Raw genomic sequence first — 72089 nt, forward strand, 5'->3', positions numbered from 1 at the left:
CAACTTAATATAACAGAAACGTTTAATAAGGGAGTTCGACTGGTAATGATATTTCAGTCTGAGTGTATGTCAAAATAATTGCCAACCTAATGAATCAATCAAACTTCACTGAATGAACTGTATTTGTTGTCATCTCCATGATGGTAGATGTGTTTGTATTTGTTGGAATGTCTTTTGAGAACATGGGCCAGCATATTTGACCTGCATGTATTTGACCTGCTGATTCAAAAAATGATAGAGTTTTCCTGTTCACTCTGTAAAATCGGGATGTTTTAAGGTACTGTTAGCTAGCCTCACATACAGGAAGTTCACACTGGCTTTATTTAGAGTAATTTGTGTTATGCCACTCATTATTTAGACCAGTTTACACTGCTCGTGGTGTCAAAGGATCCAAAGATCTATTTGAACAGCACAAATTACACAAACTTGAACATGTCACCACTTGTCATTTCACCCTTCTTAATTTATAGTCTGCTGGGTCACCTTTCTGTGGAATGGGCACAAACATGGATCTCTTCCAGTCAGTTGGCCAAGTAGCTGTCTTTCAAATTTCCTGGCTGAGACTAGAGAGTGCTTCCAGTTCTGTCCATTGGATAATTATAACCTAGTCCCCATCTGGCGTGAAGAGGCAATTTTATTTTGCAGTAAATTTCTTTTTGTCTTTTAGTATATTTTCTGGAATTGCTGTTATTTTACATTGGTCTATGTCTTTAGTAACAAATCTGTACATTTTTTAAAATTTCCCTTTCTATTGATGTAGCCACAGTGCTACTTCATCTCATGAGGGCGTTCCTCTCCTCGGTTACCACTCCAATGTACCAAACACAATGGCTTTGAAACCTCTCAATTGGTCTCCCATCAATTCCTGAATCCCTGCTTTCGGCTAATGAAATGATGGCAGTGCTGTTTGCCCCTCTCCCTTCAGCACCATTGGTCTGGCTCATGTGTGACCACAGGAAGAGGTGCCAGTTCTTGCTGGAACGGTGACTCTGTGAATCCTTTCCATCTTCCACCGATGCTTCCTGCATCACTCAATATTTGCCCGTAGAATTTTCAAGATTGCACTTAATCCTTGATATTTTTTTCTTGAGTTCTTTCAGTTTGGGATAAGCTGAACACGTTCTTCCTTTTTGTTTTTCTAATTCTAAGACTTTTGCACATCCATGGAAGCAGCAGTCAAGAGTTCAAAAGACATATTGCATTGAAGATCTGCTACACCAGACCTCTTTGGAGTGTTGACGAGCAAGGATGTTTCTAGAGGGCGACTGTGCACTTGAACAAGCTCTGGCATTCTCTCTGTTGTCTTATATGTCAGTGAGATTTAGACACTGAATAAGGAAGACCAAAGAAGAATCAAGGCACTTGAATTCTGATGCTGCAGAACAATATCGAAAGTAGCATGGGCTGCTACAAGGACACGGCTCTGTGTTGGGAGAGGTGAGGCCAGAGTGCTCCTTGGAGTCCAGGATGGCTTCTTCTTACCCTCTGTGGATAAATTATCAGGAGAGACCAGTCCCCCAAAGAAGACATCATTATTGGTAAATTGTATGGGCTATCAAAGGAGGGGGTAGACCCTCAATGAGATGGATTAACACTGGCTGCCTGAAGGGACTTGGGCAGAGGGGTAATTGTGAGCAAGGCACTTTCTAGTGTTTCATTCTGTTGTGCACAGGGCTGCTATTTGTCAGAGCGAAAATCGATGGCACCTAACAACAACAATAACAACAACAACACTTCACCTTTATTAGAAACTGAATAGCAACCCGGTCCAATTTGTGATCCTAGAAAGGGGCTAGAAATAAGAATTACTGTACAATAAAGAGGGAGGCCTGGTGGCATAGTGGGTTATGTGTTTTGTTTGCTTGCTAGTCACAAGATGGGCTATTCTAGCCCTGCAGCCTCTCTGCAGGAGAAAGATGAGTCTCTGACCCCTAAAGGCTGGCAGCCTCGGGAACCTACAGGAGGCTTCCTCGTCAACTCATGGGTTGCTTTGAGTCATAACCCAGTGGCAGGTAATGAGTCTGGTTCAATAAAGAGAGTTTCAAAGGTTCAAAACCCCAAATGGGTTGGTCAGAGTCAACTCCTTTATAAAAATTAAAATGCTTCAGTGTTGCTATGAGATGGCACAACTTCTTTGCCTGCACCCAGAAACTCTTAAAGGAGTTTTTCTTATTAAAAAACTTGCATTCAGCCTCACCTCTGAAATATTCCACATGAATTATCCATCAACATCTATATATTCAAGTGTGTTCTGAAATGCTTCAAGTAGAGTTTGAAGAAGAAAAATTTAGATCTCTGAAATATGCATGAACACTGCTGTGACGTCTACATTTTCAACTTTCTAAGTTGCTTCACATCTCCCACATTTTGATTTTCTTCTTTATTTTCTGTGCTTCTCAAGCTGTGTTCTAGCGTCCAAGGACCCACCGTGTAGTCTCTGTGTACACTGAATCGCCTCCCGGACCAAAAGAAACCCTCACTGCCATCGAATCGATTCTAATTCATAGACCCTAAAGGACAGAGAATTACTACTGCACCCTGGATTCCCAGACCTTTAAAAGCTGCACAGTGACAGTGCGCTGGAATCAAGTAACCACCACGGGTCCATATCTACCTCCCCTTTGGAGTCCATTAATACCCAATTCTTCCTTCAATAGGTCTTACCTTTTTTGTGTTATCCTGTAATTTCTGGATCTAAATTTTCATTTAAAAGTAGGAGAACAAATTAATAAAGTATAATAACAAACAGTTGAAAGTGTAGTGAAAACACTATCTATAATCAGCTAGAGCTGATGTGGTTCATTCAGTGCAGTTCTCGGAATCAGAATTCCAAATAACCCAAGGAACAGGAATCAGCACCAAGACACCAAGAATAAACCATTTCCTCTTCATAGGCCTCCTTGGCATTTTGCCGTTGACTCCGCTAAATGTCACCGCGGTGTCACGTTTTCTCTGATATTCGTTCACAAAGTTAGCCACTTCTTTCATTTTGGTCTACCCAAAACCACCATCATAATAATGTATTATCTTTCAGCATTATTTCTCCATTGCATTCTTATAGCTCATTATTTTAAAGCACAGTTACAAACAGTTATTTCTTCTATCATCATTACATTCTGAAACTTCAAAGGATGAGAATTGCATATTTATAATAGTTTATCTCTGTGACTTAGCATAGTCCGTTGTTGAAAATTGGAAGACAAATATAAAAGTTTAAAATACAACAGTTTAAACTTGAGTATATTTTCAGTTCCGGTGGTTATCCTTCATGCCGCTCCATTTGAGCGTCTTTCCTCAACCGGTTGTGAGGGTGAGCCTTCAAGCTAACACTCGGTTGGGGCTAGAAGGTGGGTCAGATCTCTTAAAATTGTTTCATAACAATTTCTGGTCCTTTCCTGGTGTTTGTGTTGTTGCTGGCTGCCTTCAATGTGACTCCGGCTCTTGGAGACCGGGTGTGGACAGAGGAAAACGCTTAGTCCTGGCCACCTTTACTTGCTTGCTGGCCTGAGTTCATTGCTGTGCTGACTGTCGCAGTCTAGTTCACTGTGATTTTCTTAATTTTTAATGACCTTCTGCTTTACCAAATATGATGTGTGATTTTTATTTCTTAAAAAAGAACCAAATATTCTGCTCTGTTCTCCTTTACAAACCAACCCTCCACCAATCTCTCCCTTCCTTAAATGTGAACTCTGCCCTGGATCTGATGTCAGAATTGTTTTTCTATAAATATTTGCTCCTTCTGTTTTCAGTTTTCACACTTCATATTCTACTGATTATAAACCATATCTGTGGTAGCTCTGGTACACCAACCGTCTTACATTTCTCTATTCAATGAGATTTGTTGTCCACAATTTTCCCCAATAAATCAAATCATTCATTTCTATGTCAGTACACAATATTCTCTGAGCAAGCATATATTTCATTAAGTAAAAGAACCTAAAACAACATTTGATTGTTTTATTCAATGCCTCTTGGCAACATTTATTTAAAACCAACAGTGTTACAGTGTTAGAATAGCAAACTAGTTTTTAAAACATGGGAAATATGGGAAGAAATAAATGCATGTAGATGCTTAGTGAAACTGTTCATTAAACTTATCTCTATGGGGCCAAATTGATTTAAAAAAACACAAAAGATTCGACGGCAATGTGGGACATAGTGAGTTTATTTTGGTGTTGTTAGTCAGGCTAGCTACATGTAAGGGTAGTGATTCAAAGCTATCAGCCACTATGTGGGAAAAAGATGAGGCCGTCTGCTACAGGAAAGACGTCAACCTCTGCAAACCTATGTAGGCTTTCTCTTCTGCGGGTTTGAATCAACTCGACAAGAGTGAGCTCGGTTTGGTTTGGGAGTTTACATTAATCAGGACAACTGTTTTGGGAAGGGGAAGGAGTACAATTGCACAGCTCGAATGTAATCAATGTCTCTGAAATGCACATGTAAAAATGCGTTCATTGGTCTGCGATGTATGTTATCTCAACAAAAATGAAAATAAATCAATATAAAATACATTAAAATTATAAAAGAAGAGATGCTCTGGTTTTAGCTAGGGAAGAGGCTTCTGACTCTCTCTTCTGACCCATCAGGGAAACTGCAGAGTTCCCCCTTAAAAAGACACTTTTCTTGGCAAACAAGAACCACAGGCGACGTTAACCATCCTGTTTTCGTAGTGAGCAGGTGAATGTTGAGCTCCACTCTCTTGAACTCTTCTGAATGGAGCAGTCATCATGGATTTCATTTCCTCCATCATTGACTTTAGGAGGTTTCTTTTTTAATCATTTTATTAGGGGCTCATACAACTCTTATCACAATCCATCCATCCATCCATTGTGTCAAGCACATTTGTACCTATGCTGCCATCATCATTCTCAAAACATTTGCTTTCTGCTTGAGCTCTTGGTATCAGCTCACCACCACTCCCCGCTCCTCCCTCCCCCATGAACCCTTGATAATTTATAAATTACTATTATTTTGTCATGTCTTGAACCATCCGACTTCTCCCTTTACCCACATCTCCGCTGTCCATCCCCCAGAGAGGAGGCTATATGTAGACTTTTCCATCTGTTCCCCTTGCTCCCTCACAATCCAGGAGGTTTTTTGCTGTTGTTCATAGCAAAATCAAAAGCTAACCATTTATGCTACCCAGTGATCTTCTTTCTCTTTTTTTCTATTTCGAAATTGAAATTTTGCAAAACCCATCCTTTGAGTTTAGTTCAGTTGCCACATTTCTTAATACTTTGTAGTCTAAACCAGAAAACTCTACTCTGTCCCTCTGTGCTAGTTAGATCATTTCATGTGGACTTGAGTTTTAACCTGTCAATCAAGTCCCAGGCTGTTGATGCCTCCTTGTGGGTGTAGCCTTCTCATAAGGATTCTGGGAACTTTTCTCTATCTCCTTGGAGAGGGGCCACCCTCTCTCTCTGCTTCACATTTGTCAAGGAGACACACTCAGGAGATGGAAAAGCCATGTGGAGCTACCTTCATCATCACTGGATTCACAAGATTTTTCACCCACTGGTCTGTGATCTTCCTGCGTTAGGCATAATTGCATGTGTGTGTGAGTCTAAAGAGGAATTTATGAACTACTGTCTGATATATGGGCTCATATCAGACCTATGGACTTGATCTGGACTGGGCTGGGTGTTTTCTCAATGCACGGCTCTTTGATATACAGCTCTCTCCTTCACACGAGAGTGCCTCTGGATTTGTTTCTCTAGTCAACTCAATCAAGCACAACCCCTCTATGGATTCTGTTAAAATTCTGTAACCACTAGGGTCAGGGTTAGGGTTAGGGTTAGGGTTAGGGTTAGGGTTGGGGTTGGGGTTGGGGTTGGGGTTGGGGTTGGGGTTAGGGTTAGGGTAAAAAAAATTCTGTAACGACAGCATTTGAATGGTGGTAGACATTCACTCCCATGGGATTTGTAGAAATGCATTTTTTCATGTTAGGTCATATTCTAGGGAATTCTGAATCTGCTTTTTCCATATTTGCTTTTTTCCCATTACTTAACAAAAAGGAATGCAACACTATTTCACAATGTATATAATGCTAAAGTACTTCTTTAACAAACACATAAAAGTCCCAAAGTATACATTTTATATATGTGATTCCAAAATAATTGCTGCTAAGTATCATAGCATATACATATGCATTTATCTGAGAACATCACCTAGTCATTAATATCATTATTTTAATGTCATCCATTATATATATCAGGCATTTTAGAGGAAAAATAATTGACATCACTGATATATTCTTACATATAAAATCAAAATTAGACAAGCCCAAGCATGAGTACTTTCTTAAAAAAATTAATAATTTCCTGCTTTTCATTGTACAAATATACTGGTTTGTGAAATTTTTTTAAATCACCATAAAAAAGTCTAAGTGCAATTTTAAAATATGAGAGAACATTTCATTAGTAAAAGCACATAAACCATCTCACTCAAAACACTTTGAATCTTAACAACACAATGCTAATATGGGTCATTTATATGACGCAAAATATATTTACATAGAAAACATATCCCCGAGATTTTTACTGGTAGAGGACTCGAGGAGTGTCAATGATCTTGAGGACAGCACAGGGCACAGAAAATGTCCCTGAGAGTGGACTTGACAGCAACTCGAAGTAACATTAATGTCTGTAATCATATAATTATCATAACATAGGACCTCCTAAACATAGTGCCATAACATAAGACCTCCTAAACATTAATTTAGAAATTAAAAGTTCAATGACTTGTTTGAACTCTATATGTTTCTGTGTGAAAAATACTCCAAATTGCTCTTTCAATTTGTTTTCTAAAATTATCTCGAAATTACTCCATATCTCACTTGCATTATGACTTCTTGGGGTGTGTCATATCAGTGACAAAAATGAGACAAAGTAGTGGATTAATTTGACATTACAAATAAAGATTAGTTACTTTCATCATTTTTATACTACCACCAAAGAGAATATAGTATTTTTTTTGCCCGTTATCCCTCAATTATTATTAAACTTTTGGAGATGGTCTTTTCCAGCTATCTTATTTGAGCAAATCCCAGCATTTCAGAGATGATGTGTCACCATAAACCACAGTCAACTAATTGGCTTATTGGTCATACTTTAAAGATACATAATGTATCTAGTTTGGTGCCTAGACTATTTTTATTCAACATTGAAACTCCAAGGCCCTTTTTAGATGCAGCAAAAAATCTATCCCTATGACTTTTGAGAAATCTTGTGAAAAAAGTTTGAAAATTTTTACAGAGCTTGCAAGTCAATTATTTCTCCAGTAAAGAAAACACTCATCCCTAGAAATATGTTACTCAGTTCTAGCTGAGAGTTAATGGAGGTTAATGAATTACTGAATGTTATTTACTAAAAGTAAACAAATTCTATGATGCACAATTTTAACAGTCAGCAATACATTTTGCATACTTAAAAAGGAGGCAAGTAAGTTTTGTGTCATTAAATATACATTAATTTATGAATGCTTCTCATTTTAAAATAGGTTAACTTCACCTGATGTTGTGTGCGCTAACCATCAGTTTATTTGTTGGAATTTTATTGTTATTTGAAACAAAGTTTCATAAGCTTCAGAATTGCTAACCAGGGAATTGGCTTCTCAAAACAGAGAAATCAATAAGGTGAATTTGATGTTCAGTTCTTAAGGAAAATGGAAAATTCTTCTTACCAGTGATTTTGCATTCACTGAAGTTCTTGACAATTAAGTTGGAGTCCTGGCCAGTGAACTGTGAGCAGATGTGATGGGTCACTTTGGGCAATGGGAGTTAAGAACCTTCTGTATCTCTTTGTTTCCTGTTGCTATGGATGGTTTTGGAGGGTACATGCTTCAGATATAGAAAGAATGATTCAGGTGAAGAAAGACCTTTATCACATTTGGGATCTTTATTTATTCCTCTATTACCACAGAACTAAAAGCTCTCCTAATGCATTCATATGTTAAAATTAATTATATTGGCTCCTATTGGCTCTAAGTAATAGAATATAAATTGGTGACACTTTGATTTAATTTAACGAAAGCTCTGCAAAGACACCTTTGACTAGAAAACAACATTTTCAGGCAGTATTCCTCTAATTCTAGTCCAAATTCCCAGCCTACTGATGACTATTCCACCATTCTCTCCATTTTAAATGTCCTCCGTGGTAGAAATACGAGATAAGGAAGCATTCTAGTACAGAGATTTGGATATTTCTTAATTATTTAGTGCTGCTACAACAGATATTCCATAAATGTGTGCCTTTAACAATTGGAAACTTATTTTTCTGGCAGTTTTTGAGGCTAAAAGTCTGAATTCAGGGCCCCTAGCACATGGGAAGATGCTCTTTTCCTTTTGGCTCTGACGGCTCTTGTCTCTGCAGCTTGCATTTCTTGGCTTTGTGGAGATATTCATATGGAAACACAACCGACAAGGTTATGGCCTCTTAACACATAAAATCCATTTCCAAATGGGTTCCAAAGGCACAAGGCTTGGTATTAACAGCACATATTTTGGGAAGGGGAGAGGGAAACAATTCCTAAGTTCTACCCCTTTCAAAACCAAACTGACCGCTATTGAGTCGATTATGAATCGCAGCAACCATAGAAAACAGAGTAGAATTGCTCCCTTTTCTTTCCAAGATAGTTAAATCTTGATGAGACTGAACTGACTCATTTTCCACCAGGGGGAGCTAGTGGGTTCAAGATGCTGATGTGGTCAGCACTCCACAAAGTCAGTTTGGATTCCTCCTGCCGGGCATCAAAGAGATAGAATGGAGTTTACCAAAATGGCTGGTGTGATGGCTCCTGATTGTCAATGGGAAATAAGATTGATATTACATAATGGAAGTAAAGAAAAGTAGGACTGGAATCTGGAGATTCCTTAGGGAGCATCGTAATGCTACCACACCCTACCATGAGAAACTAGTTAGCTAAACCCTTAGCTGCCCAATTTTAACATGACTACAAATTTCCCCACCTCTTTAAGACAAAAACAAACAAAAAACATTTGGGTCACTCCATCAGGCAAATAACCTCAACCAGCTAGGTTTTTGCTGAGAACAAAGGAAATTCAGATTGGGTTATGGAAGAAGATAGTTCTAAATACAAGCTATACCTATGTGTGACCTATTGTAGAAACATGATTATAATTATTATGAGTATATCATCCTCACGTTACTATGTATTGCACATACGTGGCAAATATCCTTGTCTTCTTCCCTCCTGTCTCACCTGGTTCTTAAAGGATAGTGTCCTTTTGGTTGTGTGTTAGTTGAGTCATGGTTGTCCCAGTATGATTTTACAACTGTTTTTCTTTAAAGATTTTGTATGTCTGGAGGAGAGAGGTACAGATTCCAAGTTGACAAGGTATAAATTGTGGTGGTTAATTTTGTCACTTTGGTAAGGCTATGATTTTTAGTTGTTTGGAAGATAGATACTATGTAAAAGTTTCCATTTTGTGATCTGATTTGAGTTGTCAATCAACCATGTAGAGTTCCCATGGGGATGGGCCTACCTCTTCTCTATAAAGGGATGTTCTGGCAGTTTTCCACTTTTCAGCCTTCTTCTCTTCCTCATGCCTGACTTCTGGTTCTTGAGCTATAAGAAGTCTTCAACCTACTGGGAGACCTGGATATTGCTAATTTGCCAGCCCCTGTAACCACATGACTAAGCAGAAGTCTTCGTCTGTGAGAAATCTTCAGTTTGCCACCCTTGACTGAGGATCTAGGACTTGCCAGTGCCCCAAGTTATGTGAGCTATTCCTTCATAACGTGTGAGCCACTTTCTTGAATTAAATTGCTCTTTTTCCTCTCCATGTGTGTATGCGTAACCACACACAGGCACACACAAATGCTTCATGTGTCACTGGTTTTGCTCTCTGGAGAACCCAGGCTAAGAAAGCATAATCATGTAAATGCCTAATGTATAATTAACGTGTCATTCAAGTCTAATTTAAAGGAGTGTAAACACATGCAGTAAAACCAACAGAAGATGCCAGGCAAGCATATTAACATATGCCAGAATGATGAAACAATGATAATTTTCACCATATTTTGCACAGTAAAATTTGTTTTAAAAAATTTCCAAAAACCCAGTAAAGAAGAGACTACTATTTCCTTTGGAAGATGAGGACGTCCAAGAGCAGAGAACTTAAGGAAGTTTGCCAAGATTGCAGCATTATAAATGAACGTCCCTTAAATGTTCAGTTAATTCTGTACAGTACCGACAAGAATCTAGCTGAATCAGAGCAGATCACATCCCCGGAACTAGCAGGTAAGACCGCTGGCATCGTGAGAATATAAAACTCAGAGAGAGAGAACAGATGTGCTATGGAGAGCATGCTGTTTTTATAGGCATTCAGGTTTCTCTCAAAATAAATACAGTCATTTGAAGTCGTCATGACATGGCTGGGGAAGCACTCCATGGAGGTGATAGAGCAATTTAGAGTCCTATGGGAAAATAAGAGACCTGGTAGAGTTTCTCTATGGAGCATATCTTGAATACGTGTACAAAGTAAATTGTCTTTAGACAGTAGGTTGAAATCTACAATGAATTGATTCAATAATACTTTCTGATTTTATAATACATTAAATATGTTCTTGATCATGCTTTGTCTAATGAGAATAAAGAAAATAATAGTGATATTTTACTGCCCACTCAATACCATCACTCTATCTCACTTTAATACAAGTGGCTGATTTATTTCTCACATTGCTTGGCTAGTTTCACCACTCTGTGTCAACCATGGGAAAGTATTTGGAAGCATGGTAAAAACTTCTGATGGATTTTAGATTTGAATTTAACTCTATTTTTTTGGTTAGATATCTCTGAGTAAGCATCATAATTAGTTTAGGATTGTCTCCTGTATTTTCAAAAGGAAGCAAATTCTTATTCATAGAGTTCTTGTAAAGGATTAAAAGTTATTATTCTCATAGACTGTTTGCCTTACAATAAGAACTTAATATTAGTTTTGCTTTCTTAAGGAAGAAGAGTTACTATGTGGTAGAGGGTAAAAAAAGTACTTGAGTTTATTTCTGAAATTATTTTTAATTAATATTTTAGTCCTGAAAGCTCTTGATTCTGTTGAATGATGCGGTAGGGATTATAGGTCTTAAGATATTCTGTTATTGATCTTTTAAAGCTATATTTATTATAACCCGTGCTAAATTTAGAGGCTTTTGAAATTATTACATTTTAAATGGGCAATTAACATTTTAGGATAAATTGAATGCATTTTTCTATGACACACTCCAGTACATTGACAGGAAAAGGTCAGAGGTTAAGACCAGATGCAGAAGAACAGGGAGATGCCGGCTGATGTCAGCTGGAGCTTGTTTTGCATACTTGGTTTTAAATCCTTGGGTCATACTGTCAGGAGAGATCAGTCCCTGAAGAAAGGTAACATGTGTGGTGAAGTGGAGTACAGGCGAAAAAGAAGGACTTAACTTGATGAACTGACACAGTGGCTGCATCAATGGGTTCAGGCCAAGAACAATTGTGAGGACGGTGCAGGACCGTGTAGTGTTTTGTTCTGCTGTGCATTGTGCACAGGGTCGCTATGGGTCAGAGCCGACTCCATGACACCTCAGAACAACAGCATTGTATCGCAGTTAAATGTACAGCAGTTATCTTAAATTTAAAATGTACAAAGCAAACTCATTTTTATTCTGCACAAATTAAAAAAAAATACAATCTTAGAAAATCTGAACTCAATTTTACCAGTTGCTAAGAGCAAAGTTGACTTTTCTCTTGATCTCATACTTCAAAACCAAACCAAAGCGAATTCTTCTACCTAACCTCAAGATCCTAGGACATAAAGCCTCACTACTTTGGGCCAATTCTTCAACTGTCCCTCAAATACAAGTCACTGGTGAATCTTATAAGGATTATTACAATCATTTCCTTACCAGTTTTGCTTAAGGTTAAGCTCTGCAGTCTGAAAAGATAAGTCAAAGTGATATGAACTGAATCGAATCACCTCCTCGCTCAGAACCCTTTATGGCTTTCTGGTTCTCTCATGATAAAAATGGTTGTTATTAAAATAAACTGGGAGAGCCTTGCTGATTTGGTCCCTCATCAAATTTACATTTCATCTTCTCCCAGACTCCTTTGTCCTCACTCCTTCTGGCCACAGGAGCTCACGCCTGTCTTTCAGTGAGTTCTGCATGAGAGCATTATGTAAAACAGCAGCAAACACCCCTATCTGAGCTCCCTCTCGCTGCCTGGCTCTGCTTTAGGTTTTCTCAGATTACCTGTGTTATTACCATGGGAAATGCTGAATTGTACTTATTTATCATCTTCTCCCCCTTACCACCTATTAGTTCCATTGGAAGGACAGTAAGAAGAAAGGGGGAGAGAGAGAAAAGAGGGGAAAAAAGGAGGAAGGAAAGAAGGAAGAAGATTTTCTAGGATTTCTAAGGAGAAACATCCTTTGGACTATTCATTCCATTCCTAGAATTTCTTCTCCAAATTTCTGCTGTGTGCCTTGCTAAGAGAGAGAGGAGAGAGAGAGCGTGCATTTAGAATAATTTAAGCCTTGAAGGGCTAATACTTCCTTAATAGTTGACAAACTATTTTGCTGGACTGGCTACAGGAAGGGGTCACTGGTTTATAAATCTGGATTACCTCACTTGATAGCAAATTATCTGCCAAGTGCATACAAAATGTTGTGCCCTTGGAAACTGGACTAACAGTAGTTACTTTCTGTCCTGTGAAAATGTTGCCTTGTTGATCATATTATCGGTAAACAACATTGTTAACAAATGACTGGATTAGGAGATACATAGATATAAATGTGCTATGAAGTAAATAATATGGGCTGAAGGAAGCATTCGGGGGTAAATTGTTTCTCTTCTCCATGATGGAGGAAGACTAATATTTATGCACTTATACTCTATCCTTTATCTATTTGTTCATTGAGAGCCGTTTATTCTGAGGCATGGCTTCATATGATTACTGAGCTGGCGCTCTGATTGCAATAAGTAGGGCGGGCAGGCAGGCAAAACTCAGCGGAGAACATTTCACACATTAAGTTGCAGCTGTAATCTTTTTTTCTTAAGTGGGTCATGACCAACATTTTTTTAAATCATTTTATTGGGGACTCCTACAACTCTGAATACTCCGTATATCCATCCATTGTGTCAAGCACATTCATATATTTGTTGCCATAATCGTTTTCAAAGCATTCTCTTTCTACTTGAGTCCTTGGTATCAGTCTTGATGTCGCATTTTTTCTTACACAGGAAACCTGAGTGTTGCTTGATTTATTTTACGAAGCATGTCCACTTCATTGAGTGTTGTCACTTTTATTTTAAATCAATTGATTTTAGATGTTAATCGGCTCTGTAAAACACCTTCTCAGAAACGCACACTTCTAATAATGGTTGAGTAAGGACTACAACTTATCCAAATTGATTTATAAATTAACCATCACAAATGCCTGACAGAAAGGAAGCCATCGTTGGACAAGTCAACATCTATTTCCCCCAAACTTCCACTCCCCACCCCTGCATCCACTCCACTCCACTAGTATTACTAGTCCACAGGAAAAAACCTCTGAGCCCCACCCATGAAGCCCAATGCTCTGTCTTGATAGCTAGCAGGTTTCCAGATATAACATATATACAAAGCCTAGCATGCAGACTCTAGACATACTCTCCTTGGGTTATCAGGTAGGAAACTCTACACTGAGCTACATGAAGAGAGTCATATAGTCCCTGAAATATTACACCATGTCAGAAAATAAATTTTCTGATTCCTCAACTATGGTGCAAGGTAGGAGCCTGTGTAGAAGTCTCCCTTTTCATTCAGACAGCTTTCTAAGCCAGAGGGATTACTCACATGAAACTCCCTGCTGTTTGTTGTCTATACTTATTTAGTAAAATGACTTTCATTTGTAAATACTTTGTGGATGCTCATCTACCTGAGTTGATCACACTAGATGAATGTAATTTATAGAAAAGTTGATGATATTTTATCTTTAGTTGTCTTGTGACTACTTGATGTCTGAGGACAGCTTTAAGGGAGCCTGCATATGTAGTACCCTAATGTAACATAGTGTTATGCATTGGTCCGTGATCCCTGTGGTCATCAGTTCTAAGCCACCAGCAGCTCCGCAGGAGACAGACTGGGCTCTCTACTTTATGAACAGTATATCCATCCGTAACTGCACACTGTGCATTAAGATGTGTGTGTATTCTTTCCACAGGGGATCACTATGAATGAGCATTAACTCAATGGCAGTGAGCAGGTAGAATAATCAAATACTCTATCTTAACTGTAAAAACACTGTGTGTTATTAGTCTCCGTAGGTAACTAATGGAAAACTCAAGACTGGAGAAAATTAAGTGTTGGATCAGTGATTGTACAATAGTACATATAAAAACAGAGAATCAAATCAGGATTTATCCAAAGGCACAGACTACAAATGTTTTCTAAATAATACCACTCCTTTGAACCTAATGGAATAATTGACCTTATTTTGTGAAGTCTAAAAGTAATTTAAACCTGCCTCTTTATTATAATAATAAAGATTATTACACCATTATAAGGAAAAACAACCAAGAATAACATTTCCCTACGTGGTAACTAATATTCCAAAGAACTCAAGGTACTGTCAATATAATATCACAATCCTTATTTTCAAAAGGTGGGGTTATATAAATAAATTGAACATTACCTCTCATCATTTTATAGTGTGAATTTCTGCATAGTTCTTCCTAATCCAATAATGAATTCTACATAACTTTCATTAATTTTAGGGTTGAGACATTCATCCATCTCTGCCAATTAACAATAGTTATAAGTTTGGGTTATTCAAATTGTGGCATCTACATAATCTTCCTAATATAATGCCTTATCGTTTACTTGGCAGGAACTTGGCGCCACACATATACAAATTTGGCAACAGTGCTGCCTCTGCTTTCAAAACTTTCTCCGAGGCCCCTCTATAATCCGTCTTTCAGGTGGGACCTTTAGAAACCACTTTAACAGTCCTGGTTAGTTCTTAATTTGCAATTAGTAATTTATAATCTCATTCTCAGGATATAAACTAAGTGTATAGACTATAGACGGTACCTTGAGTGATAGGGAAGCCCTGCGGGCACATCACGTCAATCCTTAACTACACACTGTATCAAGATGTGTGTATCCTTTTCCAATTGAAAAAAATTCATAAAACTTTAATATATTGTCATTTGCTCAGAATCACCTTGGGAAATGGCCAAAGCTAATACAAGACTATTTCAAAACTGTGTGGAAAAAGTTCATTATCTTTCGATTCCACTTGTCCACCAACATTTTGAAGCTTCCTTGTATTAAATCCAGGTCTGACTGCTCTAGCATTTAAATTTATTTCTTTTACTCACTTCCATGTGACTTGGCTTTATTGTTAACACTACAATGAAATAACATATGTTGCATAAATACAAAAAACTGAAAGGAGGCTAAGGTTAAATGCAAAAAAAAACGAATTTTTCTCTCCTGTTTGTAATGAAAGATGGTATCAGCAAGAAAGGGATTAAGAGATTAAGAGAAGAAAGCTAACTACATTAGGATGCTTATAGACCTACATGAGATGAAGAAGAAAGATTGTCTGCCCGTGTGCACACCTTTCATCTCCCTCAGAAAACCTGTGCGATTGCACTGCACAGCGCTGCCGAACGGTCCAGCGGGAGGCCCCATTTGGCAAATGAAATTCCTAGTTAAAAGCCTTACTTGGTGAGCACAAAGTCTCATTACATAATAATGCCTGCGAGCAAACTCCTGTTTCCCAAACTTACTAAACCCTTCCTGTTTTCAAATTACCATTTTTATGGGTTTCATATACATGGTGGAGAGCTTCAGGTGATGGAATTCAGTCTGATCTGGTCGCTCGGAATGGTAATTGCACGCAGGCACTGAATATCCATTACTAGCATATTGCTACTTCATTTCCCAGTAAAGTAGGAAAGTGAACCTCACACAGTGCCACATATTGGAAGTTACAGAAGCAAATTTCTTGGCACAGTGGAAGTTTTGAGAGAAAATAACTTGTCCTAGGCAAATTCAGGATCCCAAACTTGGACAGTACATGATCTGAGGCCAAATACAATAAAGCACTGTGTATAATTCATTGTGCTATTCTAGTGCTGAGATTGGGCAAAGGTGAGGAATGAAAATGAATTTTGGGGAACAGTGATTGTGTATGAGGGAATATCAAGCAAGACCAATTTTGACTCAATTTCAATGAGCTGTGATGTGTATATAATAAAAGTCAGTCATTCAAATTATATAATTTACTGAATTCTAATGTCTATAATTACATATACTCATCAATCAACCAAGAAGCATAATTCTTATATTACTTAAATTGTTTCCTTTTGCCTATTTGAAGTCCATATTTCTTTTTTGTTTGTAGGCCCAGGAAATTGTACAGCTTTTTTCATTATAGATTTTATATCACTTTCATAATTTTATGTGAGAAGTATCATATACTACCTGTTCCTTTATCTCTTGCCTCTTTTACTCAAAATAATACTTTTGAAATTTACCCATGTTGGTATATGTATCAGCAGTAAGTTGTTCCCTATTTGTATTAAGTAGTAATCAATATTATAGAGATTATGTTTTTTCAATGGAATACCCTACATGGAACGCTATGTATAAGATCATTTTATTTCCCTTTTACCCATTTTAAATATGTTCTACTTTCAAAATGTGTTTTGATTTCTCTTCAATTGATGTTTCTCGGGTTCACTGTATTATTGTTATTAATTTCTTTTGTATGTTTTTTTCTTTATATAAAATCCAGGATAGGTAAATTGATAGAGACAGTAACTGGATTGATGATTGCCTGGGGGCATGGCAGGAGTACTAGGGCTGGGGGGAGGGAAATTGGGAGCTAGTAAGATGAGTACAAGAAAGAATAAAATGTATAACATTGATTGTGGTAATATTAATATTATTGAACTACCAAGTTGTATGACATGTGAATTATATGCCAAAAAACTGTTAAATAAAATAATACAAGCCAGATGCACAAGCCCTGCAGTATCTCTTTGTTCTGTTCAAACAACTGTCTCTTGGGGTGTGTACATGTTCCTAGTGAGTACATTAAAGTGCCATATAGAATTCTCATTCTTCACAATGCAATGTATATAGCTTGGTATGATGCTCATAACTTAATGCTTTTGTAATAAACACAAATGAACTTCTTTTTAGTATTCTCTGCTTGCAGCCAAGATCCTTTTGACACCAGCAAGCCTATCTCTCCATCCATGTTTTCTCTGAATTCATTTTGAATTTCTAGCATCTCTCTTTTGATGTACTGCTACAGCCATTTTTGGATTATCTTCAACATTTTACTTGCATGTGACATTAACAATATTGTTTTAAAATTTCCACAAATTGTTTACTCACTTTTCTTCAAATATGCACAAATATAGATCACATCCAGTTGCTTGGCCAGGTACAGCTGTCTTCCAAATTTCTTAGTACTGACAAGTGAATCCTTTGGTGGGCTTTGCCATTTTATAAAATATTTCAATTGGTACTTCATCATTTTCTGGAGTCTTCTCACTAATGCCGTCAGTAAACTTGAACTTCTTCCTTCAAAACTATCCATTGTTGATCTATCTATTGCTTTTCATGGTTGAATGTGAAGTAATTATTTTGGTACAGGGACTGGGCCTTTCTTCCATTTCCCTTTGGTGTTCTTGTGCCATTCCATAGTTTGTCTAGAAAATATCACAGTCCTGATACTCAAAAGTTGATTCACCGCCCTCCCCTCACCTCTTGAGTTCTTTCAGTTTGAGATATGTTGAGTGTGTTCTTTCCTTTTGATTTTTAATTCTAGGTCTTTACACATTCACTCGAATGGCTTATTTTGTCTTCTTGAATCGCCTTTCATTTTTTTCTGTTTAGCTCTTTCACTTTATCATTTATTCCACTTGCTTTAGCAACTCCACATTCAAGAGGATATTTCAGAATCATTCCTGACATGCACATTGGCTTCTTCTTTCTTGCCTACTAAAATTTTTTTTGCCTTCTTTAGCTATGAGGTTCTTGATGTCGTTCCACATCTTGCCTTGCTGTTAGCCATTAGTGTTCAATGATCCAAATGATCTTGAGATGCTCTAAATTTGGGTGGGATATACTTAAGTTCATATTTTGAATCTTTTGAACTTGTTTTAAGTTTTTTGAGCTTCAACATACATTTGTATATGAGTTATTGATATTTTACATAGTTAGTCCCTAGATAGTTTATTGGTTTCAGAGGATGATATTGAGCTTCTATATAATTCCATCCCACAGCGTTAATCAACTTAATTCCATCTTGCAGGGTCCTTCTGTATAGTCATTGTTTATGTTGTTGAAAAAGGTATTCAAATGAAGTGCCTGGTCTTGCAAAATCCTACCATGAGATCGCTAGTTTTTATATCATCGAGGCTCCTTTCTCTTTGTTTTCAACTTTTGCATTTCAGTCACCAATAATTATAAATGAATCTTAATTCCATGTTTGATCAATTTCAGACTGTGTAAATCTAGAGATTTCTGCTACGTCTTCATATTTGGTTTTAGTGGTTGGTGCATAAATTTCATTACTAGCTGCCTTAACAGACCTTACTTATAGGTATATAGATATTATTCTATTACATACAGCATTGCACTTTAAGATCTATCTTGAAGTAATGTTTTGACAATGAATGTGATGCCATCTATTTTGATGTGCCAGCAAAAGAGACCATATTAACATCCAATTCAAAGTGGTCAATACCAGTCCATTTCAGCTCCCTAAAGCCCAAGACATCAAACTTTATGCATTCCATTTCATGTTGGATGATAATTATCAATTTGTGTAGAATCACACTTTGTACCTTCCATGTTTTAATAATTGATGCATGGTCATAGCTGCGTATTCTCATTTAAGCTGTCACCCATCAGCAAATGAAGGTCCCCAAAGATTTGCTCCATCTATGCTGGGGTAACTCTTCTTCCGTCTTATTTTGAGTGCCTTCCTACCTGACGGGTTCACCTGACACAATCAGGCAATGTTCTGCTGCTATACATTGGTGTTTGGTGGTTAATCTCTGAACAGTAGAGAGTCTATTTTTCTTTCTAGTCTGTCCTTAAACTGAAAGCTCCACTGAACTTGTTCAACATATTTTATATATTGTACCATATATATTCGTATATAAGCCAGGTTTTCCCGCACATTTTAAATGCAGTTTTGTGATAAAATTAGTTACCTCAGCTGATATTTGGGTCGGCTTATATTAGAATATATATGGTATATAGGATGCTGCAAAAACATCATGTCCTTGATAGTATATTTTACAATCAATTCACGGGTTCTATACTTAACTACTTAAATTCTGTAGTGTGCTTTCCTTCTGTACAGTCCTCTTGTTTTTTGAAAAAAAAAAAAAAACCCAACCAAAATCACTGCCATTGAGTCAATGCCAACTCATAGTGATCCCATAGGACAGGGTAGGACTGCTTCTGTGAGTTTCTGAGATTGTAACTATTTACAGAAACAGAAAGTCCCATCTTTCTATTATAAATGTCAATGTCTTCGATTGGCCAGACAGCAAGTCTTATAACCGGTTTCTATGACCACATTGATTTCCAAGATTCATTCTTATCAAGAAAGTTTGTGCAATCATTACCAAATCAACTTTGGAACTTTTGCTTCCTTCTTATACTCATTGATGTTGACTCCATTTACCCCACTTTCCCCATCCAGGCACCAATCTAGTTACTGTTTCTGTAATTTCATTTATCCCAGGTCTATGAGAAAAACATACAAAATAAAGGCAAGCATTAAGCAAGGACCGAGCAACAACAATCATCTAAAAATAGGTCCCAAAACAAACTCACTGCCATCAGGTGGATGCTGACTCACAGGAACATGATTGGACAAGGTATAACTGCCCCTGTGAGTCTCTAATACTTTAACTCTTATGGGGACAGAAAGGCCCACACTGTCCCTTGGAGCAGCTGGTGGTTTTGAACTGTGGGCCTTGCAGATGGAAGCCCAGCACGTAACCACTACGCCGTCTGGGTTCCAAAAAACAGGTAAAGACCTCAATCTAAGAGAAAGCAGAGATACTGAACAGTTACAATAAAGTCAAGTTGGGTTCAGAGGGTGTTACATTCCAGCCTGAGTAATGCTATTTGTGATATTGAGTATTCACTGGCGCCTCAGTACATGTAGGATTTGGGGCTAACAGTATCATCCAGAGCATTACATAATTCAGATATTTAGAATTTAGCCACTGCTCCTGCTCCCTCTTCCAGGTGTGGATTGAATTATTTTCAATCCTTGGATCACACAGGCTGGTGCGCTTCTTCCCTGTGCGCTTGGCTTACCCCTTACTTAGATAGCCATGGCCTGGTTTTTCACTGCTTAAGATTTTATTTTACCTGTACATCTCTTAACATGTAAAACAGACCTGCAGACATAACTATAGCTACAGCCAGACCACTGCAGAGCACAGCACGGTAATTACCTCCATTAATCTGGTCACTAAATACCCATTAATGTAGCAGTCACTGGCAATATATATATTTTAATATAATCACATTCTGTGGTTGATCTTTATTTGGAGATAGTGTAATACAGTGAAAGATCATAATTTTAAAATTATGAACACCTATTTCCTTTTTATGCTACTAGCTATCCACAGAACAATTATTTCAGCTTTCTGAGTTGCAATTCCTTTTCCAGGAAAATGTGAAAACACCCTACCTCTTCGGACATTTATTTGGAGAATATCAGCAGTGCGAACGCCATGTTTTTGTCAGTTTTCAAGACTATTGTACTTGATTATTCCTATCATGCTGAAGGATACCCTTCAAGTGACTATAAGCTCCCTGAGCAGACAAGCCTGGGGAAAATGTACAAGCTTAAAAGGACTGGTTACTTACTTCCAAAAATTAGTCAGTGAAAATCATATAGGTCATAGAATATTGTCTGCGATCTTGAATTACTTACTTTGGGCTTTCTTCAGGAGAAACTAATTACTGGACACAGACATCATGCTTGGTTAAGTGAAGGGCCAGCAAAGGTCTTAAAAATCCTCAACAAGATGGATCCTTGACACAAGAGTCACAACAGTGCACTGAACTATTCCAATGCTCATGGATATGGCACAGTAACAGACAGCCTTTTGTTGTGTTAGAAATGTTGTTGCCATGAGTCAAATCTTACTGGAAAACTATGAACAAGAACAACAGCACTATGCAAACGTACCTAGTAGTCACAGAAAAAATGTGAGTGAGCTTTTCTTCCGCTTTGATATGTTTACGAATAGCTCCAACACAGATATTGATAAATAGGTTGAAAAAAACAAGCCGAGCACAGAACAGTTGCACATGAAGCTAGATAGTTTTCACCTGCCTAACACTGACTCATAAATTGCCACCCAATGTTTGGGCACATCAAGAGGATCTCATTCATCTAATGCACGATCAACAGGCTTGCATTGTTCTGGCTTGTACACAAGGACAGCTGAGAGACTTGCCAAGTGCTTTTCTAAAATATAGATGCATTGGGTCTGGGATATTTCTTTCATCAAGCAGTATGCTATCTATTTAGGTAGAAGCAGGAGGAGATTAATTAAGTTTGCCATGTTTCATTCGCAGGAATCATGCTAAGCTCCATGTTTCGTGTTTCCTTTACTGGACATTCGCAGACCATCTGTTGTATAATCTGCACAAGAGATTTTCTAAAGTTACATTAGCTGTTATCATTTTGTCATCCTTTATGTTTACCGTTTGGAAAACTGGAGTGTTCCTCCATCTGCAGAGTCCTACTTTGGTCTCCTATATTTCTTCTAACTACCTCAAGCTTTTTTTCCCCCCAACTTCAGTTATCAAAGATTTTCAAAATTAAAGATTGATCTACCTTGCAAAGGAACATAGAAGAAAATATATTCCATGTTACTTGGCTCGATTTCTATTTTGAACACTTTTACAGTGTTTTAGGTCAAAGTTTTCAGAGCAAATTCCTTTTGCAATCAACAATCCATATACCAATTAGTTGCATTCCCTGCAACATGTCAACGTTTCATCCTTTGCTCCCTGGGTTCCCACTTGGGTGCATCCCATTTCCTGGTCCCTCCTGGCCTCCTCCTCTTTGGCTTTGGGCGCTTGTTGCAGTCTTCACTGCATATAGTTGATTGTTCAAAGGAGCAAATTCTTCATGGATGTAGTGTTTATTTTACGGGCAGGAATATGATTTGTGAGTGTCTGAGTTTCAAGTTTGAAGGTCGTCTAAGAGCAATGGCTTCAGGGACTACTTGAGGCTTTTTCAGACCAGTACATCTGGCCTTGTAGTGTTCAATTTGAACTGTAGTCTATATTTTCTATTCGCTCCAGCTGAGCCCCTCGTTTGTGGTCCTAATCATTAGGCATGGCAGAGGTAGCCAGGCAGGTCCTGTCTAGCTCTTCTGGCCTCAGGTTAGAGGACGCTGTGGTTCCTGTGTACCATTGTCTTTAGACTAAGGAGTTCCTTGAGTCTTTACTTTCATTTGTTATCCTTTGCCCTAGTCAGGCAGAAAACAATGGCTGCTTCTTAGATGGCTCCTCTCAAGATTTTAACACCGTGACCACAACTCACCAGACTTGATGTAGAAGGCTGTCTTTATCAACCACGCTTTTCATGTTCCTGCAGACGGTGACCTTTATGACCAGGAGTTTCCCATAAATGCTCTGATAGATGTGTGTGTGTGTTCCTAAAATAGTTCCAGGAAAAATCCCATTATCTTTCAATTCCCTTTGTTCCCATAAATGTTTTTGAAATAACCTTGTACATGTATCATTTGCAAACTTTTATGTAGAAATAGCATCAGTGCCTAAGGAGAGGGAACCCTACGCCCGTGTGGCCCAGTTGCACTCTCACAAAACTCAAGATTCATGCCAGATGTCCCGACAATCAGAAGTGCGTGCACACAGACGCATGCTCTCTTGGATAGCAGGAGAAACATTATTGCAATACATATGAAATGCTGTTTTACCTCTTTGTTTACTTTTTATGTTTTATATTTTGTCTTCTTTATTTGTTACACATTTCGCACCTTCTTTTATTTATTACGCTTTCATTAAAATATTCTTCCTATTTGATAAGAGGTGAATGCTGTTTATTTACTACTCTGTCATACCTCCCCCCACCTCTTACTTCCTCACGCAACAGGGGAGTGCCAACACTTTCTCTTACATCACTGGCTCGATGACAAACCATGGGCCACACTGGTTCCCTCGAACTACAGCTGCTTTCATGACCATTAAGCAGGGCCTGTGTCCATTCTCTTCCCATGCACCCAGTCCACTAGAGACAAGAGATGCTTGGCCAGTGCTGCCAAACTAGTGTTCAAATTAGCATGCCTGTCCTAGCTCCCTGGATGTAGCAAAATAAAACAATGTAAGAAATCAGAGATTTCAAATTGAACAAAGGAACATGAAACGATGGTGAAAGTAAGTAAACAAAATAAAGACCCTGGAAATATTCAGGAGGAAGAAAATGTCATAGAACTATCTGATAAGGAACTCAAAAGATGCATATAGGGCCTTCCAAGAACCCCAGAAATCAACAAAATATAAAGAAAAACACAGTCAATACCTAGAAGAATTCAGAAAAAAAAATACATAAGAACAACAAAATAGACAACTTAAAAACACACAGAATTATAAATTGGAAAACAAGACAATAACTAAAATGTTGAAGATAAATAACACATAAGAAGTATTAAAATAGAATCAATGAAATAAGAATGGGTCAGTGAATTAAAAGACAAATTATTTGTCAGTAATTTGTACGAGAAAAGATAAGAAAAAAAATAAAGAAAGCCTGACAATTTTGTGGGTCAGAATCAAAGAAAACAATTTATGTTTTGTTGAAATTTCAGATCAGGAAAAGGAGTAAAAACACACGCACAGAGGGAAGGGGGGAAGAGAGAGAATTGTGACATTTTGCCATCAGAAAATTTTCCAAATATCACAAATGGAAGAAGACACCCATCCATAGAGGGTTTATTAGGCTGTCTTTTCTGAAGAAGCAAAGCCAGTGATGCTTAGATGTGTATGTATACAAAAAAGAGAGTTATAAAAAGAACGGCCCACACAGCTATACAAGTGGATAAGTCTAGTCCAAAGCAAGTCTGTGGATCAGATGTAATTTGGAGGCTTCATGCAGCTGCAAGGACTGATGAACAGGAAGATACAGGTTTCTGAATAGAAAAGAAGCAGTAAGACCTCAGGCTGGTACACACAGAGTCAAATGCATTCGAGGTTGCCAGTCTGCTGATGGCTTCTGGGATAGGCAGACAATATGGCAGGAGGCCAATGAGCCAGATCCAGGAGAGGAAGTGAACTAGCTTCCCCACAGTGTCAATTAATGCTGAGTAGCCAGGTCACCCCTCAAATGAAACCTCTTCTGAATTGAATCGAGGCATTACTCCACCTTGTTATTCAATTGCTTGATGTTTCACAATAGATACCATCATTGACTTGATCACCTATGTTAGGTCATGTAATGGGAAAATTTGGCTCAGCTAAGTTGTAATAAAACCAACAACTATCACAAAGATTATACTCCAAAGGAAAGTAAACAAGTCATATTATAATAAAACTTTTCAAAACCAAAGATAAAGAATCTTGGCAGCAGTTTTCAGGGACAATGTTGCCCATAAAGGACAATCAAAAAACCAAGCTCTAGGCCCCAGTCACTGAGCTGCCACCGAGGACTCAGCAGCCCCCGCCACGAGCACCCTCGCTTCCCGACGCTCCGTCCCCCAGCCCGCCTTCTCCAGCTGCCGCCTTCCGCAGGCCGTTTCCACCGAGGAAAAGGAATCGTATCCTATGTCCATTGTCCAGAACCTCCACTCTTTCAACCCCTTTGCTGATGCAAGTAAGGGTGATGACACGCTGCCTGCGGGGACAGAGGATTATATCCATATAAGAATTCAACAGCGCAACGGCAGGAAGACCCTGACCACTGTCCAAGGGATCGCTGATGACTACGACAAAAAGAAGCTAGTGAAGGCCTTTAAGAAGAAATTTGCCTGTAATGGTACTGTGATTGAGCATCCAGAATATGGAGAAGTTATTCAGCTCCAGGGTGACCAGCGCATGCACATATGCCAGTTCCTTGTAGAGATCGGACTGGCTAAGGAAGACCAGCTGAAGGTTCATGGGTTTTAAGTGCTTGTGGCTCACGGAAGCTTAAGTGAGGATTTCCTTGCAATGAATAGAAAAATTCCCTCTGTCCCTTGTCACAAGTTTAAAACGTCACAGCTTGTATGATGTAACCATTTGGGGTCCACTTTTAACTTGGACTAGTGTAACTCCTTCATGCAATAAACTGAAAAGAGCCAAAAAAAAAAAAAAACAAAAACAAACCAAGCTCTAAGTTTTTAATGGAAACCATCCAGGCAAGACAAGGATGTCATAACCTATATAAAGACTAGAAATTATTTATGCAACTTGATTGCATGTTTGATCAATTTCAGACTACAAGTTTGTAGAATTTTTCAATGTCTTCATCATCAACTTTAAAGGTAGATGTCTAAGTTTGAAGAATATTTATATTAACTACTTGCTTGTAGAATTATGGGCATTATTCTATTATAAGCAGCATTATTCTTCAAGGTAGATCTTGAAGAGTTGTGTTTGATGAAGAATGTGCTGTCATTTCTCTTCACTGTGCTTTTCCTGAAATGAGAAGCTCGATAGATAGGAAGAGCTAACATGGTGCAAATGACAACACTATCCAAAGTGATCTCTAGATATAAGGCAATCCAGACCAGATTTCAGAAACATTCTTTATAGAGACAGAAAAATGAATCACTCACTTGATAAGAGAACGAAAGACAGACCAAAGTAGCAAGCCTCAACTTTTAGATTTAAAACCTACTATGTAGCTCTGCTGGTATAAACAGTCGGGTAATGATAAAAAGACAGCCCAATAGAACACAATTGAGAACCCAGAAGTAATATATCCATGTAGATGAAGGTTAGTAATGGGCAACTGATCTTCAACCAAAAGCTGAATCCTTTAAATGAGAAAAAGACAGTGCCTTAAATGAATGGTGCTGTCAGAAGTGGATATCTATTTTCAGAATGAGAAAACAAGATCCATACCTTACAGCACACAGGGAAAAACAGCATCTCAAGGTGCACTCAAGGCCAAAATGTAAAACCTAAAAATATAAGATTATAAGAAATAATAAGGCCCAAGTTAGGGGCCAAATTTATGGCTTAAATATAGTATTAAACATATCAAATAATGCACAAAGTTTTAATACCGCAACAAAAGTCAAACGATCTGATTCAAAGAAAGGGCAACAGACATGAACAGGCACTTCACGAAAGAAGACATTAAGTCATCCAACAAACATGAAAAATACTAGAAATCATTAACCATCCAAGATATATGAAAATCAAAATAACAATGAGATATCATCGCAGACTAACAAGAATAAAACACAAAGAAAGCAAAGTTCAATAAGACAGAAAACAACCAATGTTGGTGGGGAGAGATTGAGATAGTTAAAAGTTGCTAGTAAGATTATAAAATGTTACAACCATCCAGTAAATTGTATGGAACTTCTTTTAAAAGTTTGAAATAGAAATGCTATTTCATCTAGCATTCCCACTACTAGGTATATATCCTAAAGGAATAAGAGCCAAGACAGACAAATATATGAACTGTCATGTTTATTGCAGCACTATTCAAAATAGCAAAGAGATGGAAACAACCTAATTGCCTATCAAAATATAATGACTAAGCAAATATACACACAGTGAAAATGATCTAACATTAAAGAAAAATGGAGAAGCCATGAAATACTTCATAATTTGAATGAACCTGGATGAAATTATGCTCAGTAAAATCAGTCAATTACAAAAGAGAAATATTACACACGATTGTAAAACATCTGGGGGAATTTTCTACAAAGAAAAGAAACTAAACAGAGACAAAACCCCAAACTTTTATGATTACCGGAATTGTTGGAGGAAGGAAAATCACTAATTCAATCATGATAGATAAATTAATTTGGGTGAAGGGAGAAGCAATATTCAATAAGGCAGTTGCCAGCACCATATCACCAAAGAAAGGAAAACATGGGGCGAGTGCAAGAGTTGCAGACAATAAAGAAGAACACTGCTACATCCACAAGTCTGCATATCAGCGATGACCGACGTTAACCTGCAAGGAGATACAAGGAGTTAGGGAGCCAAAAATGCTGTAGAGTACTAATAGAGGAAAGGTAATACACCAGTGACCATCTATGGGTTTGGCAGATGATATTGCTACATACTATTTATATGTATTCTAACTATATCCATGTATATGAGTGCCAATGACAAAAATTATAGTTACTAGTAATCAGCTCCTTAATGGCAACTGATTTCAGCAAAAAGCAGTTATAAGATTAGGATCCAGTGAAACCTTATGGTTACTAGGATCACTCCAGGTACGCATGTGCAATATCTTTCTCTGTTCTTTGGAGTTCCATGTAGGTGCCTTCCTGCGCTCCTCTCCCGGGGTCACTACTGGATTTGTCTCAATATGAGTGTGCTAAGCTTGGACAGCAGAAAATCCACCTCTGCTCACCATGATTCTCTGTTAACTGCATCCTTCTATCCCTTCTTCTGGTCCAGAGCTCAATTCTCTGTGTTATTCTGAAATTTGCTGCTTGGGTTCCCAAGAGTTTCCTTTTCCTCAGATTCACTTTGTTTCTTGGGTCTTTGTTGTAGGACAGCTTGAGCAAGGTGCCATCTGGTCCTGTCCTCCTCCTGTGTGATTTCTGTAGGATATTAAGACTAAACCATATGTTGCAATGAATTCCTTTGTTGGTCACTTTATTCCAGATCACTGTAAAAGCCTTTTTTATTGGTCTTAGTATATTTTGTTACAGTCCCTTATGGGGTTTTCCCAGTTCTACATCCGCTGATGGTATTTTGGATTTTTTGTTTGCTGTTTATTTCTGTTAAGCCTTGCTAATTGTGTTTACTAAGTATCACTGAGTCGGTTAGTTGTGCCTCACAGTGAGCCTATGCACAATGGAACAAACCACTACCTGATTCTACGCCATCCTCACAAGTGTGGGTATGTTTGAGCCATTGTAGTAACCACTGTGTGAATCCATCGCATTGAGGCTCTTCCTCACGTTTGCTGCCCCTCTGTTTTACCAAGCATGGTTTCCTTTTCCATGGATTGGTCCCTCCGCCAAACGTGTCCAAAACACATGATGCAAAATCCCTCCATCCTAACCCCCAAGAAGCATTCTGGTTGGACTTCTTCCTAGACTGATTGGTTTGTTCTTCTGGAAATTCATGGTATGTTCCTTAATTCCAATGCATCAATTCTTCTTCAGTCTTCTTTATTCATTGCCAAACTTTTACATGTGCATAAGGTGATTGAAAACACCATGGCGGGTACACTTTGGGGTTCACAGTGACATACTTCCTTTTTGAGACCTTAGAGAACGCTTGGGAAGCAAATTTGGCAGTGCAATTCATTATTTGATTTACTGACTGCTGCTTCCAGGAGTATTAACTATGAATTCAAGCAAATGGAATCCATAGCAACTTCGATCGTTTCCCCATTTATCATGATATTAGTTATTGGTCTAGTTTTGAGGGTTTGGGTTTTCTTTACATTAAGTTATAATCCATGCTGAAGGCTCTTTATCTTCATCAGCAAGTGCCTCAAATACACCTTGATTTCAGCAAGCACAGTTTCACATCTGAATATTCTATGTTGTTAATACCTCTTCCTCCAGTCCTGATGCTGCATTTTTTCCATGTAGTTCATCTTCTCATATTATCTTCTCAGTACACAATTGGAATAAGTATGGTGAAAGTATGCAATCCTAATGAACACATTTCCTATGATCAAACCATTCAGTATTCCTTTCTTCTTTTTCAATGGCTGCCTTTTGGTCCATGTACAGATTCCACACGAGCATAAGGAAGTGTTCTGGAGGCCTGTTCCTTGCAATGCTATCCATGGTTTGCTATGATCCACACTGGATGCCTTTGCATAGTGAATATAACACAAGTGAACACCTTTCATGCATTCTCTATTTTGGGCCAAAATCCATCTCCAGTCTTAGTCCCTTATAAAACTTCTGTTCAAGTGATAGCACCGTACTATGATTGCTAGTATTTAATTTTCTAAACCTATTTGAAGGAGCCCTTGTAGTGTAGTGGGTTACATGTGGGAGTAGAGAGGATAAGCTCAACAGTTCAAATCCACCAGTCCCCAGATGAGGATTTTGGTTTCTGTAAAGTTTTAAAGTCTTGAAAATTGATTGATCCCTCCTTGAATACTAAGAATTCTCAAATCATATGTTCATTTTTTTAACCAATATTCTTCTAGTAGTGTAGTGGCTATGTGTTGGGCTGCAACCCTAATGGTCGTCAGTTCAAAACCACCAGCAGCTACAAGGGGGAAAGAGTGGTCTTTCTACTCCGACAAACAGTTGCAGTCTCAGAAACCCACATAGAGGTCACTGTAAGTCAGCATAGGTTCAATGGCAGTGAACTTGGTGTGCTCCTACCTTTAACTGAATGAGCTTAGTCTTACGTTTGACCAATGTGTGCACATACCTAAATCTCATTGCTTCATCAATATACTGTAAAATGAAAGTAATAATACAATTATTATAATCTATTATTGCCTTTGTATTGTGAGTTTTAAGCATTTTCATATAATTTCATGTTACTTTCCTCTTAAAAAGCCCCTCTGTTACATGTTACTGCTGATCATATTAAGTAATTAAATAATTTAAGTCAAGTAATAATCAAATGAATGGTGAAATTAATACTCAAAGTTAGATACTCTAGATTTAACCGTATGTCCTTATCAGGGTCAGTAAAAACCTTTTTAGATTGCTTACTTTTAATAAAATAAGATTATGAATATTTGAAACTTCTTCATAACTGCTTTTTCAGTTCCCTACGTTCTCAGTTTTAAAACTATTTCCACTTTTTTATTTGCCACCACACTGTCAGCATGTTGTATAACACATCATTTTCTCATTTTAACACATTCAACAGCAACATAAAATATTCCTATCCTATGTATAAGTTGAGCTTTAGTGCTCGGAGATAAATTGACAATGTAAGCAACTACTCCTATAACTCATTTCTAAATTTGGTTCTAAATATGTCCTATCTGATTTGCTGCATGTTGAGTTTTGAAGATGCTTAATATACCCACTGCCCCTGAATCAATTCTGAATCATAGACTGTGCGTCTTTACAGGAGCAGCCTGCATCTTCTCTCTCTTGAGTAGCTCGTGGGTTTGAACTACCAACTTTGCAGTTAACTGTCCAATGTCTCACCTACAGCACCATTAGGACAGTGTCATTAATTATTGATCACTGTTTGCAGAAATTATTCTCACAGTTTTCTCATATCTACATGCATATATATGTAGTTAACTCTAAAAAACCCTAAGTATTTTTCAAAGCTATATATTTAAACTTTGTCAAATTTGTGTTCCCAGAATTGGAAACATTTTTAAAAGTCATGGGCTTGGGTAGCTGACAGCACCTCTCTCATTTTTTTCCTTCACCTATTCTACATCATCAAATTGCTGTCCTTGCATGTCCCTGTTCATTCACAGAAACAAAAAGAAGTTGCATGGTACAAGGGCAGGTGAGTAAAGTGCATGGGATGAGATAGATATGCTGTTTTTTGTTTGTTTGTTTTTTGATTTTTTTTTTTTTGCCAAAACTGGCACACTGAGATGGCTGTGTGAGCAGGTGTACTGTTGTGGTGGCAGAATCAGTACCCCGTCTGCCACAAATCAGGCCTTTTTTGTTGCTCACTGTTATGCAATCTTTTCAGACACTCTAATCAGAAAGCTTGATTAACAATCTGACCTGGTGAAATGAACTCCAAATGCACTACGAGTCGACATTTTCATCCATTATGGAAGCTGATCGACATCCAGAACCAGGTTGTCACCAATCACTATTTCACTTTATTTTTGAAATGAGAAAACCATGTATATGCTTGCATTTTTCCCATAGCCCTGTCCTTGTAAGCTGTGTTCAGTATCACAACAGTTTCTGTGGCATTTTTCCCAAGCAGGAAACAAAACTTCACAGCTGCACACTGTTCCGTAAATTGGCTATAACCTTCCTTCTCCCCTAAAAAAAAAAAAAAAAACGAGATACAACCAAAACTGCTTTTATGATAAAAATCACTATGACCGGAGCTAAGCTTTCCAGGTGATGGCACTGGGTGCCTTAACTCAGAGCAAGCTGCGCAATGCTCACCTACCAGGAAACGTGTACTAGGAAAGTTCTGCGCAGCAGAGCTTTGTCCATTTGGGGTTGGGGTACCCCTTGTGTGTGTGAATGGTTTAGAATCTAGTGAATTAAGTTGGTCTGACGGGCATTGCTGCAGCGTTAATGCATGCGTTCTCTGGTGGTAATGAGCTGCTGATGCGGGTGCCATGAGTCAGCAACAACTCACGGCGACTCCAGGATGACAGAACAAGCTCTGCGGTCTCTGGTGCTCTCCTCTCCAGGGCATTGGGTTTGAACCTGCGATGGAGGCCACTCTTAGCAAGAGTGAATGCATATTATGAAGTCTTCCTCTTTTTGCTGGCCCTCTGGTTTATCAAGCATAACGACTTTTCCTCCGACTGACCTTTTCTAATAACGTGTCCAAAGTACGTGAGATGAAATCTTGTCACCCTCACATCTAACGAGCATTTGGGGTGTACTTCCTCCAAGAGATCTTCGTTTGTTCTTCTCGAAGACCATGGTGCTTTCACAATTACAGTCAATGCCGTTATTCAAACGCATCGATTCTTCTGTTGTCTTCCTCATTGTCCAGCTTTCCACGTGCACACGAGGCAATTGAAAATCCCCTAGGTTGGTGAGGCGCATCTAAGTCTTTAAATTGTTATATCAAACTCAAGCTCACTGCCATAGAGTCAATGACAATCCATAACACCCTATAGGACAGGGTAGACCTTCCCCTGTGAGTTTCTGAGAAATGTAACTCAATAGTTTTATTGAGATATAATTCACTCATCATATACTTCCATAATTCAGTTGCATTTAAAACGAGTTGTATATACATTCACCATAACCAGTTCTACTGCTTCCTCTCCCCTCTGTTATTCATCATTTGCTCCCCAAATCCTCTCAACATCCCCTCCCCATCTCCAACAGCCTATTACATCATTTACTGTCTTTATACCATCCACCCCTTCTGTGCTTCATAAACTAGGAAACATTAAAATAGACAAAAAAAGAAAAGACCACTGGAAATTTTTAAATAATCCTGAGAGAAAACCTCTGTTGAGAAACAAGCAAGAAATATTCAAACCTAGAACAGATCCAGGATGGGTCAAGAGGGAGATAAATGTCCAGGTATCATATCATAGTGTACGCTGTAGTTCCATTCAACACCATCAAGTTTACAGTGATCCCTTGCTCATAGCAAGGCTATTATAAGCACTCCTCTTCTGTGGTCAGAGGGGATCTGCCAGAGCTTTAATCCAAGGAGCTACTCTGCAGTTCGATTTTGGGATCCTACAGTGATTTACAGCTGTCTACAAATGGAATGTTCACAATTTAAGCTCTGATGACTTTCCCACCCTCGTATTTGGATTTTGCTATTTGTCATCTTTGGAGCACACAGGCTTGTGTGCTTCTTCTATGTGAACTTAGTTGATGCCTCACTTAAATGCCTGCCTCTGTGGATATAGGCCTTTAACACCCCCGAGTGCTTTTCTTTATGATAGCCAGGTACCATCTGCTTCCTTCACCACACATTGCGTAGCACCCATATATTTAATGACGTCGTCATGAAGGCGAGTGGGGAGCAAGGCCATCCAGAGTATACCTTTTACAGTAGAAGAAACCCCATCTTTCTCTCAAGGAGAGGATGGTAGTTTTGAACTGCTGACATGTGGTTAGAAGCCCGACGCATAACCTCCTCTACCACCAGGGCTACTTAAGTGACATGTAATTATTCCAAAGTTACTTGGTCACTTATCTTCTTACATATATTTGCAACTTTTTAATATTTCTCTCCAAGAGATTAAACATTTTTAAATGTACACCAATAATGACCTTTTTTTTCTTTGCCAATGATGACCTTTTAATTGGATATTTTAGTTCAATTTTACCTCATGTGATTTCATATACTTTTGGATTATTTTTTATTCCAGAAAATCCACCCATTTATGTCTATATTTCAGTGAAGTTTCATGAATTTCGAACCACATGGAAACATCATTTTTATTAAGAAGTAAAATATCCATTAGTTGTTGTGTTAGGCTGTGTTGACTAGATAAATCAATCCAGTGACACTCCTATATGTATAAGAGGTAGCTTTCTATCAAGAACTAATTAAGGATCGAGAAAACATCCCAGCCCAGTCCTACTCAAGTTCATAAGGCCAATACTAGTTCATTAGTTCATTTGCAAACTCACCCAGCCACATGCAGTGATGTAGAATGCAAGATCACAGGCCAGTAGGTGCAGAGTCCTGTGGATCCAGTGGTGGGCTCTGTCTGCAATCAGGGCCAGCCAGGAGGGAGGTGAAGGCAGAGACGGGCAGGGGGGAGGTTCCCAGGGCCCTCCTTTTGAGAAGGCCATCCCCACAAGCAGGCACCCTCTGCCTGTGATTTGATTGACAGGTTGGAGACCACCCTGAAATTTTTATTTAGCTTCAAGTTGACATGAAATTATGTAACTACCAGCGTTCTCTTTCCTAATGAATTCTCACTCCTCATTTTAAGAGTTAACCATTGTTTTCTTTGCTGTTTTCATCGATTACTTTTGCCTTTTGTGTAATCATTCGATATTCGCCTCTTTACGTATGCCTGCCTTCTTTGTGTACAACGCTGTCGAGAAGCAACCATGTGATTTGGTGTATGATTTTCCTTTTCTTTCGCAGTGGTATTCTTCTGTTTGAACTTAGCGTTATCTATATGCTTAATTATTTTTAGATATTTCTGTTATACACAGTGTTCGCTATTAGGAATGAAGCTGTCAAGAATTTTCCTCTACAAGAGATTTCAACATATTAATTGCTTTCCTGAATAAATTATTTGATCAACTCGCCCACTGCCATTGAGTAAATTCCAACGCAGAGTGAAATTTCTCCATAAGCTTTTCAAGTTTGCAGCCTCTCAGTTGTTATGGCTGTGCTTACTGACTTCAAAGTCAGTAAGAGTACTGGTTCCCCGGTGGTGCCAGGGGCTAGACTTCGGGCTGCTAAGACAAAGTCAGCACTTCAAACCTATCAGCTGTCCAGCAGGAGGAAGATGATGGTGTTTGCTCCCACAGAGATTTAAAGTCTCAGAAACCCTGATCTATATATGGTCACTATGAATCACCACTTGTGGCTGGTTTTTCCTATTATGGTGGCTTATGCGTTACTGTGATGCCGGGAGTTCTGCTGCTGGCCTTTCAGATACCAGCAGGGTCACTCAGAGGGAACAGATTTCAGCTGAGCTTCCAGACTAAGAACAGACCACCGTGAAGGAATGGGCTGTCTTCTTTGGAGGAAGTAGTCATTGAAAGCCTAATGTTACCAATGATGCATTGTTGTATAGCACAAATCTAATGAATGGAAACAGACCATTGTCAGAGATAGTGCCAGGAGGGGAGCCCCTTAGCTCAGGAAACACTTAAAATCACCAAGGAAGAGCTGCCTGCTCCAGGTAGAGGCAACTGTAATGCTGTGAATGCAGTAGGGCCTGTGGGAGTGAACGCATCACAGCCTTCATTGGCTGATGGGGCACAGCTGAAAGGGAGAAGAACCCGCTGCGATGGTCTGAGTATGAAGCTAGGAAAATTGGAAGCCATCAAAAATGAAATGGAGCACATAAAGATTGCTATCCTGGTTGTTAGTGGGCTGAACTGGACCCACATTCGCCACTTTGAATTAGAAAAATATATGACTTACAATACTGGGAATGGCTCAATCAAGAGTAATAGGATTACAGTCATCTTCAAAAGGGACATTGCAAGATCTCTCTTGAAGTGTAACACTGTCTGTGATAAGATATCCAATCATTGCAACTATTATTCAAATTTCTGCACCAAGCACAAAAACTAGTGAGGAAGACATCACTGGTGAGTCCCCTCTGGCCACAGTGGAAGATGTGCATAGCCTTGTCTTGTGTAACAGACAGAGAGGGTTGTAAAGATGATGGATAGTAAATTGAGTTAGGTTAAACTGGAACATCTTACTTGATCCTCTTGTTGATGCATTTAAAAGTTGTACTAGTTTTAAAAAAGTGAGGAGGAAATATAGGTGGATTAAGCCTTCAGCTCTGAACATCAACCAGGGATAAGAAAATGTTCTAAAATTGTTTGTGGTAGTGATTGTACATATCTTGAACCATTGGATTATATGATCTGTGGATTATGTCCCAATAAAACTTTTAAAAATGAACTTGTGATTAAGAAATTGAAGAATTCTACCTATGTTTTCCATATTAAATTGATCAAACATGCAGTCAAGGTGCATTGATAACTATTGCAGACTGGGGTGCAAAAGTCGGAATTGAAGAAGAAAGACAGTAGTTGAAAAATATGGTCTTGGTGGTAGAAACAAAGCTGAAGCTAGCTTAGTAGCTTTTTGCCAGACAACCCATTTCTGCAGAGCAAACCCTGTTTCCAACATCACAAACAGTGACTTTACAAGGACTAAGGATGCGTTTTGAAAAGAATGATGGCAACATATGTACAAATATGCTTGATACACTTGATGTATGGATTGTTATAAGAGCCTTAAGAACCTCCAATAAAATAATCTTAAAATAAAAAAGAAAGCTGAAAATTAAATTAAGAAGCTTAAAGATAGAACCAGAGCAAGTAATTTCACCTCACCACACCCATTTATTCACTTAATGAATGAATGTTGAATGAATATTCACTGAGTGCCATTCTAGGAGAAAAGAGGATTTCAAATCAAAAGTAGCAGAAAGAACCATCCATTAAGTCTGAAACTGGACAAGGACAAGGGGAAGAGCAATACAGGTCATCTAGGTGAGACAGCTCATGAACATGAGGCCAACATGGTATCTCAAAGCTTCACAGATACCTGGTTAAAGTATAAGGCGAGTTAAAAAAAAAAGAAAGTCACCACAAAATTATGATTGACATTATATCAATCCATCACAGTCTCCAGTGGAACGGCAATGGGGAAGGTGACCATGACTGGCACATTTACAGCACTACAAATTAGGAAAGCTCACAAGATTGGCCCCGGGTCCTCAGATCAGAGGGTCAGAGAAAGTAAAATCCATGAGCCTGTGGCCCTTGTACCACAGTTTCCTTCGTGGGCTTGTCTACTAACGTCTCTGAGGATGATATTCCCCCTTCTTTGTCTGGCTGTGTGAATAGCAGAAGTCCCCTTTCAAACACCCTCTGTCTGAGGGGCAAAGCTGTTCTACACTGTCAGTCAGTGGTCAGGAAGAACTCAAGAAGGCTGATGATATGAAGCTTCAAAATGGATTTAGGGCTCCTGCTGAGAACCATAGCCTTCCACAAAGCTGGTGCTCGGAATCTCAGTTCTAATATAGAACTACCTTTTTCCAGGTAACTTTCTGGACACCAAGAACTTGGGGATAAATAGAAAGGCCAAGTCACTTGGCCAAAAGGACTTGCATTTTAATGAAGGACAACCAATTAAAGAATAAAATCAAGTTAAAGTACAAAGATTTTAAAAAAAATAATAATTCAGTGCAATGAATGGAACATAGTTGGGATGGCTATTGTACTTAGTCATGAAAGGACTCTTTGATAGCATGATGCTTGAGTTAAGATGTAAAATAAAACTCACTCAGACTCACTGGTGCTAACTCGCATGGGCCATCTAGGCCAGGGCAGAACTACCCCTGCTGAGTTTCTGAGGCTGTGACTCTTGACAGGAGTAGAAAGCCTCATGTTTCTCCCTAGAAGAAGCCTATGGTTTTGAACTACTGTCCTTGTGGCAAACAACCCAAACTGTAAACACTACACCTCTGGGGCTCCTGAAAATCATAGAGAGGAGGATGCAGAGTATGAATATCTGAGAGAGTAAACAGGAAATCCATCTATAAGTTTTGTAAAGAGTGATATTGTACCATGATTGATTAGCAAATAGACAGAAAGGAATGCTTTCTCTGCTTTCACTTAAAACAATGAATTTTATTAATGACAATCACCCTTTCTCATATTGTGTTACGCTATAAGGATGGGGGACTTCCAGATGTACTTACCCTTCACATAATTTTGACAAAATTCAAATGAAATAAGGCAGATCAGACTGAGTTCATGTGTGCAAATAGAAAACATCTAAGACATTCTAATCAATCAAAACACTTGGTTGCTCTTAATAGAAAGAGAGGAAAGAGATGTAACATCACAGTCCAAAGCTAATCAATTGTTCCAGAGTTGTGTTTACTAAAGTGGTTTCTTCTATACCTAATTTAAGGGTTCTGAATTAAATATATTAAAAGATTGATGAGAACTCAATGATGTATTTGCGTGTGGCCAATTAGTCTTTTTCACTTAGTTTTATCCCAGTCTAAATTTGTAACATATACTTTTGGCTTTACCCAGGGAAGTCATTTCTTCAGTCTTGTTTGTGGTCCCAGAGATTATTCTCTGAGATAAGAATTTTCAGGGTTGCCTTTGACTTCTTGAGTGGGCATTCAAAAGCAGCATAAAAATTGAAAAAGGCAACTCTATGTTCCTGCAGTGGATTCTCCAGGATAGCAACCCTATTGGTTACATGGTAGAACTGCTCCATACGTTCTTGTAGCTGTAACCTTAGCACAGAGAGATTCAAAGGTGGATGTGTCTAAGGCATGGCAGGCATCGACCCCACCCTGGGTGGCATTTGAAGGGAAATGCCACGGAAGTGATTTCTGTTAATGCGGGATGAGCCAACAAACTCCCTCAGGCATGGTAGGCCTTCCCTGGGGGAGTGTGAGGGAAGCTTGTCCTGCTCCCTGGTTCAGATGACGTTCAGAACAGGATTCCATGACACCACAAGGAGGAAAGGTGCCCGACTGAGGCAGCTGGGCAAGGAGAGCAAGATGTACTCACACTGACATTGGGGAAGGGTACGATTGTCCCTACATGCACAACTTGAAGGTAGGGGGAGCATAACTAATTTAGCTATTGCTCCATGCACATTACCTCAACATATGCCTGGACAAGTGGCCATATGCTTCCTCCCCAGAGCTGCTAGGAGAGCTGTTAGGCGACCCTCGGGTTTGTAGTTGAGAGCAAACCACCCTTGTACCATTTAAACAAAAATACAAATTGTTTGCAGAAATCGGATATTTGAACTGTAGTCCTGTGCCTAGTCTTTAACAAATGAAATGTCTCTGGTCAGGTTACTTGATATTTTCTAGTTTGTCCTGGGAAATATCAAATAACCTGACTGGAGTCGTTCAGACAGAACAATGGGATACTGTATTTAAAATCATGGCTTAAATCAGGAAAGGTCTGCATCAGGGTTGTATCTTGTTCCCATATTTTAATATGTATGCTGAGCTAATCATCAGGAAAGTTGAATTATATGAAGAAGAATGCATCATCAGGGATGGAAGAAAGCACATAATAATCCACAATATGTCGGTGGCATAACCTTTTTTGCTGAAAGTGAGGAAGACTTAAAACGCAGGTGAAGATCAAGAACTGTAACCTTTGGGATGGATTACCAGTCAGTATAATGAAAAATAAATTCCTTGCAACTGGACCAAGAGGTAACAGCATGATACATAGAGAGAAGGTTGAAGGTGCCAAGGTTGACATCTTGCTTGGATTCATAGGCAAGGCTCATGAAAGCCACAGTTAAGATATCAAAGGACACTTTGGGGGTTGGGGGTGGGAAGATTAATCTGCTGCACAAGGCCTCCTTATAAAGTGTGCAATAACAAGTATATTACTTTGAAGACTGAGGTTCACTTGACCCAAGCCATGGTATTTCCAATTGCCTCACATGCATGTGAAAGTTGAACACTGCATAAGGAAGACAGGAGAATTGATGCACTTGGATTTTGAGGCTGGCGAGGAATATTGATATTTGCTGTGGGTCTTCAAAAGGACCCCCCCCCCAAATTATGTTTTGGAGAAGTATGACAATAGCATTCCTCCGAAGCAAGAATGATGGAATTTTGTCTTACCTACTTGCGGCATGCTTTCAGGAGAGACCAGTTCCTGGAGAGGAAAGCCATGTTCTTCTCAACAAGGCCCTCAACAGGGTGGATTAACTCAGACGCTGTAACAATAGGCTCCAACCTAGGGACAGGTGAGAGGATGGCTCAGGATCCGGCAGTGTTCTGTTCTGTTCTGCAAAGGGCTGCGATGGGTCAGCACTGACGTGATGGCACTGAACAGCAACAACTTCAGCTTGATCTGGCATATTTATTAAAGATACATAGTCTGATTATACACTTGACCTATAGGTACCTGACCTACTAAACAAGAAGGGATTTGACAAATATTTTTATACATTGTCAATTTAGAAGAGCCTCATTTTCTCTCCAAGTACCATAAATACCTCAGATGAATGGCAAAGGATTGGTACACATCCTTCATAAAATTGAAAATTTTCCTGGAAGGTCTGATATTCTATAGAAGACTGATCATAATCCTTTACACCAAATGTCATAAATATCCATTTTTAATATTTATCAATCTATAATCCATTAGCTCTAAGTGAATGTAACAAAGGAAGGACATTTTATGTGCAGATACATCCATTAAGACTCATCTTTCTTTAAAGGTCAATTGGAGGATGGGACCAAATTGCCTCATCTGACTGTGCTGTATAACTTAGTGTCTGGGCTCTTATTTTTATCCGTGTTATAATGCATTACAAGATCTGAGATTCTTTGCGAGTGTTATCCTGTCCTCATCACCATAGCTGTGGAGTAACTATTACACACAAGGTGTTCTTGCACACCTTCTTACCCTGCCAAGTCTGAGAAAGTCTTTGCGGAAGACAAGGTCATCACTGACGGAAGTGATCATAAAGACCTGCACATGTGCAGCGGCCCCAGCGCAGAAAAGTATTTTGCAACCTCCAGTCAGTTGTTTGGTTTCCTGGAGTTTAGACATTTTTGGATTAAAGTAATTTAAATGATCTTTTAAACAGGACACCTAGGCCTCTGGAGTCACCACCATTTTGGAGGTATAGGCTTGGACCTTGGGTGCTGGAGGGGGAGCTGGGCTGCTTCTGCTGAGCAGGTGCTGGAAGTGCTTCCTGGATTCACGGGGGTGGGCATGGGGGAACAGTTGCTGGTGTGGACACAGGCCTGTTGGATGCAGGCCAGTTGAAGCATCATAGGCATCCTGGCAGTTGACTCTCGGAACTTAGCTTCAAAATGAAATATAACTCACTGCTATTGAGTTCATTCAACTCCTAGTGATCCTATAAGACTGATATAACTGCCTCTGTGGACTTTGAGACTGGAGCTCGTTATGAGAGTGGACAGTCTCTCTCCCATTTGGTTAGCAGCCCAATGCACCATTAGGCCACCAGGTACAAAGGTCTCTTTTTCAGTCCTTCAGAAGTTGGTTCAAGTGTTGTTGCAATGGTTGTTTTTATGATGAAGATTGACCAACTTACTTTTGAGAAGGCCCATTGAGACCTCCCTACTATCAAACCAGAGGCTAAGACGCATGAGAGGTGCAAGTACTAGCTGGAATCCTGTCAAGCAATGGGCTATGACATGGATACCTGTAATGCAAATTATATGCAAAATCATTTACAAATGGTTACAGAGAAGTATCTATAATTGCAAAATTTACCTCAGTAACTCTTTGCTGTTGACCCTATTTCCCAAGAATTACAATCTGAGGGGCTCTACGAACGTAAAAACTGCAGGCGTCCCTTATCATGAAGGTCTAGTATTCTGCAGCATAAGGAAGAAAGTGGCCCAAATTTGTTCCTCCAAGGGAAAGACACCATCTTTCATGCTTATAACAGGGAATCAGGTTCAATGTACATCTTAGTTCATTGAAATTGAACAGAGAAGGAATCCACTTTGTTGTGAGTAATGGATGGGCAGTCCCTTGCCCATACAGCAGTGTCAATTTGGACTCCTTCAACTTATACTGTGAACAGTGCTCTTGTGGTAGATGGATAACCCCTACCTTCAAAGTACATAAGAATAGAATGGATTCAATGCGAACATCTGCCTGCTTGAGGATCACAAAGAAGAAAAATATAAACTTGTGTCATTCGACAGCCTTGAAAGAAATTTGACGATGCTATGTGCTGCCCTTGCATATTGTCATTTCTGACAAATCTTCTAGCCTTTATGCTACAAACATTTCATTTGAAAGGCAAGAAGACAAATCACTGGATGTGACTTCAGGACTATACTTGTTGAGCTTGTTATGTAGGCAGAATACTTTATATAGAAAGTGGAGTTTTAAAATCATGTGCATTTTATTTCATTTCATATCAGAATCTTCTATATACTTAGATATAGTATTTCCTCCTCTGTTTTAAAACACTGTTATATGAGGACGGTAGTTATGTCATCTTGACGTTCAGCTCTGCCAAACAATGTGCAAGCATTCGAGATGCTCACGTTTCACTCGATGTTCTTTTAGTCGCAGAAATAGATTTATCTGACCATATTTTTGAAATTTATTTCTCTTGTGCCCTCTTTTTAATGGGACATTAGAAAATCTTAAATATGTCTGGCTTTTTCATGAGAACATAGAAAGAAAGGCATGAAAAAATGTTTTTCTGTTGGTTATAATCCCAATCATCAACATTGCTTAGAAAAGCAGAGTTGATATATCTTTGGAAGCAATCTGCATAAAGAAATGTATTAATGTGAGGTATGCTCTCATATACAATAAAGAAAACAATTTTAAAACAAAAAATCAGAGTTCTTATAAATATAAAGAAAATATGTGTTCTTTTTTTAATTGCTTGCAGTAATTTCTGAAATGGAAAAGAGTGCTGCGAGTGAGTCTTCAGAAAATCCTCAACATAGGACCCGAGACCTTTGATAAATTCCACAAGGTAATTCTCATGGGAATGCAAAGTATTACCATTTAGACTGACAGTTATTCATAAGTTTTTTTCAGACTTTCCCAGAATAAAGGACATGAAAAATATTTTTTTTCTTGAGCTATTCAGAAGGGAAAATCAAATGGGAACACTTGTGAAGTCAACATACCATGTATACTCGAATCTAAGCCTAGTTTTCAGCACATTTTTAATGCAGATTTTGTGATAAAATTAGGTGCCTTGACTGATATTTGGCTTGGCTTATACTCGAGTATGTGCAGTAATAGTAAGTTAAGTGACATTTATTTAACATGTAACTTGTAATGTAGACTTATTAATGTTATGACAGAAGTCTAACATGAACAGGTTTGAATGGTTTCATCATTAGCTCTGTCTGTTGGAATATTGTGTTTGAATGATCAGTGTTTATCTTGGCTGACCTGAAACATTGATTTTTCTGAGAGTTACTTGTTTTCCTGCAGAGACGATTTTACTCAGAGCTTCTGAGCTTCTTTTGAGGACGCTTCCTTTGTTAATGATTTCCAGTATCGGAATCTGTGTTTCCTTTTCCTTATTCTCGGTGTTCTCCTTGAAGGATGCCCTACCCTCCAGAGTCCTGTGACATTGCACAGACGCCTGGGACTGTCATGTATGCTAATTGCTCAAATCTATTCCTGTGCTCAAATTACGAATGTCCTCTGCATATCGTTATCTATGTTCTCTTAAACATGACTATGTACAAACTACCACGTTAGCCCTTTCCATAGTGTAGACCTGTGGGGGGTCTGTCCCCAGTGTATCCTGACTTCACTGCCCAATAAACCTGCTGTGCGGCATCTGCCTAAAAATACACAAAAACAAGCCACACACACGATCTTATCCCAAACTTGATCTTTCCCCTTCTCTTTCTTATCTTTGTGACTCTCGCTGTAGCCATCCTCCATTATTTCTTTCTACATTTTACATCCATTCTTTGCCCTAGAGCTAAAACTCAATTTCCTCAAACCTTTCTCTATCTCAGCTGCAATTTATATTTGTGATTACATCTACAAATCAGTTGCAATGATCACCTAATTGATCTTATTTTTAATGGAACAAAATACCACACTGCTGTGTTATTCATTCTCAAGTTATTTGTATTTTAAAGAATTTGGTGGTTGTTCATTTACAGTTCAATAAAGTTCACGTGGTTTGCTAAAATAACATGACTCATTAATTCATTTCTAATACAGTCATTATCTTTTAGATTTTAGGCACCAAATTTGGCTCTGAGAATATACAAGTGAACAAAATATGAAGCTGATCTCTCTCAATACTTCTGTTGTTATAATATTCCACTTTGTCTTCTCAAGGTACCCTTTAGAAATCTCTCTTCAACTTTTCACTTCATCGTTTCTTCTATGTGCTTTAGTTACTCTGCATTGACAGCAAGCCTCATAGTTTCTGAAGACATCCACTTTGATCTGTTCTTTTTTCCTGTCTTTTTGATCACCTTTTGCTTTCTTCATGCATCATGCTCTTGATATCTTCCCACAGCTCCTTGGGTGTCCTGCCATTAGTACTCTAGCTAGCAAATCTGTTTCTGAGATGTTCTTTACAATCAGGGAGACTGTAATCAAGGTGATATTTTGGCTTTCATTGACTTTAAAATGTTTTCCATTTCAGTCTGAACTTATATGTGACTAATTGATAATTGCCCTGGCTTTATTTTGGCCAAGGATAATAAGCTTATCTATCATACCTTCCAACATATATAGATAATTTGATTCTTGTGTATTCCATCTCGTAAAGTCCCCGTGTATATTTGCCATTACATGTTAACAAAAGGTATTTGAAATAAAGAAGTCTTTATTGATGTTAGTAGGTAGTTTGCATCAGTTCCTGCACAGAGAAACAATAGAACAAAACATTGCAGTCTTGTGTCATCCTCAGAGTTGTTTTGTTTGTTTGTTTAAGCCCATTGTTGCAGAGACTCTGTTAATCCATCTGGTTGTAGGTCTTTCACTTTCTTGCTACCCTCCACTTTCCCGAGCATGATGTCCTTCTTCAGGGACTGGTCTCTCCTGACAGCATGTCCAAAGTAGTTGAGTTGATGTCTTGCCATCCTGGCCTAGAAGGAGCAGTCTAGAAGTATTTTTCCAAGAAAGATTTGTTTTTTCTTTCGGCAATCCATGGTAATTTCAATATTCTTCACCAGTATCATAGACAAATGTATCGATTCTTCTTCTTTTTACTGTGTCCAATTTTTACATATAAATGTGGCAACTGAAAATACCCTGGCTTGACCAGACTTCAACCTGGTGTTCTAAGACGTGAATGCAACATACCAGTGTGAAGCAGGGAACCAAGAGAGAGGTCTGAGGGGCCATTCCAAATCCCAACTATGTGGACACCCCCAGCCACCCACCAAAGAATTCATTTCAGAGGACAACACTGAAGCTACAGCTCATGGAGAGGGACATGCCATGTCTGAACAGAGCACACAGGAGCAAATGAAGGAAGAGGAAGAGAGTGGAACACATCCTGCCTCACCAAGTCCTGTGAGAACATTATTCTCACTCAGAGCGGCCAAAGCATAGAGAGGACCATAGGGTCAGCCCCAATACGAGATACAATGTCCCTCACTGACCCATAGCACTATGGGGACAACACTGGAGACACAGTGTGGGAATTGCACCTGATCTGACCACACCACACTGAGGCGAAACACTAAGGGGGTGCAACAGAACAGCAAGGTGAACAGAACAATGAAGTCCCCAGGGATTACTAAAATGACTTTGGGGACAGGATGTGGCACCCCATCACACTTGACCGAAAACACTACTAAAGGTCAACAAACAGACCCTGAACTATTTACAGGTTTTCTTTTTTTTTTTTGTCATTGTTTTCTTGTTGTTGTTGTTTTGTTTTCTTTCATTATTTTCCTTTGCTCTGACTAGATTTTTTTAAAATTATCTCTGCAGGTCTATCTAGATAAGATAGGTGGAATAAACAATCTGGAGAAAACAACGGGAACTACAGTTCCATGGGGACATAGGAGAGAGGGAAGTGGTATTAACAAATCATGGACAAGAGAACAACAAGTGATCCAAAATTGGTGGAGAGGAGGGTGTAAGAGGCCTGTTAGGATTTGATCAAGGGCAACGCAACCAAGAGGAATTATTGAAACCCAAATGAAAGCTGAGCATGATAGTGGGACAGGAAGAAAGTTAAAGGAAATAGAGAAAAGAACTAGGAGGCAAAGGGCTCCTAGTTTATAGAGGTCTAAATACAGGCATGGACATATGTAAATATATTTATATATGACGATGGAGAATTAGATATATGTGCATATATTTATATGTTTAGTACTAAGGTAGCAGATGGACTTTGGGCATCCAGGATGCTTACCTTCCCTACACAAACACTGAAGACAAAATAGATGCATAAGCAAATGTGGTAAAGAAAGCTGATGGTAGCCAGCTATCAAAAGATATAGCATCTGTGTTCTTAAAGGCTTGAAGATAAACAAGCAGCCATCTAGCTGAGAAGCAACAAAGCACACATGGAAGAAGTACACCAGCCTGTGTGATCATGAGGTATCTATAGGATCAGGTATTAGGCATTGAAGAACGAAAAACCCTATCATTGTGAATGAGAAAGAGTGTGGAGTAGGGAACCAAAACCCATCTGTAGGCAGCTGGACATACCCTTACAGATGGGTCACAGGGAGAAGAGCCAGTCAGGGTGCAGAATAACGCTGATGAAACATAAAACTTTCCTTTATTTTTTTCATGTTTCCTCCCCACCCCACTATCATGATCCTAATTCTAACTTACATATCCAACTAGACCAGAGCATGTACACTGGTGCAGATAAGAGCTTACAACACAGCAAATCCAGAATAGAGAAACCCCTCAGGACTAATAATGAGAGTAGTGATATAAGAAGGGTAAGGGGAAAGTGGGGGGGGGGGGAGTAAAGGAGGGACCAATCACACGATGTATATATATAAACCCCTGGGGAAAAAGACAACAGAAAAATGGGTGAAGGGAGACATTGGTCAGTGTAAGACATAAAAAAATAATAATTTATAAATTATCAAGGGTCCATGAGGGAGGGAGGGGTAAAATGAGAAGCTGTACCCATGGGCTCAAGTAGAAAGAAAATGTTTTGAAAATGATGATGGCAACAAATGTACAAATGTGCTTGACACAATGGATGTACATATGGATTGTGATGAGTTGTGAAATCCCCCAATAAAATAATTTTTTAAGAAATGAAAATACCCTGGCTTGGGTCAAGCACACCTTCATCCTCAAAATGACATTCTTGCTTGTCAACGCTAAGAAAGGGCCACATGTAGTAGATTCATACAATGCAATATGCCCTTGTATGATCCATACGAGACAAAAGCTTTGACAACTTCCATTTGTTCTTCATTTATCATGATGTTACCTATTGGTCCAGTTGGGAGGATGTTGGTTTTCTTTACATTGAGTTATAATACATACTGAAGGTCAGAGTTCTTGACCTTTATAAGCAAGCAAGGTTGCGTTATCTGCATATTACAGATTGCTTTCCTAATTAGTGTACGAATCACTAAGTTCACAAAAACACTACCTAACATCTGTAGAGTCGTTCTGCTAGTATATCCAGATATTGTTACTATACTTAAAAAGCTCTCTTTTTAAGAGTAGAAGAGATATGTTCATGTGCATAAATAAAGCTAAGGAAGGCATACAAGTGTGAACTAAAATAATGACGGTGGAAGCCTCAAAAGACCAAGTAAAAGTAAAGATGTATATCTGGTCCATCACCCGAGGACACAAAATGATGCTATGGTACAGCTGTACAGGTAAAACGATAAAGATGCCATATAATTCCCACCATGACTACACACTCAAATTTAAGTTATTGTAAGATTTCACTACATAATTTATGTCCATGTGAATGTTCCCAGGAATTGATAAAAATTTGTAAGAACTTTGAAAGAGATTTGGCAATGTCGTCTGTCCACACTCTCTGTCTGCCTTTGATAAACATTTAGGGAAACTTTCCTGGCATTTAGAGGAGTAGATCTCTTGGGAAACAAGACATACCGTACATACTTGAGATAGTTAAGGTTTATTGTGCAAACCTGGCTGATAAACACATAGTCCTTGGGTCTCTTGCTTTGTGATGATCAGATCAGGGTAGAGCTGCCTTAGTCAGTTCCCTGCTTCAGCTAGAAGAGCTCATTTCCTGCAAGACATCCCTCAGGAGAAGCCACATGGACCTTTCCAGATGCAGCCCTGGGTGCTGGAGCAGCCCAGTGAAGACCCCTGCCAGAGCTGAATGCTTACACAAGTTCACTTGTGGGGGGAGGTCAGATGCTCATAGACATGCTCCCAGAAGACAGTCAGTCACCAGAGAGTGAGCCCCGCTCCCTGCTGTTAAGGACAATGGACAGGACTGCAATCATTTACTTGGTTCCTGTAGGTGGAGTTCACACCCCACTGATAATGATTCTTATGGAGATCCAGAGACTAGATCAAACCCACTCTGAGACATCTAAATTTAAGCTGCTATCCTAAATCTAGGATCTGCCCATCTTGTCACATATATACCCCCAATCCCTCCTCTTCCTATTGCGTGTATGTCCCTAGACCACCCCCTCTCATTGCTGTATAACCTATAGTGCAACCCCTTCCTGTGATGTATGTCTTTACCTGTAATTAGTGGGCTTGCACACCCCCAAAAGGTATATAGGCCTGGGTTAGCAATAGAGTCCTCTCCCTCTCTGGGCTCCTCCCTTGACCTCTCCTCAGCTCCCTCATCTCCCTGTTTCCCTTTCCCCTTGTCTTCCTTCCCTTCCCCCTCACTCCACATGGACCACCAAGCGGGGCTGAGGTGAGCAATGCTACCAAGAATGTGTCTGACTCCATTATTTGGCTCTCTTTTTATCTCTCATGCTATCGATGACTTTAATATATATATATATATATATATATATATATATATATATATATATATATATATATATATATATCAACCGTACAATTGTGCTTACTGAACCCATGATTAGTGGTGAGCGGCTGGCCCCCCACACCTCAAACCACATTCACTGACTCGACTTTCCTCCTGCAGTTGGTGTCATTGCGTGTGTTTTGTGAGATGGAGGAGGACTTTGCAGATTGGTGTCAGATATATGGGTTAATGTTGGACTTGTGGGCTGGGGCAGCACTGGGTTGGGATGTTTTCTTGATGGACACTTATCCTTTATGGAAAACTCTCTTATATGAGTTTCTGTTGATTTGTTTCTCTAATGTACCCAGACTAACACAATACTTGAGTATAAGCCAACCCAAATATCAGTCAAGGCACCCAATTTTACCACAAAAACTGCATAGAAAATGTGCTAGAAAAACACAGCTTATACACAAGTACATATGGTACCTGTTTCTGATTTTGCCCACAAATATTTTATTTCATGCCAAGTAGACTCATCCTTCTTGCAACAGTGTCACGATGCCACAACAGAGGAAAATAATATTCGGGAGGCACAGATAACAAACTTATCCATTGTTTATAGACTGTTTTCTTTGCCACTATCTTTCTGCATTACAGGTCGTTAATACATCTTCCTCTGATTCTCTGCCCCTTTCTCCTTCTCAATTATTTTCTTACCGTAGAGACTGAATAAATATTGTGAAAGGATAAAACACCAATTCCCACCTTTCCTACTTCTACAACATGTTAGTAGGGCTGCCACTCAGTCCATGTACAATGAAATGTTCTGGAATTCCCATTATTTTCAATGTTATTCGTAGTTTGTTATCAGTTGAATGGTAAGTGTTGTCAATGAAAACAAGTAAACACATTTCTGGAATTTTTCTGCTTCCAGCAAGGACCCATCTGGCATCAGCAATGAAATCCATTGTGAGATGTCCTCTTTTGAGTTCAGCTTGAAATTCTGGCAACGCCCTGTTCATTTACTGCTACACCCATTATTAAGTGATCGTCAATAAAAAATTACTTGAATGAGATATAAATGATATTGCTTGATAATTTCAGCATTCTATGGAATGGGTACAAACGTGGATCTTGACAATAAGTGTAGAATAAATTTAATAAATGTATAAAATACACCACACTCTGTGCTAGACGCTGGGGATACATCCGTGAAACATACATAGTTCTTTCACTCACTGATCTCGAGCCTTCAAAGTGTATTTCATTTGTACAGCAGAACTTTGGTTAGTACTATAACTTCAATACCTTGTGGAATGCCCAGAGGACAATCCTAGAAACATTTGTGTTTTGATTACTTTAATCTTTTCTGTTTATAATGCACATGACGGCCCATTCACAATTTGTTTGACTTCGTTTTTCAATCAGAAATATTCTTATTTTATCACAAGCAGGCCAACTGTTAACTACTGTGAACATCACAGGTTCCCAAAGTTATTGGTCCTTTTCAGGAGGAAAAGGACTAAGTGCTCCATGGGACATTAAAAACCAGCAGTAATACAGTCACAATCCAGGGTAAAGTGCAGGAATCTGCTTTTGCAGCCTCTCAGGTCATTTTAGCACCCCAGCTTTTGACACGTGGTTATATATAGTGTTCTCGGTCTCCAGAAATGCCATTGAAAAAGACCGTGTTGTGATTGGCATTCCAAAAGGGATATACGTCAGCATCCTAGTTAATAACCTGGCTACACTTTCCGAATAACTTGTGGAGCTTACATGTAGAGGATTAAAAAAAAACATATTAGCAAGACTAGAAATACCCACCCTTTCCCCCTCACATTCCAGTGGTTCTGATGATTTAATGAGTCCAGAAATGAGTGCTCTCTGTCACTGCGGACAGAGTTCATGAGCATTGACCTGGCAACCACTCTGGCAATTCAGGCTATATTGAGGTATGCTCACGCTGAAATTCCAAGCCTTAAATGCCTCTAAAATGAACTATTACGAGTTATACTCTGCAGACAACTACTCAAAATAAAACAAGTTATAATTATCTTCAGGGCATCTTATATCCTACTCTTCATGTTTAATCACTAAGACATTCAATATGGCCACCATCATGATTGTCAAATCTGTAACTTTCACCTCATTTTTGTATAGGCCCAGCCTTCATTAATCTGAACTAGGCCCGTTCATATTCTTCCAGTGATATTTTAATAAGTTGTCTGCTCTAGTCTCTTGGGCCCTCTAATTAAGTTTCCATACCTCCTCATGAGTGATTTATTTGCAAAACACACCTATTAAAACTCCCAAGCTAAAAATAATAATTTTCCCCTGTATTGTCCATAACATTATATCTTAATGCATTGACAGAATTTAAGGTCATTCTCAAACTAGTTGAATCTATTCTTTAAATATTAAACGTGCCCTGTGCTCTGACCACTCAAGCGACCAAACAGTCCATGAGCACGTTAGGCATTCTCCTCATTCTCTGATTAGTCTAGTTCTACTGTCAACTTCTTGCTTCTTCTCTCATCCATCAAGTGACAATTAAACATTACTTCTCCTACTCTGCTCCAATGTGCTTATCTTTTGACTCTGGTTTTTGAAAATCAAGTAGAATTTGAGGATATGGTAAGTGTTCATAATTTGAGTTAAAAAATATGTATACCAAGTAATTACTAAATGAGTAACAGCATCACGCCCATACCACACACACACTCACGTAGAATGAGGGCCTAGGCCGTGCTAAATGGAATAAGCGGGGACGGTGTGCTTCCACGTTCATGCTTGACAAAAGAGCACAAATGAAGTTAGAAAGCCAATGTGACATCTCCGTCATTATTTTACGAAACTCTTCTCCACTGTCATAAGCAGCAAAAGACAAGTAATTATCTCAAAACTTCCAGTTCTTTCTCTCTCATATGCATTCTTTCCAACTTCTTTCCCAATTTTCTTCTTTTGATAACAGACATATTGGAACAAATAGCAGGCATTTGTTTGTAGATGCACAATGTCCCATAGTTCTCTTAAAAAAAGAAAAGGCACATTTTGCATTCCCCCTTGGGTAGTTCTGCCCTTCCTGTCTCAGGCTACTTGGCTGTGATATTTTCTCTGAGACTATAATATTCCATTCTGGACCTTTAACCTCTCTCTCAGCCCAGTCCCTGTCCCATACTCACATAGTCCCCCTTTTCCCTTCACTGACTATGACTGATACGCACATATATTATCACACAGACAGAGGAGAAGTAGCATGGGTTAGAGAATATGTATATTAAATTATTAAATACTCTCTTTTTACACAAGCCAACTTACACACTGATTCACAGGTGGTAAAGGGACCTAAGCTGACCCAATCTTATCATTCTCAGAACTTCATTCTCTTACTGCACTACGTTTGAACCTTGGTGTTTTGTTTTGTTTTTTAATTGCATTTGATAGAAGCAGAATGGTGAACTTCATATAAAAGGGAAACAAGGCAGAACCTCTGGACTTGAATTGATTAAGAAGGCTCCATTCCCTTTCCGAGAAGGAATCAATGTGATTTCAGGAGTACCTATAGAAGGGTCACTCTGATTATGTTAGACTGGAGGAAGTGTTCTCTTGAGGTTTAAGTATGAGACTAAGGGTTTACAAGAGTGATGGAGAAGTAGGAAGGATTGATTGTAGAAGCATTCAGTCCTTTCACTGTCTCATAAATTCGTATTCCTGAAGACTCTTTATTCATGTACATCCAGAGGGATCGCTCCTTTTATAAACCTGGGAGCTTGAATAGAGGCCTGCACTGATTTGACGAAAAGTATTCTTCTCCTAAAGATTTTTGATACATAATGGAGTAGTAAATGTGCTTATGGGGTTGAAAGCAGATCATAGGTTGGTGTCTAGAGTGGTGCTGTCCACAGCAGTGTGGGGGCGACACTGGTGGCTGCATCCTAACCGTATTTGTCCAACACTGGTCTACAGCTCTAGTTTAGCGTTTCCATGGGTCTTAGTTTCCTGCTTAGATGTCTCGGGTTCAATCTTCTGTTTTCCCTAATATTATGTGAGATATATGCTAGATGTCCCATGTCTTTTCCCTTTTCTTTTCATGTAAGCCAATTTCTATTCCTTGTGAAGAACCATGCACTTATATTCTGATCCCTCAAGTGTGTGTCTCTAAGTTTTTACTCTTTCTGAGGCATATGAATTGTAAATCTTGCCAGTAAATTCAAACTTATTGTTTCTTTGTAGGATCATTAATGCCAAATGTACACTCATTCTTCTAAGGTGTTCATTTCTAAGTACACACCCACACACACTTGAATAAGCCATACTCTTTTTGTTTGTGTGCTACCAGAGGAGTTTATAAGTAGTATAAAACATGAATAATATAAAGATTTATGTACAGTAATTACATAAATGTAATTACATCATTAAGAGTAACAATTTTGATTCAACAATTCTGTACAACGTTTCATTTTAGGCAGACATTGCCTTTTGATTTTGCGATCCATTATTAAATAATTATCAGAATTTACCTCTTAAATCTTATATAATAATAATGATATATAAGTGATGGTTGGGGGACAAATATGCCAATGGGGTAAATGTATAACTCCTGGCCTCAAGAAAAATAGTCACAGATTTTCAGGGCATGAAAAGTAACTGATATTGTTACTTAGAGGAATATCAATGCTACAGGTGATAGGAAACCCTCTAGTGATGGGACAGACACTTGCAATCTGGTGCGAGTGTCTTCCTTGCTCTGAACTCACCAGGAAAGGTAACTATTTAATAAGGTCATTAAAGCCTGAGTGAGATCATCATAAATAGACAATAGTGCCAGGAGTAAACCAACAATCAAAGCACTTTCTGTCAAGTCCATTCCCATGTGTGACACCTTTCCGCCTGTTGGTTACCAACGAAAGGAAGGTATAGACTAAAGCCATAAGGAAAGTGACCACTACAAAGACAGCATGCAACTCACTAGGAGTGTTTGCTCTTTTCTTCCCTACAATTAACATTTCTTGATTGATTAGACTATAATAGGAGTTTAATAATTATTTTTAAGAAATAATAATGATGATTGACTTTTCCTTCTGTACTTCCTGTGCAAGTGATACTATTTGAAGTGGGTTCCAGGTGTTATTTCTTCTTATGGTCAGACCTGCATGAAACAGAAACCAGTACACTTCTAGTGTTTTTTGGATGAGAAGACTGAGGATTGAAACATAAAACAAGTTGGCAAGAGTGACTGATCAATAAGTAAGAGAGTTGGGCTTGATCTCTCTTTGTCCAGCTCCGGGGTCATTGCCACCCTGCTGGGAGGCCGGCCCATAGTCTGGCCTTGACTCTCCAATATTTCAAATCAAGACTCCCTCTCTCTCTTTTAAGGGAAGACCTTTAGCACAGCAACAAACTGCTCTTTAAAATACTGCCTGTGGCCAGTATGCTTTCATCATTTCTTAATATCACAAAATAGCACATGTTTCTGATCAAAGTCAGGGTCTTTTTCCAAATTAAATATATATAACTTTGTTAGAAGAAAAAAGAATCATGGGTCAATGGAGATGCTTTAGCTTTCCTCTTCTAAGAGAATTCATCTGAAGAATGTGATTATATTTAAATTTCCCTTCATTAAACCTTGGATCTTTTTTCCCATATATTTTAAGCATTTATGACTATTTATGAAATCGTGATTGCCAACTAATCCCCAATCACACTTTTGTTTTAAACGTTTTAATTTTTTCCCTAGTTTATCTTTGTCAACACTTAGGACCACCCATCTCATCGGCATCAAATAGTCCCTTATTATTATTCAGGAGAGGGGATGTGCTGATCTTATTTCTCCCCTTGTTTTCACTTCACAAAATATGTCAAGAACCCAGGTGAATCAAGAGAGGGAAAGCAGAAACATGTATGTTTTGTTATACGCACTGCACCTCCTTTTCTTAGACTACCACGGGGGGATGTTACTCGCAGGGCTTTTCCTGGGTCAGTAACAATAAACTCGAATGACAGCACATTAAAGACCACATTTTTTTTACCAACTTACCCAAGTGGCCAGGTATTTTTTTGGCTGTTAGTTATTTTTTTGCATTAAACCATAAATAGGGCTACATCTCATTAGCTTTTGATCATATTCATTTATAACTTTCAGTTTTTTAATATACCATGTCTCACATTATGAAACCGTATTTTGCGATGTATGCAGAACATTATTACCTTTACGAACTATAATCTTCATGAAATTATAATCTTATGAAAATAATCAACACAATCCATATTACTTAGAAAAATTAGAAGAATTAGGGCTAAGAATTTCTCCATGTCTTTTTGTGTAACTGCTTGAGCAATTTTGATGAAGTTTTACATTTCACTGAGGCTTGATCATGATTAAGTACACAACTCCTTGAAAAACAATTCAAACAAATAGTAACTATTTGATTTAACCAAAATGCACTAAACTGCTAAATAGACAAAAAGACCATGAAGACAATCGACTTTGATATTCACTACTGATGTAAACACCTAAGTAGACGAAGTAGTTAAAATACATCGAAGCAGATGGCATCTGAAGAAAACATGTGGAAATCAGGAGTTATCTCGTGAACCGTCCGTAACAGATGGCGCATGAAACACGAGCAAACTCGGGATCCGTCCACAATGTGATAGGAGATGGCTAGGCTTCATGCTCTCTCTGGGGAGTGAATATTCTGAATAATTCTGCAAGCTGTGGGATGTAGGGTTGTTCACAGATATTGGGAACCTAGCTGTGTAGAAACCATGGGGAATGCTTTACCTATCCAGAGGTGAAGAGGAGGAGTTACAGAGACTCAAAACAGGATCAACATGATATGCTAATGGAAAGAAAGAGAAGTAAAACCAGAATTTCACCCACCAGAAAGTGCCGGTACCAATAACACCTCCCTGAGAGCTGTTGCACAGGTGTTTCGGGGAGTTTTTTGAGCCCTTGGTCTCAGTTGAAGAAACTCAGGTGGCACCATGATTAAAATAACTCAGTTGCTAACTGAAAGAAAGGCCAGGAGTTCGAAGCCAATAGCTACTCCGAAAGAAAGAAGTGACAGCCTGTCTCAGAAAAGACGGAGAGCTTTGGAAATTCTGTAGCATATTTCTGCTCTGCCCTAGAGGGTGACAATGAGTCGGGATTAACCCAAGGGCATTGGGATTGGGCTCATCCTGGTTGGATGACATATCCTACAACAGAAAGGCCAGGCTACAGAATCAGTAAAGGGAGCAATTAAATGTCACATACACTAACAGTTACGTTTTTTATAAAGCACTTGGGCTGCCGAGTAAAGCACCTTTTGCCAGAGATTAGTTTAAACCCTTGAGGACTGAAGTCCACCTGACCTACAGAGAAAAGAAGGGAAGAGTTGTCACCCAAATGTAAGATTATGATCTTTAGAAAATGCGAACAGTTCATATGCTTGGCTGCTAACCAGAAGTTAGTCACCTCGAGTTATTCCAGGGTGTCTCAGAAGCAAGGCCTGGTGATGCTGTTGTGAGGTGCCCTAGTGACGCTGTGCACACCAGAAGGAACCATCGCTCGGTCCTGGGCCATCCTCGTGATTGTCCCTACGTTGGAGCCCATTGTAGAGCCACAGTGCCAATCCACTTCCTTGAGGCCCTTCCTCTTTTTTTGCTGCCCTGCTACTTCACCAAGCGCCATATCCTTCTCCAGGGACTGGTCTCCCCTGACCACATGTCCAAAGTCTGTAAGGTAAATCTCACTACCCTTGCCCCTAAGGAGCACTCCACCTGTACCTCTTCCAATGAAGAATGACTGGTCCTTTTAGTAGTTCAGAGAACTTCTGATTGTCTTCTCCAGCACCACAAAACAAGTGCATTGATTCTGCTTTCATCTTCTTTATTCAGTGTCCAGCTTTCACATGCATATAAGGCAATTGGAAACCCTTGCTTTGGGTCACGTGTAATTGTGTGGGGTCAGGCCTGGTAATGTACTTCTGAAAACCCATCCACGGACAACACTTGGGGTTCAGTTCTGTTCTTTACACATGGGATTGCCATGAATTGGAACCAATTTGATGGCAACTGTTGATGATTGCTTTTTACATATGTTCATCAATATCAAATCAATTAGAGATGTGTGTGTGTGTGTGTGTGTGTGTGTTCAGCCTCTCCAAATTTACGAAACATACAGCTCTTCAAAATCTGAACACAGAAAGTGGTGCTGATGTTTAAATCGGGGCCTTGAAAGATAAGCAATCCTTTGGCGCTACAGCCTCCTTTTCTGAATGATAAAAGCAATTTCATTCTAAAGCTAAGTGTGTCAGCTACCTGATGAGAGAAATTCTCAAAAGTAAAGTTAGGACAGGAGACACCCAAAGGTTTCGGCTTCTTCTTTTCATTTCATTTCTTTCCTATTTTGACCCTTGTCCTTTACTTTTTACTAAGCTCCAGCAAGAACAAGGCCATGGGAGCTAAAATTGAAAGTGCACAAGTAAAGTCACTGGGACCTTAAAGCTTGACCGGAATATTGGTGTTTGGTGGCATTAGCTTTAGGCTTATCTGTCTGAGTTCCCTTCAGTCATTGGTAGATATCGTTAACCTTTTTGTAGACTCCTCCTTGAGATCTTTTCCCCTGCTTCCTTTCCTCTCGCGTCCTCACCCCAAACCACACTCATACAACTTCACCATATTGAATCAATCCATAGCCAATACGATTTCCTTTGGAATGCATTTATAATTCTAATTGTCAGAGGAGAGGTCCGTTGAACATAAGTAAAGGGCATTTGCTATAGCTGTCTCAAGCCTAGGTGTGAATGTTTCAATCTTTTTTCTTTCTTTCTTGTTGACCAGGGCAGGTTCTCTTTTCTGTCCTGCCCGCGATGTAAGCATGACATACGGCGTTGAAGAAGGATATACAGAAGTGGTACAAATGCATCATTTGACCTTGGAGCTAAACCGGCTGTCATGCACGAATGTAGTTTTTCTTAGAAAGATCCATTTTTTCCACCCCGCAGACGAAAAAATAAAACTAATGAAACCGAATGAGTTGAGGAATTCTTTCTTGAGTGCCTTTTCACAATGATGTATAGCAAATCTGGAAGTTCCTTTTCATTACATATTTTTTATTGAGCAAGTTGGAGAGTTTGCCTAAAACAGAGAACTTTCTACTCTGAAAAAATAGAAAATATATCACAGAGTTCGACAATAGGGTCAGCTCAGCACCGTTACAATCTTCTTATACGTGGGGTTTAAAGATGTGCTTGGACTATAATTCCAGAATCCTAAACTACCTCTTACTTGTCATGTGTCATTTTTCTCTAAGTTTAATTCCCTCTTCTTAGCTTGATCAAATGTAAATGCTTATTCTATCCCTCTTTATAAACAGAGATTTTCCTACTAGTCGGTTGTATGTAAATCTTGGAAAGCAAAGTGATGAAAATAATCTATAAAGAATTAAGCACAAAAGAGCAAGTCACTGGCTTTAACCTAATGAATTAAAAACAACAACAATTGTGTATATAAAATGAACCATCTCAGTAGCTGGAACGGCGATATCTACTACCAGGAGCTTCACTACCATCAGGAGAGAAGAGTCAGGTGCAATCACGTTCTCTGGATCCTGAGATCTCTGTACACTGAAACACCTTGATCCCAAAGACAGCGCTATGATGCCAGAGCCCCAAGCTCTGTGCCTGAGAGCAGTACAAGAGTGACATCATCATCATCAGCAGCAGCAGCAGCAGCAGCAAGAGCATGAGACAGATTAGTGGATTATCTCATTCAAGAAAAGAGGAAGGCTAAGCACTTTTGAGAAGGAGGCCGACATCCCTACACTTAATTGGGGGAACTAGGTTTTCTAAACCCGCAGAACACGAGCTGAGCACCTTTTCACTAAGATTCATGGTGGCACTCTGAGCAGGTCTCCTCAGCGCTAAATGAGCTGCATAACATTTAGATGAGTAGGCCAGAGGTCTAGGAGCTGTATGGCTGAGGTTCAGAATTACAGAGAGGCACTCCTAACCTGAAGAACTGTATCCTGGGCATGCCTGAGCCTCACTTGCTACAATATAACATTCCTAAGGAGCCTCATCACCACTGGTATCATCTCTGAATGATGTGTGGCCATTGCAAGGAAAAAATGAAAGCAGCAGAGAAGTAGAGCCTATCATGGGAGATGCGGCTGGTGTCATAACTGATAAGAAGGTTGAAAGCAGAGGAGTGTCAGACTTTTACCTCAAAGGAATCCACCTTGGTGAGCTGATGTTCAATTTCATTCTCTTTTCTCCTTAGGAAGTCAGAGGGACGTCAAATATTGTCCTCGCACTATTTTTGCAAGTTTGGAGATGCATCTTTTTGTGCGGTTCAGAGAGCTCAGAGGACATGCTTAAAGCAAATTGTATATCTTAATAGAGATGCCAGCAGAAGTTAGGATTCTGGATTTTTTACTTCATTTTGAATCCCCAATAAGCAGTTGAGTTCACTTGGATTGGTTCTGCCTGAACAATGTCATGCCAATAGGTTAAGCCAGCCTAAAAAATGATAAGGACAAAGGAGGGAAACTACAAATAACATAAGTTGATCATACAGTTAAATACAAGTGATCTATTAAAGATATGGGTACGGTAAAACTTCTTTTCTTCTAAGACTACATGATAATTAGCTATTGCTAATTAATAATGCCCTGGAATAACAAATGCCCTGAAGTCTCTGGATTTACAGTAGTTTTGTTTCTAGCTCACATGCATTCATTGACTCTTCTACTCTAAGCCAAGATTGAAGAAGCAATCACATAGCAGAAGGACATGATGGGTTTGCTTGTAACAACTCTTAAACGTTTTACTCACCAGGACCAGTCAGTATAGATGCCTATTGTGTGGTGAAAGGAATCCATCCCGGGCAGGGCCACAGAGTCTTCCAGAGGGAGGCACTTTAAGTACTCATCGATGGACAGTGAAATGCAGTCCTCCTGCAGACGAGGTAATGGACAATCAGGGAGAAAAAATCAATCTACCATATAACAGATTTCTAGACTCAAGTGTTCAAAGAGTTAAGATCTTATTTTGCCCTTTTCTCTGATGGAAAATGTCACCACAAAGCTTACACATGATATTTAGTTCATTTAAGGTCACTTCTTTTTTAAAGACCTGCCAAATTGCAGCAATCTATTTTATCTACTTGTGCTTAAATGGAACACTTCAGAGGCTCCTGTCCATCTCTCTGTACCCCTCTCAATCTCAAAACATGGCACACCTCACTCTTGAATGCACATGCTATCGTTTGGAGGGGTTAGTAGACTTTACAGAACCCAGATTTATTTGTAAGATCCCCGGTGCTTGTCCTAAGATATATGAAAAGACATTGCGGCATGCATCGCTGTGACCTGGCATGCAGAGACTTGCCTCCAGTAAGATGCAGACAGCATAATGGTTCCATCCGTCACTGTCTAGGGTCTGCAGAAAGCTTGGCTCTTATTACTGCCAAAGCAATGAGTGCTCTGGGTTCCCTCCTATTCTCCGATATCCTTTCAAGCAGTCTCTGTTTGTAGTTAATGTTATAAAGCCAGTGTCTGAGACATCTTTGTTTTTATTGCAGCAATACATCTCAACCCTCTCTTTATCTTAAGTAATCCAGTGCCTCTGAAAGATGATGCCAGGACTCAGAAAGAAAACCAATCTGATAAGATAACAGCGTACGGTGACATTTATATAATTGTCTCAGTCAGAACTCATTTCCAGCTGCCTCTGTGGGAGCTGGCTTCTGCGCTGTAGCTAGGAAACAGAGAAGGCAAAGAGCTGCTTTTCTCGAACTCCAACGATGGGAACTGCCCATGTGTAAAGGGTGTACTCCTTACAGGAAGCCTGCACGTGCAGTCACACGCAGATTTACCTCCTTCAATCTGAAATTTCTTGGAAGGATCACTATAGCTATTCTGTCATTAGACAGAAGAAGCCCTGAGTGGTGGAAATAGTTGAATGTTTGGCTACTAACCAAAGGGTTGGCTATTTGAGTCTCCCCGAAGATGCAGAGAAACTAAGGCTTGTAAAGCTCGAGGTCCCCCGAGATCCTAGCCATTGGCAACCCTGTGGGGCACGGATCTACTCTGAAAAATAACATGAATCAGAAGCAAATCAACAGCATTTAGCTTGGATTTGGGTTTGATCACTGGAGTTAAATTGTCCTTTTAAGATCCAACCAGGTTTCTTTTAATCAATAAAATTCTCTATGCTTGTCTTTTTCCAATTCCATTATTATTGGTGTTCCACAACCTGTATCAGATTACCTAATAAGCAATGTTCACTTATACTTAGTTACTAATCAGTGGTGAGCAATTTCACATTTTTCACCACACCTAATATTTGGTGCTTAGTTATTCCCACAACACCTTCCTACAGAGTCAAAGCCTATTTTCAAATTCACAAGTTTGATGGGGGCAGGGGACCTTGCTGCATTACACTTGAAAGGTTAACATCACAAGCCCGTTGGGCTCATACAGGGCAGCGGCCCACATGGTGCTCTGAGCAGAGGCGGGCGCTTTGCTGTTGTTCCTGTTGCCTTTGCATTCTGACCCCGGTGGCAGGTCTGAGCTAAAAGTGATTGCGTGCATTCCTATCTGGATGGTTGAAGCAGCAGCCTTCAGATGGGCAGTTCATGTATTCATGTTCTACTTTTCTTCTCATTTCAGGGACCTCAGGACTTTAAAGATGGCAACAGTCTGGCTCATTTCTCTACCTTACAGCAAGCAAGACTGTCTCAGCATCATGTGAAGGATGGCCAGTGCGGAGAATGATTCGGAACGAGTTCTGCACATCTGTCCAGTTTTCCTGAGACTCTTCCCAGTTCATTCTGGCTGTAGTAAGCTCGTGGCACTTGGCTGTGCATGTTAGATTAGTTCTTCTTATTGCACCTTCACTATCCTGCATAAGTGGCCCCTGCAGCACCTGAGTCTACATTTTATTCCTCAATGAATCAATTCTTTTCACATTTTTGGTATCAGAAGTAGCACCAAAATGAACATCTTAGGGGCCATAGGTAAATCTGTGACATGAACACAAATATTTTGAGCATAAATTTCTAGAAGGAAATCTCTGTACACTATGTAACCATTTCTACAAATATTAAATTATTTCAAAATTTTATCTTTAACCCATTTAAAATAATTTCATAATTGACTTTAATATGCCCTCTGTCTGATACTAAGGCTGTTCTTATCCCTGGATGAACACCAGGGAGGTTTCACTGTCAGCATAATCCCTGCGGGGCCCCACATTGTGATTCTGGGCTTCTGCTGTCATCCACAGCTCTCTGTAAACGGTGTGTTCAGAATTTAAGCCCTGATTCTGTTCCCTCCTTTAAATTTGAATTTCACTTTTTACAATCCCTGGCTCACACAAGCTGGTGTGTGACACAAGTTCCAGGTGGATTTACTTGTGTCTCACTTAGATGGCTGCTTGTTCTAAAACAAGTCTTTAAAACCCCAGATGCTATTCATTCTAACACCCAGGCTTCATCTGATGTCTTCATCACGCTTTGCAATGAGTTGGTTGAAATGTAAAACTTTGTCATCTGAACTCCTTTTTGACCCATTTTCAAGTTGTTTCAGTGTTTAATATATTCTGCTTTCTTTTCTATTGAGATTTTACTCTCTTTTATTTTTGCCATTGTTGCTTTCTTTCCCTGTTACTTGTTTTTGTTTTGTGTGGTTTTAATATATGGAATCCAGGTTTGGTTAATAGTAACTGACTTAATAATTATGGCTGGGGAGGAAATGGAGTTTGGGGGAAATGGGGAGCCAACAGCAATGAGCACAAGAAGGAAGACAAGGTTCTGTCAGGACGTGAGTGCACACTCTTCTTAATATGATTGCACTATTACATAGTATGATACATTAAAAATAAGTAAAATAGTTTCCCAAAGCCATAAAAACTATGTCAATTTACATATGCATGAATATATATTTGTATATAAATGTGCACATTGACCTGTATATGCATATATCACAAACGGAATATTGCTCTTTATGTTAGGTGCCTTCTAGTAAATTCTGACTCATAGTGACCAACTCATAATGTGCAAGTAAAAAAAAATCCCAGTCCTAGCCACCTTCAAAATTGTTGTTAAATTTGAGCCTATCATTGTCGTCATTAAGTCAACTCATATACTTTTAGATCTACCTCGTTTTCTTTCATGCTATTCTTTTTTTAATGTATTATTAATTTGGAGTTTACACATATATCATATCATTCATAGTTCAATGATGTCAAGCAATATTGTACAATTGCTACCACAATCAGTTTCCAAGCATTTTTCCTTCCTGGACTCCTTGACATCACCCCCTTTTAAGCTCCGCACGCCCAATACCACCACTCTAAGTCCCCCTCCCCAAAGCCCTAATCTACTTGCTGTCCCTATAGTTTTATCAATCCTGGGTTACATATCCTGAACAGCAGAAAAACATATAACACAACTTGAAAGGGTGATCCTCAAATACATAACATCTCTGAGATAAACCCTAATACGAACAAACAAAAAACAAAACTAAACAAACATTCAGAAAAGGTTAAAAACCAGATCAGTTCCAGTGTGCATCGGATGGAACATCAACTGACAGGCTTAGCTGTTCAAGTCGGGTTTATCGCTTTGATCTTTTACACTCATCTCTCCAATGCTCTCTGTTTAGTCATCACATTCCTCCTAGCCCTCAGGTATGGACTGGGGGAGATCACAAGAGGCTTATTTCCTATGTTTTTCCCACAAATGTATCTTAGGCTGCCACTGTCATCCATAGCCTACAAGCAAGATTCTCACAACTTAGATTCTGTTACTAATCCCGCCTTTGATTTTGGATTATATGATTTGCAATCCTTCAGTCACTGATGATGGTGTGTGCGTCTTCCATGAGGACTTAATTGACATCTTAGATGGCTTAGATGACTTCTTGTTTGGAGACAAGCCTGTAAGATCCCAGATGCTATTTTATCTGATAGCCGGGCACCATCTAATTTCTTTTCCACATTTTGCTGTAGCACCCACATCTTCTGGATTCCCTTCCTGAGGGCGAGTATGGGGCCAGGGCCATAATGCAAGAACTGTTTTTAAACTGGAGCTAGGACTTAGCATGAGCAAGAACCCATTCCTAGATCCATGGTTTCTGCTTGTTTGTTTTATCTGTCTTTGGCCCCCTTTCAAAACCTTCTTGTTAATTTATGGTAGAGAGTCTTATTGAACATCCTTCTAGGGCATAATGATCTTCCATTAATATTGCCTTTGATTGGACCCTATTTGTTTTTAAAGCCCTGCTGAGAGGAGGATATTTGACCAATGTAATTGTATAGAATCAATCTTGTCATGGCTGGGTGCATATTTACACAAGCAACGGGGCTTACTTGTCAGGGAAATTTACAATAATAAGCATTGAGAATGTCAGTCATAGGTTTGTGGGAATAATACTTATCTTAATACAGTTTATAATCCATGTTTGTCCACCCACCAACAGTTCAACAGTCTCGGTACAGCTGTGTTCTGCTTCCTCAGACACCACGTATTTTCTGACGTAAGTCTTCAGGTTACAAGAGGCCAGTTCACCCAGTGGAGTTTCTGCATCGGATCTCACTGATGCAGCCTTTGGAGAATACCATGTGCCTTGAAGATTCAAGGTTCTGTGTCCCAGCATTCCAAGGCAACCTGGCCTGGGTCCCAAAAATATACCCAGCAGCCTGGTCAGTATGACCCATTTGGTGCATACCATCAAAGACACTTCCCACTTCGGGTCCCCCAAATAATTTTCATCCATTCCTCCCCACAACTGGAGATAGATCCTCCCTCTTTCTCTACCAGCAGACATAAACTTGTGTTCCCCCAGATGGGTTGGCTCCTTTCCCCTCTCCTTACTAGCTTTTCCTATCAGTATCCCTCTGCCCTCTGATAAGGCTGTCTACCTGTCCAGGGGTACCACAATATTTATTTACATGGCAGCCATTTGCTAGACAACATCCACTTCTCTTCCCTTGACCATTTGGTCCCAGCTGACATGAGGCACCCTCTGGCAAAGGTCTCACGCTATTCTTTATCAAGCATGATAATCTTTTCCAGGGACTGTTCTCTCCTGTTAATATGCCCCAAGTACAGGAGACTGCATCTTTCTATCCTAGCATTTAGGGACCATTCTGGGTGTAATCGTTCCAAGACAGATTTTTTTAGGGGGCTGGGTTCTTCTAGCAACCCATGGTACTTCCAATATTCTACACCAACTCCATAACACAAATGCATCAATTAATGGAATATTAATGAAATAGTATTTTTTAAAAACCATCACTGCCATTTCGTAGATCCTGGCTCACAGCAAAAAATTTCTACAAGATGAGAATAGAACAGCCTCATGTGTTTCTGAGACTGCAAATCTTTATTTCTGTAGAAAACATCATCTTTTCCCCATGAAACATCTGGTGATTTTGAACTGCTGACCTTGTGGTTAACCACTGCACATGTAATCCACTACGACACTATGGCTTGTAGTGAACTATTAATAACATAAAATTACTGCACTGCAATTTTATGTTGAAGCTAGCCAACTTCTCTTTTTTGGACAAAATCTGGAATCTTTATGTTAAACATTCTACATGTGCACTTCTTAGAGTTCCTGCCTGAGGTTCCCTATGTTCATTTTATTTTCAAGAGGATTTTAGTAGAACCTGTGACCTCTTCTCTAAGTAAAAGCATGTATTGTCATGACCTTTATGATTTTTTAAAAGCTCTTTGGGATTCTTACATGTGAACGGATTCATAGCACTTAGAGTTCTTTCTGACAGAGTCAAAGAGAACCCTAAGTGGTGGCTTCAGAAGGAAAAACCTCATGACTTCAAAGTCTGTCTCATTGGCCTTTGAATTTTAGCCATGCACTCTGAGAAATACTGTTATCAGTCCTCTGGACTTATTAGCTGCCATGCTGATGCTCATTGCCCAGCCATCTTTGCTTCATTTGTTTGCCTTCTGTACGTTACCAAAGAACCAGGTATATATTCAGTAGGACGGTGGTATGCGAGAAAATGACTCCGCCCCAACTGTGCTCAGAATGGGTCATGTGCACTTTCCTCTCCTCTTTTTCATTTTTTTGGATAAATGTCAGGAATTCAGAGGTGGTGTTATGGCAGTTAGAAATTGTTCACCTATTTATTCTGATTCCTGAAGAAAATATTTTTGCAAGCCCAAATCCAGTTCATTTCTGAGGATTATCAGAGAGTAAGAGTTACTCATATAAAAAACCTAACAAATAATTACAATTTCAGATGTGCCAAGAAAGAGAGAAAGAATCTTTCCAGAGACATGAGAGATATTTGAAGAGATTTATCCCTTAGATCATCATTGTTTGCTGTTGTAGTTAAATTCGAGTCACCGTTCTCTTTCTCTGATTAAAGACAAGAGCACAGCTGTTACCGTCCTCCCCGTCAGCTTAATAGCAAAGAACGATGCAAGGTAGGGAGCTTGATGGACGTGTTCAAATGTTTTCGTTCTTTTTATATCTCACTTGTTGACCCCTAAGTCAGCCTCTGACTCATGGGTAACCCACACACAACCTGACGGTGGTAATCCATCAGGTTTTCACTGGCTGATTTTGGAAGTATTTCAACACGGTTTTCACCCATAATCCATTTTCGTCTGGACGTTTCCCTGAAACTTGTGTTGCACGGTAACTCACTAGCCTCCACTGGCATACTTTGTGTATTATCTGAGAATCTCAGCTGAATCTACTGCCGGGTAGGAGAGAATTTCACTACTGAACTACCACTACCTTCATATATAACGTATTTGGAATTTTAAAAACTATGTGCAAACCATGACTACGATGGAGTCCTGCGCCTCTTCCAAGCTGATTTTATATGTCACTATATTTGATTGATTCCTTTAAGTTCTTCCAACTTCAATTTTGATGAATGTATTATTTTTTTAATGAGGCTTACTTTGATGTGATAAATTTTTATCAGGTGCAATTCATCTACTCTACCTTCTTCTGGTTGTTGTCGTTAGCTTCTATCAAGTCAACTCCAACTCGTGGAAATTCCTTGTGCCCTGTATGTGTGGAGAAGAATTTCTCTGAATCAGTTCTCCAGGCCTTACTTCTGTGATCCCCTTGAGTTGAGTAGGCTTGACTGGCTCATCCCTCACTTGACTCTGATAATGCTCTGCTAGTAACTTGTCTATGCTTTGTTTCAAGTTGTACTTCAATAAAACATTCTGCTATCACAATATGAGTTCCTCTATGTAATTATAGCTGAAGGTAGACTACTTGGAAATATTTCAGTTATGTAGCTAACTGCTGATTACTATCTTGAAGATAGGATATCAGGATGGGTTGAATGTGTTTGAACTCAATTATAAGTATTACTACAAACATCTTAAATATTATTAGTTCATGTAAAAATGGATAAGGGTAGGAGAGTTTTATGTTTAATTATTCAATGATGTCATCAAACTACACTTATTTAAAAATTTTTTCTTATCTAGTTTTGAAAATAACAGGTTCATATAATGACTGATTACATGTGTGTAGGAATACTATGTGTCAACATGGCTAGGCTACCATTATCATGAGTCTGGCAAATATTAGGTAGTCATCTGTCTTTTGTGATCTAATATAAGCAGTCAATATATGGAAAGAGGAGTTTCCTTGGGGTTGTGGCCTGCCTGATGTGTATAATTGGATGTCTGTGAAAGCTCACTCACTCAGTGCTGCATCCTTCTTGTTCTCTGGCCTCTCTTGTTTTGGAATGTGGTGAGATTTCCAATGGCTCTCCTGACTGCTGGTTTTGGATGTTCCAGTTCCTGTGACCCCATGAGCCAGGAGCCTGTTACTCGATCCTATGGATTTGGGATTTGCCAGACCCCACAATAATGTGAGCCATTTCCTTCAAGTGTGAGATTTATATACACTTTACTGGTTTTGCTGCTTGAAAGTACCTAGTCTCAGATAGTCCTTGTAGCCAAGGGCAATTTAATTTACATATTTCCTAGCCCAAGATAAGAGTGTCCAATGCAAAGTGAGCCTTTCCTGTAGTTAATCTTCCTTTCATACCATCAATCTTCTAATCTTATTTCCCCAGAAGACACTTCTTTGCTCTCTATTGGCTAACCTGTTTTAAATATTCATCCTTACTCAGCTACTGTGAATTACTCATTCTTACGCAATTAAATGTCAAGGCCGATAGACTCTGAAAGTGGATTTCCTGAAACATTAACTCTGGCTCTGTGGGTTAAACAAGTGAGAATTCACCCATTACCTGAAAGGGTCAGTGTCCTTCACATCCCTTGGGGGAGTAGGCGCCAAGAGAAAGTTACCCAGAAAGAGCTATTGACGAGATAACATAATGTCCTCCACAGCCAGGTGAGGCTGGGTTTTCCATCATTTGCAACTGACTGTTGTGAGTAGCTCATTTTATTTGCATGTCAGTTTCTAGAATATCTTTCCAGAAAGTATTCGATCACATCTAGGAGAGAACTAGGTACTCAACGTTGCTCTCTCTGTCCTCTGCCTCACATGTCTTCTTCTAACATAAATCTCGTGAAGCCCAGGCAATATAGAGGAGACCAGAAGGATCTTACAGGATCCCGTCATATTCAAAACAAGCTTTCTGGAGAGTGGCCTAGGAACTCAATGGCAATGGGAACGTTTCCAAATCCCTAACCTGAGGCCAAATCTGTACTTTCTTTCTCCCTTGTCTCTGTACAGATGGAATTCACTGAAAGATCCCAGACTATCTTATTTGAAGGTAATCTTCCATACCATTACATTTGATAAATAAATGATGTGGTAGAGACGTTAACCTTTGCTTCCCCATCCAAATCAACTCCTTTCACATGGCCCTTGATATGCACAGCAGGAACCAAAGAACACCAGACAATCTTCACTTCCATGGTCTGAGCAGGATGCAACAAGAATACTTTATCCAACCAGTTTGAAATTGAACTAAAGCACAAAGACACTGTTCTATGGCATGCAGAGCCATAAAGTTACAGCAAATACAGACACAAAGGATTTACAGGCTTCAGACAGTGCTGAACTCTGTGAAAGTAATTTAGCTAGACTGAGAAGGGCAGAGCACAGATATATTGAAAAGTAAGAAGAAAGGACCACATGATCTCCCACAGAGAACATGCTTGTTTAGTGGTGTGATTCTTTTTGTGAAATATGGTTTCACCAAGTGTGCTGGGTGGCACAGTGAAGCGCTTATTTACTACGCAGAATTGTCATGATTCCAATCCATCTGTATGTGCCTCCCAAGACAAGCTCGATCAGTGGCAGTGCTGGCTGGATGCAGGGCTGTGGGCAGCAATGGTACCACTGTCAGGAAGAACACCCAATGTCTAGACCAGCGGTTCTCAACCCGTGGGTCACAAACTGTTTGGGGGTCAAACGATCCTTTCGCAGGGGTCGCCCAATTCATAACAGTCACAAAATTACAGTTATGAAGTAGCAACAAAAATAATTTTTTAAAGGCCTAAGTCTATTGGGCTCAGACCAGGAGTCCATGGGTCTTTAGAACATTTGTGTACTTGTTGATCTCTGTGTCCAAGTTCTTCTCGGCCTGTTTCTGCAGCCTCATGAGCTGCTTCTTCCTCCTCTAATGGATTTTGTTCTTCTCCGTCCTCTTCTTCTCCGGGGCTGTTGGCATCGCCTGGTACTTCCAGCCCACCTCGTGGGCTAGGCGGCCCAGGGAGGCAAATTTGCGTGTGGGCTTCAGTCGCACCACCTTGCGGACAGCAGGGACTGCCATCGCTTTCCTTCTTATCTGAGGGGGTGGGAGCTCGTCCCACCGGGGAGCCGGTCCAGGGCAGCCAATCCCACGCATGGTCTTGTGGGCAGCAGTCCTAGCACGCAGAGGTGCGACTCGGGGCCGGGGAGTGGAGGGGAAGGCCAGGCACTTCAACTTGTTTCTGTAGAAGTAGCCAGAAACATTGATGCTCTCCCAGTGCACCATCACCATCTTCAGACCCAACAGCACTTGGTTGGCCACAATGGCCCCCAGTAGGCACAGGAGAGGGCCACAGCCATGGAACACCAGGAGATGCCCCTCCACCATCTTCAGCAGCCACCTGGGAAAGCCCAATAAAAATAATTTGATGGTTGGGGGTCACCACAACATGAAAACTGTATTATAGGGTCTCAGCATTAGGAAGGTTGAGAACAACCGGACTATAACAAAATGTGTGCCATGTTTCAGAAGCAATGAACTCTTTTATCATAATATCCCTCTACTGATAACAACAAAAACCCATTTTGTAAGCCCATCTTATATGTATCGACATACCTACAAGGCTAAAACTCTCTGCTAATTTTCGTTTTCAGCAATCTAATAGTCACATCTGTGGTATTTACCCATGTAAACTGATGTTTCCAATCACAAGGTTTCATCCACATGGGAAATATATAGATGCTATTATTTTTCATTATGGCTATTTTGTTGAAGTATTATGGTAACTAGTATTTGTGAACCTACATCAATAACTTTTCCTAGAATGAAGGAATAAATAAATGAAAGTAAACAAAGTTTAGAAGACTTCATCTTGTGAAGAACATTGTAACTAATAATGTAGTGAAATGTAGAAAAAAATGTATGAGAGTTGTGCTGTTGGGATCCCTATCATTTAAGAACTATCACATTTAATTATTTTACAACTGTATTTCTCACAGATGATTCAGTGATTAAAGATGATCACAAATCTTCCTAAGGATTCGATATGTTTGGGTACCGGAGGAGGCCCGGGTGGAGAGCTTACACCATGATATGTCCCACTGAGTGACATCAATCTTCGTGAAGCCACTGGGATGGTGATCTGTTTCTAAAAGGTCACCAGCTTTTGAAAGTCCTATGGATAAGTTCTACTATATACATGTATGGTCGCAATGAGCCAGAAAAATGAAAGACAATTACTAGTAACAACAACAGTTCCTGAATTCTGAAGACACTTTTACAATTACATGCTATACATGCTATTAAAACTTTTAAGCAAAATTTCACAATTTTTCTTTTGATAATTCATGTCTTTGATTTAGTACGCTTTTTGACAATTGAAAAAATTACATACTTGTTGTGAGAAGAGTGTTTAATATGGTTTTCTAACTAAAGTCTCAACCTCCCACTAAATAACTTTTTCCTGTGTGGGTCTTTTAAGAAGGTGGGGGAAGATTCTGTTAGGATTCACCTGAACTCTCTGAGAAAGAGGAAGCAGGATCTCCTCACCAGCAATGGCAAGGAGTGGAGCGTATCCTCTGGACCCCAAATCCCTGTGCAGTGAACCCCTCGATCCAGAACAGCAGAACCAGGATCCAGAGCACAAAACAGAGTGCTGGATCCACAGAGCAATACAGCTGAGGCCTTTCATGCAGGACATTGGCTTGTGAAGTGGTTGCCTCTGGGCAATTAATTGGGGACGTTAGGCTTGCTGACCCACAGAAATGGAAGTAAGTGCTTTTGTCTTAGGCTTACGGGAGTGGAGTGCCTCTGGGCGCTTACATCTGGGAGCTGGTTTTGCTGACTCATAAAGCTTGAGCTGAGTGCCTTTGAGTTGAGGTTTCCAGTGGAGGTTTCCCTTTGGGCCTTTACTAGAAATCTGGAAGAACTTTTGTAACATATCTTGAGAAACAATTCTGAGCACTTCTCACTAGCATTACAACTTGCTAGTCATGCAGTTTGTCTGTGAGTTGTGTGTAGCCTTCGCAATAGATATTGAAACCCAGAGAAATAAAATAACAACAAAGCAACTCACTGTAATCCTGGTGCCCACTCATAGAGACCCTTTAGGACAGCGTAGCACTGGCCCTTTGAGTTTCTGAGACTGCATAACTCTGCGTAGGAGTAGAAGGCCTCCTCTTTCTCCTAAGGCTAGTAATTTCTAACAGCTGACCTAGTGGATCAAGGCCAAATTCATAACCACTGTGCCACCCGGGGTCCTATCGAGGTAATATAGAGAAAATTAAGACAATCCAATCATTTATAAGAGATTAACGTCTCCTGGCCAAAGCTCTTACGCAATCATAAAAGGCAAAACCAAGAACACTGACTAGCGTTAGCCTCTAGGAAGTCTTAAAACCATAGAAATGATGGTCTACCATGAATTAGGAACAAAAAACAAAGCAAAAATAGTTGTTAATTTTGCTGGCAGCCTCTCATACGACTTTATTTAACAGTCATAATATCTGCATGTGTCTATAGTATTTTACTCACTTTAAAAGACGATAAGGGGACACTCAAAGAGATCTAATACCTTGCACAGATGGACAGGGAAACAAAGCTCTGTATGACTTAGGAGAGAAATGACGATAGTTTTTCTGGTTTTCTTTCTACCTTTCATGATAATGATGAGGAATTTTCCTATCTTTAAGTAACTGGGCTAAACCAGAGACATTTCAAAGGTGTATTATCTGTACAGGATGTACACAATATTCTAGGCAAAGAGAATAAATAATTTCAAAGGCACATCGGTGTACATTTGCTCAGTATTTGAGAGAACTTAAATGCTAAAGCTCTTAGGTGTACCCGTAGATAAGAGGGAGCCATGTGATGGTTTCAAGAGGGAAAATGGAGCCACTGGCATTGGACGTACTAGCATGTTGTTCTGAGCTACAAAGACCAAACTAAATATAATCACACACACCTATGGGGAGGTAGAGAGCAAACAAAACTCACCTCGGGATTTTGAGACAAGAGCAGTAGAAAGGTCATATTATCTTAAAATATTGCTTTTCTATATTGGATTTCAATTACACAGGTTTGTGAATATCGGCCTACATATATGTAAACATGATAAAAATCTTCATAAATAAATTAAAACCTATCTCTTCCTGCTAGTTTGCATGGTTCTAATAAATGTTGTAGAGAGCTTACAGAATGATATCGATGCTAAAACAGGATGTCCCTAATAAGCATGCATGGAAACAGCTGCCTGGTGAGACCCAGGTAACCTGGGCATGCGATTCTGCTTTCAATCTGCAAACTGATGCCTGGGCTTTGCCTCTCCAGACACCTGCCGGTATATAGATGGATGGCATTAATTTCAGACTGGGAAATCTAGTGATGCTGTCCTGAACTCTGCAAACAAGGTCAGACATTTGTGCGGGCTACAGCCCTCCAGGAGAACATGCACACTGTTCGCTGTCTGTGGTGTCCTACTGTTTGACTTTGTTTGTGTTCTGTCCAGAGAGTTTT

The 72089-nt window shown here is 39.3% G+C and overlaps 1 protein-coding gene and 2 pseudogenes across 1 annotated transcript; 2 read left to right on the plus strand and 1 right to left on the minus strand.

Annotated features, from left to right (window-relative positions):
- Positions 1 to 24825: 24825 nt before the first annotated feature.
- LOC142424453 (eukaryotic translation initiation factor 1 pseudogene) lies at positions 24826 to 25364 on the plus strand (annotated as a pseudogene).
- Positions 25365 to 40549: 15185 nt separating this feature from the next.
- Positions 40550 to 41188, plus strand: LOC142424980 (dual specificity protein phosphatase 12 pseudogene; annotated as a pseudogene).
- Positions 41189 to 68504: 27316 nt separating this feature from the next.
- Positions 68505 to 68963, minus strand: LOC142424551 (large ribosomal subunit protein uL13-like). Its single transcript, XM_075529845.1, has one exon. The coding sequence runs from the start codon at positions 68961 to 68963 to the stop codon at positions 68505 to 68507; it is 459 nt and encodes a 152-aa protein (XP_075385960.1).
- Positions 68964 to 72089: the final 3126 nt, after the last annotated feature.

Source organism: Tenrec ecaudatus, chromosome 13, assembly GCF_050624435.1.
Source record: "Tenrec ecaudatus isolate mTenEca1 chromosome 13, mTenEca1.hap1, whole genome shotgun sequence".
Classification (NCBI taxonomy): Eukaryota; Metazoa; Chordata; class Mammalia; order Afrosoricida; family Tenrecidae; genus Tenrec; species Tenrec ecaudatus.

What these genes read in the sequence shown, in the direction of transcription:
- LOC142424551 (XM_075529845.1), bottom strand. Translation starts at nt 68,963, where the DNA reads ATGGTGGAGGGGCATCTCCTGGTGTTCCATGGCTGTGGCCCTCTCCTG.